This window comes from Dasypus novemcinctus, chromosome 24, assembly GCF_030445035.2.
Source record: "Dasypus novemcinctus isolate mDasNov1 chromosome 24, mDasNov1.1.hap2, whole genome shotgun sequence".
NCBI classification, from domain to species: Eukaryota; Metazoa; Chordata; class Mammalia; order Cingulata; family Dasypodidae; genus Dasypus; species Dasypus novemcinctus.
This window is the reverse complement of record NC_080696.1, coordinates 59,996,181-60,058,701: the sequence shown is the minus strand read 5'-3', so window position 1 is coordinate 60,058,701 and position 62,521 is coordinate 59,996,181. Positions and strand designations below refer to the sequence as shown.

At 44.1% G+C, this 62,521-nt stretch overlaps 3 protein-coding genes across 5 annotated transcripts; 1 reads left to right on the top strand and 2 right to left on the bottom strand.

The window, feature by feature from the left end:
* Positions 1-2,372: 2,372 nt before the first annotated feature.
* CSTF1 (cleavage stimulation factor subunit 1) lies at positions 2,373-16,848 on the bottom strand. Of its 3 annotated transcripts, none has more exons than XM_023586379.3 (6): positions 16,642-16,848; positions 13,669-13,870; positions 9,233-9,510; positions 8,875-9,072; positions 7,850-8,240; positions 2,373-4,852 (listed from the first exon to the last, which is right to left on the bottom strand). In XM_023586379.3, exons 2-6 carry the CDS (start codon positions 13,835-13,837, stop codon positions 4,593-4,595), a joined length of 1,296 nt encoding a protein of 431 aa, XP_023442147.1. In that variant the 5' UTR covers positions 13,838-13,870; positions 16,642-16,848; the 3' UTR covers positions 2,373-4,592. The 3 variants fall into 3 exon arrangements, with proteins under 3 accessions (XP_023442147.1, XP_004484679.1, XP_058143235.1); XM_004484622.3 differs by lacking the exon at positions 16,642-16,848 and adding an exon at positions 16,466-16,524; XM_058287252.2 differs by lacking the exon at positions 16,642-16,848 and adding an exon at positions 15,893-16,031.
* Positions 16,849-16,913: 65 nt separating this feature from the next.
* On the top strand, positions 16,914-36,843 carry AURKA (aurora kinase A). Its single transcript, XM_004484623.5, has 9 exons — positions 16,914-17,027; positions 20,734-20,780; positions 22,939-23,218; positions 24,485-24,539; positions 25,484-25,675; positions 26,981-27,119; positions 32,770-32,918; positions 35,867-36,041; positions 36,162-36,843. Exons 2-9 carry the CDS (start codon positions 20,739-20,741, stop codon positions 36,345-36,347), a joined length of 1,218 nt encoding a protein of 405 aa, XP_004484680.1. The 5' UTR covers positions 16,914-17,027; positions 20,734-20,738; the 3' UTR covers positions 36,348-36,843.
* An 884-nt stretch (positions 36,844-37,727) lies between these two features.
* On the bottom strand, positions 37,728-49,738 carry FAM210B (family with sequence similarity 210 member B). The gene is made up of 3 exons (XM_058287253.2): positions 49,533-49,738; positions 40,228-40,403; positions 37,728-40,047 (listed from the first exon to the last, which is right to left on the bottom strand). Exons 1-3 carry the CDS (start codon positions 49,716-49,718, stop codon positions 39,831-39,833), a joined length of 579 nt encoding a protein of 192 aa, XP_058143236.1. The 5' UTR covers positions 49,719-49,738; the 3' UTR covers positions 37,728-39,830.
* Positions 49,739-62,521: the final 12,783 nt, after the last annotated feature.

Genomic DNA, 62,521 nt, shown 5'->3' with positions numbered 1-62,521 from the left:
TTTTGTAGATCGAACTATATTTTTGTATGCATTTATATGGTTTTCCTGTAGACTTTAGCTATCAAGCTCCTTGAATGGTAGTATGCAAACACTAGGCAATCAATACCTGACTCACAAGTGCAGCTGAATACCAGACTCGGTGTTCAAAGCATTCAAGAGCTGCAAGAAATTTCAGGCTGCACTGCTTTAAAAATCTGGCAGATTTTTATTTGAATCTCATAAAGATAATTCAGACAAGTAGCTCTTTTGATCAAAAGAAGAATTTCATAAATTGCCAACAAATTCATCTAAATATCCTACAGTAGGAATACAGGAAGAGTTGGGATTCTATAGCCACTATAATTTTTAGGGACAACTCAGTTTTACAGCCTGAATTTCAATCCCAAGATTGAGAAGGAAAGGCATCAGAGCAAGAATGGACAATAAAAAGGATGCAAAGGAAAAGCAGTGGGTATGAAGAGGGGGTGTAAAGCTGGAGGAAAGGCTGTAAGCCAAATGGAGAACAAGGAAAACCAGGGCAGAGATATACACCATATGCCAGCAGAGAGAAAACGGTGAAGGGTAAATTGGCTAAAAGACAACAGGGAGAATCTTCAAGAAGGAATAAAAGGCTCCCTAAGGGAAGTAGATGTGGCTTAAGCATTTGGGCACCCGCCTACCACATAGGATGTCCTGGATTCAGTTCCCGATGCCTACTAGAGAAGACGAGCAAGGCAGTGAGCTGACCCGATGGGCTGGTGCAGTGAGTTGACACAAGATGATGTAACAAGGAGACACAAAGAGGAAACACAATGAGAGACAGCAAAGCAGGGAGGGAGGTGGCTCAAGTAGTTGCCTCTTTCCCTCATGGAAGATCCTGGTTTCCTGATTTCAGTTCCCAGTGCTCCTAAAGAGAAGACAGGCAGACACAAAGAGTGCAGAACAAATGGACACAAAGAGCAGACAGTGAACCCAGACAACGAAGTGGGGGTGTGTGTGAGAAATATATAAATCTTTAAAAAAAAAAAGGCTTCCTAAGGGAGTAGGAAGGCAAAAAGATGAGCTCCTGAAAATGGTCAAAAGCGTTGTGAAAGCTACAGAAATTAGGGATTGGTATAGTTTTCTAGAAATATGTCTTTTGTTCAGATCTCCTAGGTCATTTTTGTAAGCCTTTTGATCATTGGTCTCAGTTACCTTGTTAACGTTCTGCATCTCATAATGTCTTCTCAATCTTTACAGGTCTGATCCCACTGCTTTTTGTCTCCGAGTCCCATCAATTGTGGGCCATTTTTTCATATACTTGATTATGAAATAATGAGACTTAAAACTTTGGGAGACTTATTTAAGGCCTGGAGTTAAGAATTGTTCTCCCAGAGAATCTGTGCTGGCTTTTGCTGAGTACTTGGGGTCACTACCAACTGGAGGCTGTTAAATTCTCAGCTTGTTCTTCATTAAGGCCACATAGGTTGTAGGGATTGTTCCAAACATGCTTGAGGATCAGCTTGTGGTTAGGATTCTTAGAGAAGACCCTTCCCTATCCCATCAACTCTCCCTCCTCACCCAAGGCCAATGCCGAGCCAGACAGGCTTCCTCTCTTTTTGTATATGTGCCAACTTTACCTTTTTACCTTTTGGATTTTGGAATCTTGATCAAAATTCCCATCCTGTGAAGACCCAAAGCTTTGACTTTTGTTCAACAATCATAAGGCTAAGAGGGATTGGCAAATGTCCTTGGTGCGATTGTTAGCACTAGTGTTGCATTAATCCTCTGAATTTGTGCTTTTTGTATTCCCCCACCCCCACCTCGCGCCCCCGTTTCCTGCTAGCTCAAGCTATCTAGTTACAGATTTAAAAAAATTCGACCCAGCTTTGTACTGAAAGGGTTCTCAGAGTATCTGGTCTGCCATATTTTCAGAAACAGATGTCTCTTCCCTAAAAGTAAATGCATTCCCACCCCCACATGCAAAAAAAAAAAAAAAGACTTCACTCGCTGAAAACCAGGTTGGAGATTTTGATCAAACCCTTTACTCACAGAAAAGGAAGCTGTAGACCAGGAGAGAAATGACTTGCCTTACTAACAGGTAACAGAACTGGGACTGGACTGTCCCATGACATTGCCCTTCCCAAGGGAAACCAAAGTTTAAGGTAAAAGGTAGCTTTCTCTGGATGATCCAAATAAACAGAATTCTACTTAAAGTTTTTAAATTCAGAGGATAGAAATAAAGAGCAAAGACACACAGCTAAAGGTAATTAAGGTATAAAAACCTCACTTCTAGCACAAAGCACTAAAGAAATTGTGAAGAGTACAGGTCTGAAGATACCATTTCTGTTTAAGAACTGATGTTCAAGCATGGAAACATTAAAAATGCAAGCTCCAAAAAAATGAACTTTAAATATCATTACGTACAAAAGTTTATTTTAGAAATCACATATCTTTAAAAAATAACAAGTTATAAGTTCATAGCTTGAGTGGATTATTATTAGCCATTTGAATGCAAGGGTGTTGTGCAGTACAATGAATGAAATGAGGATACCAAGTCCATATAATATTCTGGCGTTTATACCAGCTCAGAACATGAATATGATGTAAAAAAGAGGAAGGAAAAAAGAAGACAATAAAAAGCCTGTTTTGGAAACATCCAAAAGTTATCTTGATCTTGTAAATAAAATTCTGAAACTACATACCCCTGAGACTATTCCAAAAACTGTAAAAGGCAGGCATTATTATTTTAATTCATGAGCAATTAAAAGACCCAATGGAACTTCAGCAGGAGTGCAGTGTGGTCTACATATATCAGAGTAGAATGATACAGAAATGTTAAACCTTAGTTTTACAGTTTCAAAGGTGGAAAGCAAAAGAAAAGTCAGAAAAAGAAAGTGGAAGGGTTTTATTTGATTATTTTTTGGGTAGAACTTGTAATCCTTGTTCCTTTTCAGAACTGGTAGGTTTATTTTAATCTTACAAATACAGCACCCACAGACAACCAAGTTCAAACACTGGAGAATCAGGATGCAAAATAAAACTGTAAATTTAAAATCACTATAGACCAAAAAATATGGCTCTTTGGAAACCTGAAGTAAAACCTTGATTTAACAACATATTAAGGATACTTAAAATGGCCTTATAGACCAAGGAATTAAAATGATCCTCAAGGTGATGACTAAAGCAGAATTTTTATGCAGTAACTTCAAAATGAGTTTGAAGTTCCTATAGTACAAATGACTTTTTACTTTATTTAACATTTTTATCAAAGATCCCAGATCATATTTATTTCTAAGTACTCATACCCAGATCATGAGGTATTTTTTTTCCCCTTAGGATTAACATAAACCAAAGTTTATGTTTATAAGAGAATTCAGGGTTCTCTGATCTAAACTGGAGCTGAATTCATAGAAATGTCAACTTTAATGCATAAATCTGAGACTGCAGTTATACTGCAACAATGAGAAACAGTTACAATTCATGAGAAAGGGAATTAAAAAATAAGATTTAAAATTACTTATGAGGGGAGCGGATGAAGCTCAGTAGTTGAGTGCCTGTTTCGTGGTATGAGGTTCTGGGTTCAATCTCCGGTAACTTCTAAAACAAATTACATATGAACAAAGTCAATTGATAGTAATCATTTGTGAAGAGAAACAATACCTGAGAGTCATAGATTGATCACCTAAAAATTTTTTTTTTTTCATTTTTGAGGTACTGGAGCTGAGGACTGAACCCAAGACCCTGTATATGGGAAACCAACACTCAACCACTGAGCCACACTGGCCGCTTGTTTTTTTTTTTTAGGAGGCACCAGAACCGAACCCAGGACCTCCCATAGGGGATGCAGGCACTCAACCATTCGAACCACATCCACGCTCCTCACCTAATTTTGATTACTTCTGCATACACTGAATTCTTTATTATTCCCTATCAAATCAGTCTTGGATATACATTCACTGAAAATAAGCATTCCAGGTAATGAAAAGATAATGTAGAAGATATGATGAAAGGTAGTATCTCCTATAAATCTCCAAGAAAAAGTGGTCATTAATTTTATTGAAGTGAGGAATATGTAACACTAAAGCCGCATATCTGAGATTTATGGTCAGAATGAGGTCATTTTAGAATAGAATGGATATATTCTCTAAAATGATTTCCACCCGGCACAGACCTCTTGATACTCGGAGCTGCAGGACTAGTATCTGCCAAATGTATTCAGAAAGGAAATAAATTTACAAAGAGGGTGTAGTAGAACAGGCATGAAAGTTGACAAAATAACCAAATGAAAATTCTTTATGACATCCATGTGAGATCTGGAAAGCACTTTAATACTCTATCCTTCTTCAAACGATCAAGAATCAAGAGAAATGGCAAGTCCTGTATTTACAAAACTGATGAAAATCACACTGTAATAATCAGTGAATGTGGAACTACTGCACAGATCTGCATTTCCAACTTTTTCCACCATGATTCTACATCAAGGTAAAAAAAGATTCTTTTGTACAAATCCAAGAAGGTTGAGAGGTGGCAGCACAACTGCCGAAGATGGTACAATGACTTACTACTAAAGCTGGTGACAGGACATGGGTGAAGGAGCAGAGAGTCCTTGAGAAAAGAACCCTAACTCAACTCTAGTCGGTGGTTGACCTCCGGTACCAAAACCGTGCTCTGAAGTCATCGCTGCACGTCATGAAACCGGGGTTGGTGGGCGAGTGCACTATACAGCGAACGATGTTGTTGTGGCCCAAGGAGAGGAGGTTTCTCCGCTCCGCCGTCCTCGAGTCCCAGCAGCAGAGACTGATGGTCCTTTCGTCAGGCAGCAACACATAGTCCTCGGTGTGGTTAAAGACTGCTTGTGTCCTGTGCACCTGCCGTCCACTCAAACCAGCACCTGCCACAGAAACCAAGAGGTAACAGTCTTGTGGATCCAGGAAGAGCCTGGTAAGTTGACAACCTTAGACCCTCAGAATTTTCAACTCTGGTTATGAAATCTTTCATAAAAATGACATTTAAAAAAATTTAAAATGTTACACATCTACAATTATGGAACTAAGAAAGCATAAAAGAAAACTACTTCTAGAACCATCATCTATGGGCAACCACCATTAATGTTCCGATGTACCTGTATGTATAAAGATGTATTTTTTAATACCAAATTGGTGCCTCATTATATGTACTTTTCTATACTAGTTTAAACTAACTACGTTGGGTGTGTTTTTCCATGTTTTTCTATTGACTGCAAAGTCTCCCACTGTTTGGAGGCACTGCTATTTATTCAATAATGTTTTTATGCTACACATTTAGGTTGCATATGAGTGAAAGCAATGCTGTGATAAACTCCTTTGTACAAAAAGCTTTGATTATTTCCTTAGGATTAAATTCCTAAAAAGAGAATTACTGGGACAAAAAGAATGAACATTCACTCTCTTAAAAGGAAGCTTTGCCCATTTTTTATGACCATGAAGAAAATACGTATTTTAGGCTTAAAGTACTATGTAAAGGATAAAAAAGAATAACAGCCTGATAATTTCACCACACAGAGGTAACCACTGTCATTCATTCTGGTGAATGTCCTTTCCAAATTCCTGCGTTGTGCATTCATATGTAAAATTATTTAAGTCTGAGCACATGTCTTATGCTGTTTTATTCAATAATAAAAAGTGGCAATCTATAAAGAAGCAATACAGCTTAGCGAATAAAGGTATGAAATATGGTGTTAGATGGATCTGGATTCAACATGTTATAGAGATGTGACCTTGGGGAAATGACTTAACATCCCTAAGCCTTAATTTTCTCATCTGTTCAGTAGGGATAATTACATCACCTACCATACAAGGTTGTAAGAATTAAAATGAGGTAATGCACATAAAGCTTTGCAGTATACATATACTAATAAGTATTAAGTGTTCAATAAAGGTTAATATGATTAATATTTTAAGGCTGCACATTGTGAATGGGTGCATAACAGATTTACTCAATACTTATTGATGAACATTTACATTGTTTCTAATTTTCAACTACTTCAAATATTGGGATGAACAATCTGTTACTTGTACATGCTTGTCCAATTATCTTCTTAGGTTGGATTTCTAATGAGCCAAATATACATATATTTAAAATTTTGATATAAAACCAAACTGTCCTTTGGAAATATTTTACCAACTGACATTCCCACCTGATAGTCTATGTATGTTTATTTTCCTATCAATCCTTTTAATTCCTGAAATCTGTTAAGTAAACATACTTCCACTTTCAATTCTTAGGTTATAATGAGGTTGGCCATCTCTTCCTGTGTTTACTGACCATTTTTATTTCTTTTATAAAATGGCTCCATGTCCTATGGCCATTTTTACATCAAATTTGGGCTTTTTTCCTTAATTATTAACACAGCCCCTTTATAGATTAAGGATATTAATCCAATAGCTCTCATATGTTTATCACATATGTTATGCATGTTTTCCCCTGGTCTGCCATTTTGTTTATAGTGCTTGGAATTAATTTTTAATATAAAAATTTCTAATAGCTGTTCCTTTTCCTTCATTACTTCAAGAACCCCCTGAATTCTAACTAAACATTCAAACTGGAAATAGAAATCTAATTGTGCAGACAAGAAAGGGTCTTAATGTGAAATAGAACAAAGGGATTGGCATATAATGCCTAGCATAATCCTATTTAAAATATATAAAATACCAATTTTCCACTAAAACTATCAACCACATACCAACATAAAACAGTCTAAACATTCGTAAGACAAATAAAAATCATTTTTGTCAGGAGGCTGGTTTATCCCTTCAATTAGTCCTCATACTCTTTTAGTTTGATCACTTTTCTATTTTCTTTTTGAAAACAAGCACACAGCCCTTTAATAATGATTAAAGATACTTTTCAAAATACCTTTGTATAAAAGGGTTTCAATGAAGCCACAATAAATTATGATAGAAATGGTTTTTCATAAGACTTTCTAGCTGTACTAGAAAGATGGCACAGAAGCAAACTTTAGTTACGATGAGACAAATTTAAGGTAGGTTATGCCGCACCCTAGTGGCTCAAATGCCACCAATTCTTCAATTTTCTTCCTCAAAATGTCCCTCACATTGCTTTCTTGTGAGTTTTTTTGAGTTATGATGATGGTACTTATAGTGTACAACACAAATCTATCTTACAACAGAGTAAACTAGGCAATGCTGATGTTTCCTGAAGGTTTATACCAAACAACAATCTTTGCTGCTAGGAAGAACAGAAGAAAAAATATTTTAACAACAGGTGCTATCACTATCAACCATTTCTGAACCCCGACTAATAGTGATAGGATAATAGATAGATCTCATCATAAAAAGAGAGCATAGGCATAAATGTTATCAACACAAATCAACAACAGAATTGATGAACTTGTTTTTGTTTATCTGTCTAATGGGCCCACTTTATATCTAGGTTCAGAACATCGAAGTCTCATTTTTAGGGGCTACATCTACTCTCTTAGAAAAGGGTGAAGATCTTCAATTTCAGCTGTTCTTTCTCTAACTCGTACACTTTCTGAGATCTACTAACTGAGGCTTTCTTGGGACTGCTTTCATGGTTTCGTGGGAAGAAAGCGGGCCTCAGTCTACAAATGGGCCATCACCTTCCTAAACGCTAACCTGCATGGAATTCTGACCTAGTCTAAGCTGTAATGGAAGGACCAAAGTTAGGAAACTGGTTTCTATTTTCAACTCTGCCTCTTATTAACTGAAGCCTTGGCTAAGTTATTTACCTCTAAGCCTTATTTTCTTATTTAAGAGAGAGAATATTTGTCTTGGCCAACATACAGATTTATTTAAGGATCTAAAAGGGAGTTCTGGAAACTGTTGAATGCTACACAAATGTCAAGTAATATCTATTTTTCACATACCTGTATATCTGACCAGTGTTCGTCCTGTTGATATTTCCCAAAGTTTAGCTACAGAGTCTTTTCCACTTGAGAGAATGTATTTAGAATTTTTTGAAAAAATAGCAGAACAAACTTCAGCACCATCATGTGCTTTCTCAAAAGTTGTGATGCATCGATTTGAAACACCATCCCATAATTTGATGCAGCCATCCTTACTGCCAGTTACATACATATTGGCGCTAGGATTGTAATTAACAGAACATATAGCATCGGTGTGTTGATCTTGAGGATTGCAAGAGACAAAACATTGAAATGTGTTGATATCATAAAGTCGAAGAGTAGGATGCTGTGTCCCCACGAGTATGAAGTCTCCAGAAGGATGAAAAGAGATGGAGCGTAACATTTCTGCTTCCTGTTAGGGCATAGGCATTAACGTAAGTGACCAAGTGGTGAACAACTAAATCCAGAGGTAATGTGGAAATAATTGGCCAGTGCAAAGAATCCATAAAAAGACTACTAAGCATTACTTAGATAAGGAACAAAAAGTACTCTGGAATAAATGAAGTATCTTTTGAACAGAGATTTCCCAAGCTACACAACTGCTAGTAAGATTAGTCTGAAAACAATGGAATTGAGTTTCATTATTTGCAAATTAATGGAATATTACCAATCTATGACATATTCATGATTACTGAATAAAGATAAACAAAATCTGCATGTAATAATACCTTCTTAAATTTGTCTCAAGGCTCCAAAAATTGAGTAAAATATTGTTCAATTATTAAAAAGTGGAAACCTCTACTAAAACGTTAGTATTTCCAAAATGCATACTCAAATTGAGTACCAAATGTTACCTTTTCAATAAACACTTGATAGTTTAAACTGAGTAACTTTTTGGTTGCCATTAGTTACATTTTAGTGAACCTGAACCTGGTCAGGCTTTTTAAAATATGATCACTGGAACTACTTTTAAAAGAACAGTCACATCACAGCTCAATGTATGTAAGAAAAAATGCCAAACTTCTTTCGGAACACCAAATTCTAACCTGAATGTATTTGAAGGCTCGTTTTGCAGATGGCTTGGAATAATCAAATAATTTAAGAGTATAATCCCTTGAACCAGAGGCCAGGATCTGTTCTGTTGGGTGGAAAGCCAGACATGTGACTTCATCCACATGGTCATAAAGAGTTCGAATCACTGGGTGGTTTTCCATATTCTGTTGTGCAGTCTCATTCATCATGACCTAGAAGAAGAAGAAGAGACGAGTAAGGTGTAAACCCTGTCTGAATCAAAGAACATATTCTAGAATTGTGATAAACTAAAGCTGGTTTAAATTATATGCTCATTCTACCCAAGAAGGAACAACAGAAAGCAAATGCAGTAAGTTACTGAGATTTTTTTACCTCTATTGGCATAGCACTTTTGGCCAACATTCTTTCTGTGTCCAGGATCTTTATGGAAGCATCAGCAGATCCAGTAGCTATTAACTGCCCATCTCTACTGTAGGTTGCTACACGGCACGGTCCTTTATGGGATGTGACATAGCATGTTTCATACTCTGAAGCCTCTGGAGACATTGTTTGGACATCTGCATCAAATTCCAGGTCAATCCCTGTGCCAGGGGCAACTGTATCTGAACGACCAATTGCATACTGAACTGCAGTATCATCATTTTCCATTCCTGAAACAAACAAAAATTAAAGGCAGAAAAAAAATAATTTTTAAAAGGCCAAGACAAAGTTCTGGATCCAAACTGAAATCCAGAACTTTGGATTCGTTTTCAATGTCAACTTCTTATTTCTTGGGGTTGCAGGGCATTCTACAAAATTATGAATACTGACTCTTCTATTCAAGGTTCACAATGCTGTGAGGCAACATGGGGAGTGGGGTGGGATGGTGGAAGGTTAGGTTCCAAAAGAAAGTCACTTGCCCCTGTGTTTGTCTCCAAAGCTTACTGTTTTAATACAACACCAGAACATATATATATACACATATACATTTATACATATATTAAAAAAAAGCAGACTTGTAGTTAAATTATCCATCTCCCCATTCCCGATCCTTACTATTTATGTCCCAATCTGTTAGTAGCAACTCTGAAATTGTCAGCTACACTGTTACCACTAATATTATTGTGACATATCTGAAAGATGATATTTAAATAAACTGAAGATTATCAAGAATATGCATTTTTAAAGGTAAAGATAACTTCATATATCATAGAAACAATATGTTTACCAGTTTTGAAAGATTTGGAAATACAGGTGAACAAGAAAATAAAAACCCAGCATTTTACCAACCAGAGATTATTATTACCACTGTGCTGTGAATTCTTCTGCACCTTTGGCCATGCACACAGTTTATTTTTTGTTTTTAAACAAAAACAGAACTTCAATGTGTAACGGTTTGTGACTTCCTTGTTCATTTAGTCATACAGAACAAAAATCTCTCCAGGTTAATAAATATTTATCTATATCATTATGTTGTAGTACTCAGTTTTATGGCTATAATAAAAGTTACACTTAATTCCATACTGTTGGACATTTGTTTTATCTGTTTTTATGCTATTAAAATTATTTCCTCAGGATAAGTTCTCACAATTGGCATTGCAAAGTCAAAGGATATTTCTATTTAAATAGCCAAATTCCATGTAAATGTAAATAACCAAATTGCCCTCAAGAAATCCATACTTTGACAATGGAAGAATGCTAGTTTTCTCAGATCCCTGCCAATAATAGACATTATAAAAATTTTATCTTTGCTAGTTGGGTGAAAATAAGTGTTTTCATTGTCAGACATGCAATTGTTAAGATTTCCAGCAAGTTTCAGATGCTCACTGCCTTGCTGTGCTTTTTTCATAAGTTTCCTATTCTGTTCTTTGACCATATTCCTCCCATACACCACATGAATAACCCTTTTTCTAATATTTGGTAAAGTCTTTTAAATTTACTAAGGTTATAAACTGTTGTATTAATTTGCAGATATCTTTGCTAGATTTGTATTTAATTAAAAAAATATAAAAACATTTTCACTTTTTTTTTGTCCTAGTGGAAAACTATCTTGGTGAAAGTTGAGGACATACTCAATTGAGGAAGAAGGGGGAAGAATTAGAAAACCCCTAGAGTTAGAAAAAGTGGCATGGATGAACTATTTTGTATGTGAGAATACTCTAGAGTGAAAGGGAAAGAAAGAGGTTACATGTGATCTACTTTTGATCTGGCACACGTGGGAAAACAGCTATGTGGGGCTGAAACACTAGAAAGTTAAAAGCTCTGGTCCTGCTAACCTTAGCAAGCAGTCTCCCGGGGCTGAGGAAACAGGACTATCCTCTTTCAAATGTCTACTCCCCTAGCCTCAATCAGCTCTGGCTATGAGTCGGCCGCACTGCCTTTAGAAACACCGGCAGTCACCTGATGGGAACAAGCTGACCTCAAGTTCACCGATCTGGACAGTAAACCCCTTCCCCTAGGCTAATTGAGGAGGCACCAGGGGGCACTATTGGACATCCTGAAAATCTGGCAAGTAGGGACTTCTGTTGTAACAATGAACTACAACAGAAATGTATTTAAACTCAAGGTTTATGGAGTTCTTGCTAGTTGCCTGTGGTATGAACAGGGAATCTTATTTTTTAGTCATAGCTGCTTTTTAAAAACAAGTTTTGCCTAGGAAAGTATTCCTCAACTTTAAAAAAATGAGCACCTATTTTATCCTGTTTTTTTGTGAATTTACTTAAAATCATCAATCCAGTTGGAATTTATTTTTGTGTATTGGGTAATAAAAGCTTGTTTTTTCCTAAATGGCTAGATAGTTCATCCAACATCATCTGATGAATAAATTATCCTCATTCTACTGATATAAGTGTATAAATTCTTGTATTCACTTGTTGTGGCAGCTTGATATTTATGAATTCCAAAAAGAGATACTGATTATGTTTGTAAATGGGCCTGTTTTTCTGGGTGTGATACTCTTTGGCTATATTAGATTTAGCTGAGATGTCTGATATAAATTATGTTAAGATTAGGGCTTTGATTCAACCACATCATTAGAGTGTGACTCAGCCCCCTTGGGCTGATAAAACAGACTCTCACATGAGGTAGACATATAGGATCCCATGGCTCAGGAAGACATGATGCTAATAGTTCACAGCTGAACTTGTAATGAGACCAGAGCAGCTGAGTCTGGAAAGAAAATAAGCCTCGGGTAGGGAGACTAGCCTTATACCAGCCTACAGCTGAGGTCGGAAGAAGCTGAGACCACTGGAGCCTTAAGAGGTAGAAGCAAGGCTGAACCCTTGCAGTCATCACCTGCCATCTTGCTTCAACAAGTGGCAATGGAGTTTGGTGAAAAAGTACCTCTTAACGGTATCTTGAGTTGGACTCTTTGGGGCCTTGTGATTGTAAGCTTCTATACCAAATAAATACCCTCTACAAAAACCACCAGATTTCTGGTACTTTGCATCAGGACCCCTTTGGCTGACTAAATACACTTATCTTGTTCTGGGGCTAGCTTTTTCCACTAAATGTCCATTCCTGCAGCAGAATAAATAGGCATTTAATAAATTTTAACAAGAAAACCAATAAGTAGCCTTGTCTCACCAGGTATTAAAACATATATTTCTTAATTTCTTGACAATATTACAGCAAAAACCTCCAAACTGATCTCCCCACCTCCATATTCAGACTTCTACAACTCGCCCTCCATATCAGACCCAAAATATTTTTAAAATAAGTTGAAAACATCAAAACAAAAAAAAGGGAAGAGGATTTGGCTCAACTGATAAGTGTGTCCACCTATCATATGGGAGGTCCAGGGTTCGGTACCCAGGGCCTCCTGGCCTGTGTAGTGAGCTGGTCCACGTGCAGTGCTGGGGTGCACAAGGAGTGCTGTGCCACAGGGGTTCCCCCCGCATAGGGGTGCCCCACGCGCAAAGGAGTGTGCCCCGCAAGAGCTGTCCCATGCGAAAAAAGCGCAGCTTGCCCAGGAGTGGCGCCACACACACGGAGAGCTGACACAGCAAGATGACGCAATGAAAAGAGTCACAGATTCTGGGTGCCGCCTGATGAGAATGCAAGTAGACAGAGAAGAACATACAGCAAATGGACACAGAGAGCAGACAATGGGGGGGGGGGGGAGAGGAAATAAGTAAATATAAATCTTAAAAAACAAAACAAAACACAAAACTCCAAAACAAAAACAAAAACTCTGATCATAACCATATTCTACAGAGACACAGTTCTGCAGGGTTTAAACCACAAATGATATCATAGAATGGAGACTCCTCTGCAGTATGCCTTCTGCAAGGTATTTCTCTAAACTGCAAATATGAGAGTACTCTTGTGCTCACATGCCCCAAGGTTGACAAACATGGAGACAGCCATCCTGATGTCCTTCAAAGAAGGACTTGCTGTCTACCTGTGAGGAGTGTAGTCAACTTGCAGGGAAGAATGGGGACTATGTGAGAAACAATCCAAACCACCAAGAAAATCCTGTTATGAAGAAAACAGACATGATGGTTGTAGTAGAGAAACTGGGGAGGAATAGGGAAAGGAGGGGGATTACTTTAGGAGTGTTGGGGACTCAGAGATGGCATCTGAGCTAAGACTTGAAGGAAGTTAACAGCAAAAAGATAATGTACTCTAGGTAATGTTTATATAAAGGCCCTGAGGCTCGAACCAGTTTGGAACGTTTATGTGTACTTTGCTCCCCCCTTTAGTATCTTCAATTGTACTTGGCACGTACTAAGCACTAAAACTAAACTAAACTAATCTTGAAAAACTGCAGTGGCTAAAAATGTCTAAAGCTTTACCACTGGATCCACAAGTTTATATTCATAAGGTACCTAGTTTGATAAGATGCAGGAGTTGCTCGGAGGGTGCACACACAGACTGAGGCTTGATTTCATTGATGAGGCCATTAGCAATGCTGATGTAGCCATCATAGAGCAGCTGGCTAATGATCAGCTTGTAGAGCTGCTGTCGGTCCTTCAGGCCCACTTTGGTTCTATACATCTCGGAGAAGAGGAAGATGATTCCTCCAGTCAGCTGCAAGAAGAGATAACAGGTAGACGGTGAAGAGGAACTAGTAAATCACAGACACATGAGACTCTAGGGTCAGACTTGTGGGGCTTAAATCCCAGCTCTATTCGCAGTATCTTTGGTCAGAGGCCTTATTTCTCTGAGTTTCGATGGTTAAATAATTCACTTGAAGGTAAAATGAGGTGGTGCATGGAGAACACTGCACAGTGCCTGGCACACAGAAGGAATTCAAATCTTCATTAGCTACAAATTTTAGTAGAATCTCTCAACTTACTCCTGCCCTTTTCTTCTCTGCTAAAGCTACCCACCTGTGCTTTTATTCTTAATTGCTATCCTAGAATCTAACACTTCCGTTAACAAAACACTGAGTGCGGTTTACAACAGGTAAGTCATTTGCTAACCCCTCAAAACATCTAGGGAGCCACTATTTCCACCAGCTTAGCCATCATGTTTAAGGTCAGTTATGTTCATTCCTAAAATCTGTTTCATGGCAACTAAACTTTTTACTGTAATTATATAATTTAAACCAAAGTACCAGGGCAAAAAGCTATTGTTTCTATGAAAACTAAACCAAACTGAATGCTTTGGAATAACTCAAAGGTGAACTGCTTAATAAACTCTTGCCATGTAAGATAAGGACAAAATAACTATAAAAAAATTGCAAAACTCTGGAGGGACTGTACATCCAGACTGATTTACAAATGTCTAAGTTCTCCATCTTAGCTTGTGTCTTAAAAGAAACAAACTGAAAAGAAACACAGAGAGAGAGAAAAAAAAACTGTAGATAATGGCTTATGGCTTATACAAAAAAAGAACTCCAAATGGTGGACCAAATTACATAATTTACTGATAACCAAAAACCAATGACTATGTATACATATGTGTGGACCGGTATGAGAAAGTTGCAGGGGCCTGAGAACAATGAATAAAAGTTGCAGACAAGAAGTTGACAGAGAAAAAAAGGGCAGGGCAGAGTTTGGGAGAGAAAAATGAAGATAAGACAAGGAAGTGCAAATGACCAGTAACACCTGTACCTCCTAGATTCCTGTACTATTTAAAAGTGATGGGGAGGAGAGGTGGGGCAGAGGGCAGGAGTGGTGTGAGGGATGTCAACCATACCTTTTAACTATATAGCCTCCTCTGGAGAACCACTGAAGTTACTAATCATAGTAACAGCTAACATTCAATAAGCATTTACCAATGTTTTTCAAGTTTAATCTGTTAATCCTCAAACCATCCTATACCGGAGGTCTGTAAACTCCTTGTTTACACATAAGGTGGGGAAATAACTTTGCCAAAGATCTCACAATTACTGTTAGGAGGAACCAAGACTAGAAGAGAGGTGGTTTGATTCTAAAGCAGGGGTTCTCAAACTTTTTTGTTCCATGGACCCTTTGCCAATCAGGTGAAAACCATGGACTCCTAAGTCCACACTACACTGTGTATTATTTAATAAATATACCACACCTCCACCAACATGTCCCCACAAAGGGAATGTTTTTTGAATTTCAATTCAAGCTCATGGACCCCTTGTTAAGAATCCCTGCTCTGGAGCCCATGTTGTTCCTAACTACTATGTTGTAGTGTGCCCTAAAAACTTTGTAATAATACTGGCTAATAGTTTTCAGACATTTAGTGCAGTATATAACACATATGATGTAAGCAATACGTAAGCATTCACTCCTCATGCAATATTATTTTAGATATGAGCAATCTGAGCTCAAAGAGGTTAATTCACTCAGGATTAAGCAACTGTGAATGTCAGAGCCTGGACCCCAGCCCAGGCAATTTGACCCCTGAATTCTCAGACACTCTATTATGCTACTATAACTGCTAACATTTATTAAGCACTTCCTAGGTGCCAGACACTGTGCTAAGCACTTTACAGGCATTAGCTCATTCAATGAAATCATTTAATGTATGCAAACCTACGAAAGTAGGAGCAAATGCGTGTAAATCTATCCTTGTGTAGACAACACGGGCACAAAAGAGATGATGAGACGGGCTCAGAGGAATTAGGAAACCCACATAACGTAAAGCGTGGCCGGGTAACTCATCCCAGGTTAAGGTGGCTGTCTGGATGGTCTATTCCAGAGTCGAGAACTTAACCACTATTCCATTCTGTCTCTTCACTCCAGTCTGGGGAATCATGAGGTGTACAGGGAGACTGAAAAAATAAAAAAGAGAGCGAGCCCCTGCTTCTCAGCTCCTTTAGAATGCTCACTCGCCGAGCTGTAGTAGTCTAATCACCCTTAATTTGTAGGAGAGGACAGAGGCCCGGAGACGGGAAGAACCCTACCCAGAATCGGTTACGCTCGGAAGGGGGACCAGGATGTGAACACAGACGTCCCATTCTACACACGGCGCGGCCATCCCAACGCAGAAGTTAACCAAGGATGGGGTGGGGTTGAAAGCGAGGCCCTCTGAGGAAGAGGAGGGGCGCGCAGGCCCAGCCCGCCAGCCCAGGAGACACAAACTCAGGGCGCACGCCTCCCGGCTCACTCCCGACCGGTCTCTCATCGTCCCAGTCCTCGCCGTGGGCCTCCGCAGGCCCCAGCGGATCGCATCCGCTACTCTCCGCGCATCCAGGGACCCCCTTACCCGCTGGTCGGGCTCTCGCGGTCTCCCGCTCTCTGCTAGAAAAATGGAGGCGCGAATCCTGGCCGATCGATCGCTCCGAGCGCACGCTCATTGCGCACGCGCAAAAAGCGCCGCGCCGAGTACTGCGCTATCGATCGGCCCTCCCACTCTCTCGCCCTCCTCGCCATCTTACTTACTGGCACGTTTGAGAGGTTCTTCACTTGCTCCGACTTTATCTCCTATGCGAAGACCCGGAAGCCAAAGGGCTGTTGTCTTACGGACAAATGTCTGATCCGGACAGCACCGCTGGCGCTAAAACGGCCAGGAGTCTGGGGGGCCGTTGGCACCCCCACTTCCGGGTTCTTTCGGGGTAAGTGCGCCTGCGCGGCGTCTCCGTTTTGGTCTACGACTCAAGACGTCCAGTTCGATGTTAGCCAATCAAAAGTCAACCTCTCTCTTGCCCAGGCCAATCAGCGTTTGGAGGAGAGGGTTTAACTAGTATTTAAAAAGAAGAACCTTTGAATCCTAACGGCTGAGCTTTCGGGAGGACACGGCGGCCTGGGTAGGAGGCGGTAGCCGGCAGGTACGTGGACCCGCGGGGTCCTCCCGTGTGATGGGCCCGGGCGGCGGGGGTGAAGCCTGGGGAGAGGCCTGGCCTTTGAGCAGGTCGCCGGGTCGGCCTGGAGCGGAGCGGGCGGTGGGGCCGCGGGCCGGAGAGGGAGGCCCTCCCTGCTTGCCTGTCCCCAGCGCTCACCAGCGTTTTCCCATCTCATCTGGTGGGTACCGAGGCACCCTGTAAAAGTCCCTTGTTATTTGTTACCGCTCGAGGTCGATGGGTTTGCTGAGTGGCGTTGGGGGATGCTTCCCGAATGGATTCTCAGGTTCAGTGGGCACCTAGCTGAGGAAACCTCAGATAAGTTTCCGCTGTCTTGGAGTTTATCTCGGAGGGGTGGGAAAGACAGCAGACTCACAAGATGACTTCCGGTTGTGGCGGTTATTATAAAGGATGCAGAACAATAGTGTGGTTTAATGGGGGCCACGTTAGATAGAATAGCCTGGGAAAACGCTTATCCTGCCTGGAGGAATGAATGGAAGAATAAACCAGTGGTAACCACCTCGCAGAGGCCTTCCCGTGCCGGTGCTTCTCAAACTCTGGACCAACCACATTGGGTTACTTGGGGTCTTCGTTAAAAATACAGACCCTTGGCAGACCCAATGAATCAGAAGCTCTTGGAGAAAGAACCAGGTGTCTGTATGTCTAACAAGTTCACCAGGTGATTTTGATGTTTCATTGAACTAGCAGTCTAGACCAGCGCATACTTACTCATCTGGGGATGGTGTTAAAATGCAGTATTTGTTCTGGGGTTGGGCCTAAGATCCTCCATTTCTAACAAACAGAGTGTTGCAGCCATAGCTGCTGTTCTTGACTTTTAATCATGTCTACTCCACCTTCACGTTCCTTGTTCCTTGAATTAAGTGTATTTAGCAACATATTCAATTGACTCTTTACTCATTGTCTTTGTATAAATTCGTAGGCTGTCCTATGGCTGACGGAGGGGGGAAAAGTTTTGATCATAACCTCACAGTCCTATTAAATCTTATGGTTTTTCTGTTTGGAATTGCAGGATCTCTGGCTTGAACGGATCTTATGAAGCCCTCTAGTTATGTGGTTCCTGAGTCTGGTTGTAAATCAGAATCACCTCAGGAGCAGTTTTCCTGGGGACTCTCCTCAGATATTCCAAATCAGAATCTTATCCCATTCTGCTTATTGTGCATCTTCCTGAGAAAGAAAAATTACAGATAAATTGGATATGAAATGAATAAATTGGAGCAAATGTCTGTAGCTTTTGTTAGACTGTTGAATAAATGTTCTGAGACCTGTGTGTTCTCAGTAGCCTGCTACTTGAAATTGTTAGGGAAAGTGAAGAAAGTAGTAGAGCATATTTAGAAATGAACCTTGCCTAACATGAGCATGTATTTCCTTTTTCAGTTTTAGTTTATTGTTTTTATCAACCAAGGACTCTAGGTTCTTTATCCTGGCTCTTTTTGTTATGAAATTATTTACTTATTTTTGTAATAGCTGTAAAAGCATTGGGGCTGGCGAAATCCTTCCTGACTAGATTCTAGTATTCAGAGAGCACATGGGTAAGGAAGATGCAGAAAGGTTTCTGCTGCCTTGGAATTTACATTCCACCTATTTGATATGTGTGGTGCCTCACTTATAGTAAGGGCTTACAAAGTGTTATAAGCTATTTTTATTGATTTGCTTTGTCAGTGGGCTAATTCATACCCAGAGCATTTGAATGCATGCACTGTGTGCAAGGCAGTATTCTAGGTTTGGGGTGTAACAGTAGCAAAATGCGGCTAAACCGTTGCTCTCATGGAGCTTACTTTCTAGTAGGGGAGACAGTCATGAAATAATGCAAACACCTTGTGTATGATGCTAAGGGCTATGAAGAAAAGGTAGAGATGTTTCTGGGAGGGAACATTTGAGCAGAAACCAGCATGAAATGAAGGAGCAAGCCACACATCTGGAGTAAGAGCCTGACAGGTAGAAGGAGGGGAAGGAAAAAGGACCCTGTGACTGGAGGACCTTTTTGAAGAAAGGAAGAAGCCCCTTGTGACTAGTGTGCAGTGGACAGGGAGCGGAGGAGATGAGGCAGCGAGGTGGTCAAGGCTGGCTTTCTGTGGGGCCCCATTGGTCTGTCCTTGCAGGGAGGAGCTTGCATTTCATTGAGTTGGGGAGCCATGGGAGTTTTTTGAATGGAGGATTGACATCTGACTTGTTAATAGGGTCACTGGCTATGCAGCATTGAAGACTGACCATAGTGTGGCAGGATAGGAGCTGGAAAACCACTGGAGCCTGTTGCATAGTCCAGGGGAAAGACAGTTGTGGTCTGACCTGGTGGTGGTGGTAATGAGCGATGAATTTGAGGGCAGTGCCGACAAGCTATGCCGATGGATTAGATGGGCTTTGAGAAAAAGAACATGTAAAGGATTATTCCAAGGCTTTTAGCCTAAGCAACTAGCAGGATGGGTTTGCCATAGACTGAAAAGGGGTGTCTGTGAGAACAGGTTTGAGGAGGTGGAGATGGGAGGGATCAGGACCTCGCCTTGGACCATGTTAACATTGAGACACTTATTTAATCAGGTGGAGATGTGATGATGGTAGGATAGTAAAGTTTGGACTGGAGATAGAAATTTGGGAGTGCTCTATCTGTGGATGTTATGGAAAGCCAAGAGACTGGCTTGGCCTCACCTGGAGAGTGAGTATGGACAGAAAAGTGAAGTGATTCTGGGACAGAGCCCAGCACTCCCATAAAGAGGGGTCAGAAATTTAGAGGAGAGAAGAGGTTCTGTTTTTGATGTGTTAAGATTGTGATGTCTATCATAACTTTCTACGGGGATCCTGAGCAGGTAGTTGGATCTCTGAGTTTGGTGGCCAGAGGAGAGGTTAGAGTAGAAGAGGTTAATTCAGGTTATCCTAATAAAGAGATTCAGAGCCATGGCATTGGGTGAGGGTTCCTAGGAAATGAGTGTAGATGGAGAAGGGTGGGGCAGGGAGGGGAGGGCATCCAAGGACTCATTCCTGTATTCCCTAGACACTTTCAGATTGGGGAAAAAAGGTGAGGTGGACAGCTAGGGAGGTAGGAGCCAAATCTGGAAGCAAAGTGAATAAAGGGGTTCAAGAAGAAGCAATCAACCTTATCAAAAGCTGCTGAGGACACAAGATGAGGGTAGAGAATTGACTATTGGGTTTGGCAACAATAGGGGTCAGTCATGAACTCCACGTATTGGTGAGAATAAAGCCAGGTGGGAGTTGGGTACGAGGGAGGGTGGGGGAAGTAGCAGAGAAGGTGAGTATATAGATGGATGACTCTTCTGGAGTTCTGCTGTTGAAAGGGGAGGAGAGATGGGGTCATGCTTGAGGCAATTATGGGGTGAAGAGGATTTTTTCCTAAGATATTACAATAGGTTTGTACTCTGATAGAAGTGCTCATTTGAGAAGAAATGATGGAGGTGAAAGATGAGCCAATTCAGGAGTGAAGTTTGAGTTGTGAGGGGATGGGGTGCAGTGTATGAGGGGAGAGAGCGACTGTGCATAAAAACTACATACCTGTACGTTATCTATATCGATGATAAAACACTTGTTTCATATCAGCTTCTTATGGAAGAGGAAACTTGAACATTCTGTGTGGTGGTGTTTTTTTCAGCAGGGTTCTGACTGACCTAGCATAACATTTTGAACCAAGTTGATTTGTGTAAATTAAATCTTTCTTTCTTTTCAGGCATCATGGACAAATGTAAAGAAAATTACATTTCAGGACCTGTTAAGGTAAATTAAATAATCTGTAATCTCAGTCACATTTATAAAAACTCCAATGGAGATTGGCTCCATATTTGGAGTTCTTTTCACCCTTACATTGGATTGTAATTTTAAATCCCTCTATTACACTCCCAGATTTAAGTCCCTCTTCTCTGCATTCATTGACAATTTGATTCTAAACTTTAATTCTTATTTTGTTCTGAGTATAAGTGTCTGTATTCCCCCATCCTATGCAGGATACATATGAGGTACATGATAAGAGCTTAATACTTGTGCAGTGAGATCGATTTGTGCTCAGTTGGATCCCTGTACTCATTTCCTTGCCAGAAATTATTTTCTTTCTCATACTTTGTTCAGGTCATCATTCAGGAAAGGTTTAGTCCACAGGAATGTGAAGTTGCATTTTGATGACCATTTATTGGGAACCTACACTGAGCCAGTTTCTGTGCTAGATGCACATAAAGGATTATAGTGGTGAAAAGCACACGGTCCTTGATTTAGAAAAACTTGGGAGTCCTTGGTGTGTATGTGTGTGTAAAATACCATTCCTTATAATGATACAGAGGAAGGGTTGTTGATTCGGATTGGGGTAGGTTAAAATCCAGGAAAGCTTCACTGAGGAAAGACCCTGGCACTGAGCATGTAATGATTATTTGTGGGGCAACTAGGTGAATGAGTCTCTAATAAGACTCCCAATGGGAGTAATCACCAGAATTTTTTTCCTTCTAGGAAATCGGCCTAAGAATATAAATATTGTGTTTTTTTTTTAACTTTTGGCTTGTTTTTAGAAGTTTCTATCTTCAAATAAATGGGTACTTAATTTTTTATTGGCCAAAAGTATAAAATGGCCAATTAGAAAAAGGCTAATTTGAGTCACTTTATTGTATTATGAATTCCTAGGATAAGGATTATTTTAAAAAATTATCTGTACTTAAATTGTTTCTTTTCATTTGACATTGGCTCAATGCCTACTGTGGTAATTTCAGAAGTAACCGATGTTGTCCTTCTAAAGCAGTGACACCAGTGGTGGTGGCCTCTGAGGCTTCACTTTCCATCACTTGTTCCTCATTTACCATGAGACGGTGACGCTGGAGGAAATCTCATCCATTCCTTCATTTTAGTTTGATTAGCTCAGGTCTTAGTGTTTGTAATACACAATTTACAGGTATGTGAATAATCTACTTTGGCAATAACTTTTGAAGAGTCTGCATTTGCTGCTGCTTTTTCAGAGTTCTTTTTGCTCGGGTACATTTTGTGAGTACTTGGAAATTTAAACATTAGGAAATGTCAATAGTAATAAATTTATTGTGTTAAGTCTGGTTTACATTCTTCTAAAACTTTTTCACTCAGAGATAACCACTGCTGAGCATTTGATGTATTTCTTTGTCTTTTTATTTTTTTTGTAAGCATATGTATTATCAGAAATTAGAGGGAAACGGACTTTGGCCCAGTGGTTGGGGCGTCCGTCTACCATATGGGAGGTCCGCAGTTCAAACCCTGGGCCTCCTTGACCCGTGTGGAGCTGGCCATGCGCAGTGCTGATGCGCGCAAGGAGTGCCGTGTCACGCAAGGGTGTCCCCTGCGTGGGGGAGCCCCACGCGCAAGGAGTGTGCCCGTGAGGAAAGCCGCCCAGCGTGAAAAGAAAGAGCAGCCTGCCCAGGAATGGCGCCGCCCACACTTCCCGTGCCGCTGACGACAACAGAAGCGGACAAAGAAACAAGACGCAGCAAATAGACACCAAGAACAGACAACCAGGGGAGGGGGGGAAATTAAATAAATAAATCTTTAAAAAAAAAAAAAAAGAAATTAGAATTGGGTTTTTGGTATAGTCTGTGTATTGTGGCTTCTTTGCTAAATAAAAAATTAGGCATAGTTTTAGTCTCTTACGTTAAGAATTCTTAGAAAGTATTTAATGCCCCTTTCTTTTGGTGGAAGTTTAGTTACTGAGCATGATTTCTAGCTGGACAGGGTAGGAGTTATTTACATATTCTTTTCAAGTATGGACTATACCTCTGGAAGTTCTGATTAAAATAGCTTTTCCTCTTCCATCTATTACAAGTAATGTTCATTATTTTGTGGTACTAAAACCAACTTGTGAAATTCTCAAGATATTCAGCTGTTGTTCATGAAGACCATAAAGTCTCTTTCATTTCTCCCCACAACCTAGACCACAGTTCTCTCTGGTGATGGTCCAAAACGTGTTCTGATGACCCCACAGTTGCCTTCTCAGAATCCAATATCTGCAAGTAGTGGCCAGGCACAGCGAGTCTTGTGTTCTTCAAACACCTCCCATCGCATTCCTACACAAGCTCAAAAGCTCGTCTCCAGTCGTAAAGCAGTTCAGATTCAGAAGCAGAAGCAACCGCAGACAACCCCTGTGTCTCATCCTGTGTCTAAGCCGCTGAATAACACTCAAAAGAGTGAGCAGTCCCAGCCCCCAGCATCTGGTAGGCCAACTTTTTGTGTCTTGTTCAATTGTCATACTTTTTGCTTGTTGCTAAAATGAAGCAAGTATGTGAATTAGCATTTCTTGATTTAGAGCCCCAGCTTTTAAGTCATATCTGTTAAGGATGTGGAGATAATACAGCTTTCAGGTTGAAGTAACATTGTCTGCTGTAGGCCAGGTTGTGCCGGAAATAACAGCCCTATTATTGTCCTCATATGGGTTGGGCTACCAGGGAAGACACCACCTATCCCATGTCCTTTTGATTCCTTAATGGGTTTATTGTAGGGTGCCATGGTAGCAGGCACATTTGAGGAATTGAAAAGTTCCAAGGTCTGGAGTGTGGGGGAAGTCAGAGGGAAGGTGATGTACTGAAGCAGGCTGGGGTGAGCTGACATGGCTTTGACAGTGCTAAGGAGAGGGGCTTCATGCAGCAAGCTTTCCTCTCCAGTGCATTGGGAAGCTGCCATGACTTCCCTTTTAGAAAGTTTACTCTGGATGTGTTGAATGAATTGGAGAATAGCAAGGCTAGCTCCAGGGATACCAGAGAGGAGACTGTCACATGGTTTAGGCTAGAGATGGCGATGGCCTGACCTGGGTGGAGTAGGGTGGCAGTCACAGCAGGCTCTGGATAAGTGCATCCTTTGCCTGCATTGCCTTGTTGACTCCTCCTCATCACTGTGAAAGTTATTAACTCTATTTAACAGAGGAGGAGCTAAGACTCAGAAGAGGTTAACTTCTTCAAAGGCATAGTCCGGATGGAGAGGAACAGACAAATTTGAGAGCTCACTTAGGATGTGGACTGAAGAGAACTGGGCAATAAAGTGGACATGAAAGATAAGCGAAGAAGGCTTTAGGGCCGGGTGCTGACACTGATACCATTTACTGAGATAGCGGACCATGGAGGAACAGACCAGCTGGGACCTGTGTTCAAATATTTGAGCTCTTGATACACTTAATTTTTAAAGTTTTATTTATTTTTTTCTTGATACGCTTTAAAGTGTCTGAGATAGACAAGTGGAAATGTTCTCCACTCTCATGGCAAATGAAATCATTACTTCAGTACATCTTGCTGAGTCAGTGCCTTCTACTTTAAAGACTCCACATGGTGGGAGCCAGGTTAGGGCATAGTAGTTTTTTCTCAAAGTTTAAAGAAAATTACATAGTCCAGGTTGACCATTCTTGATAAATACCATTAATATTTTAGTGGCCATTCTTTGTGCCATCTCTATTTGTATATGAAAAGTTTTTTTTTTAAACTTCTCTGTAGGAAGTAATTCTGGAAAGGAACTGGAGTCAAAACAAAAAAAAGAAGAATCAAAAAAGTGAGTTGGCGTCCAATCTTTAAAAAAAATGTTTTGTTTAATGATGGATGCTTATTAGGGACTGAGAAGGTTTTCTTTTCCTTCATACTTTTCAAATTTAGAAAATACCTGAATGAATCTGTTATACCCCCAAATGTATACCATGAAAGTGCCTCTCTATCCCCATTGCATGTGGTTTATATATGCCTCTAGACTTCTTTATATTATTACAAAAGTACAAGTTTTTTAAAAACAAATGTGGCAGAACTATACATATATGACTGTATGAGTATTTTGACAGTATTATTGTAGTTATTGTATGTGTTCATAACGTTGTTATAACATCTTCCCCAGAAATTTTCTAAAAGTCTGCTGTCAATCACTGAACTGTCTAGATTCTACAGTGTAGTAGAAGGAGCCAGAAATGAACCTGCCTTTTTGCTTTTAGCTGCCTAGTGGAGGCTTTCAGAGTCTATAGCCAATGGTTCTGTGCCCTAACTGCCCTATAGTAGACAGCCTGCTTCCATTAGTAGCAGGGGCTCCATCTACCACCAGAGCGGTTCTCTACCCAAGAGAATGTTCACATTTCTGGGGATGCTGAAGGAGGATGGGAAAGGCTCAGAGATGATTCTGAAGCATTCTTCCCTCCTAATTACTTATCAGATCTTTATGTTCCTAAGTATAATGTCTTTAAATAGGTCTCTTCTCTTGAGCATAGTACGGCCTTGGGATAGTTCCCATTTGGTGCTTCAGCTCTAAAAGTCTGACTGGTTCTCATCACTGATTACACAGCTAATGGTGGCTGGGGATGTGGGTGTTTCATGTTTGTGGTGATTCTTGATTCTTATGGAGGGTATAGATTATTTTGAATATAAAATTATTTATAGAATATTATTATTTACTTGATAAATCATTAGGAAAGATTGGTTTTCTTCACATTTTAAAATGTCCATGTTCTCTTCTAGAAGGCAGTGGGCTTTGGAGGATTTTGAAATTGGTCGCCCACTGGGTAAAGGAAAATTTGGTAATGTTTATTTGGCAAGAGAAAAACAAAGCAAGTTTATCCTGGCTCTTAAAGTATTATTTAAAGCTCAGCTGGAGAAAGCAGGAGTTGAGCATCAGGTGAGAAGAGAAGTAGAAATACAGTCCCACCTTAGGTAAGTCTTCAGATGGATGTCCAAAAAAATAGTGTAACAGCTCGGAGTTCTTAGGAGTTAAAAGAAACATCTTTTGAGGGCCTGTGTTATAGTACCACAGAGAGTGATAAAATATATGATTTTTTTTTTTTTCAAAGTTTTATGTAGACCTAAGTGGTCCTGGAAAAAAAAATCACTTGACTACTCAATATTTTGCTAATGGAGTCATTTACATGAGTAAATGCTTTTTTTAAAAAAAAATTTCTTCGGTGGATTATGAAGGAGAATGAATCCTCCTATCCTGTGTTAAGCAGGGTTGCAGACTGGCAGTCTGTGGGTTTATTTTTTTGCTTTCACAGCATTTTACAGATTTGAATGAATGCTCATACTTAAAAATCTGGCTCTATGAGGCCTGTATCTGTGCATGAGCTGGAGTAGAGAAGGGGCCAGCCTCTGAGGCTGGACTCTCCAGCTGCCCGTCAGTCCTTACCCAGGCCTTACCGAGGATTTACGGTACTGGCCTGGCCCCTCCACAGCACAGATCTACCCCCAGTATTGAACACTGCTTAAATGTTGTCTCAGTGTTTGGGTAGCAAACAACTGTGGAGTCCTTTTTTTAAATCTGTGGAGAATTAATATTTAACTAAAATTTCCCCCTGAGAATAACTTCCTTAAAGGTAGAAAATAATAATCTTAGCCTAACCTGAGGCCATTAATACCTTGGCATTCCATGGAAAATGATACGTGGATGTGTATTTTTCTGTAGTTTCAGATTCTCAAGTGAGGCCTGGGTGGGAGTGTGGGGGTGGGGAGGAAGGTGTCCATGACCAAAACCAGTTAGAAATCCCCCTCGTTTCATATGAGGGATTTGCTCGATTTTTTTTTTTTTTAAAGATTTATTTATTTATTTAATGTCCCCCCCTCCCCTGGTTGTCTGTTCTTGGTGTCTATTTGTTGCGTCTTGTTTCTTTGTCCGCTTCTGTTGTCGTCAGCGGCACGGGAAGTGTGGGCGGCGCCATTCCTGGCAGGCTGCTCTTTCTTTTCACGCTGGGCGGCTCTCCTCACGGGCGCACTCCTTGCGCGTGGGGCTCCCCCACGCGGGGGACACCCTTGTGTGGCACAGCACTCCTTGCGCGCATCAGCACTGCGCATGGCCAGCTCCACACGGGTCAAGGAGGCCCGGGGTTTGAACCGCGGACCTCCCATATGGTAGACGGACGCCCTAACCGCTGGACCAAAGTCCGTTTTCCCATTGCTCGATATTTTGTACAAATTATTTTATCAGTTCCAAAACCAGGTATTTAGAATATTCATCCTTTGTTGCAGGCATCCTAATATTCTCCGACTATATGGCTATTTCCATGATGCCACCAGAGTTTATCTAATTCTAGAATATGCACCTCTTGGAGCAGTCTATAGAGAACTTCAGAAGCTTTCCAAGTTTGATGAGCAGAGAACTGCTACTGTAAGTTTCCATTTATTGTCTGAGGCTAATTCAGTTTCCTCTCTACCTGTCCTACACAGCAATATATCTTTCATTAAAGTGGGCTTTGTCTTATGGAGATATGCCTTAAGTGAATCAAATATTTGAAATGGAAGAGTCAAAATAGCTTAGTTGTACCATATGCACAGATAAAAATCCGATGCCAGGTTGGATGTTGTGGCTGGTTTGTTTCCAAGCCGTTTTTCCAGGAAAGTGCATATAGCTACTTTGTGTCTGAAACTCCTGCTCCCCACCCCCCTTTTTTGTTGTTATTTTTATGGTGGTACCCGAGATTGAACCTGGGACCTCATACATGCAAAGCAGGCACTCAACAACGAGCTATACCTGCTCCCCCACATTTTTAAAAAAAGTAAACATTTTAGAACAGAAAAATTGTAAAGCTGGTTCAGAGTCCTCATGTACCCCCACCTAGTTCCCCTTATTAACATCACTACTGTCATACATTTGTCACAATGAATGAGCCAATATTAAAACATTATTATTATCTGAAGCCCCTACTTCATTCAGATTTCCCCTAATTAGACTGGGGACTGGGTTTGTGGAGGCAGAAGACAGGGGTAAAGTCCTGTTCTCATCACGTGACACCAGGGTGCGTGCTGGTGGCATGACTTGCCCCTCCTGCTGTGTTGCCCAGAATCCCTGGCTAAGGGAGTTTGTCAGGCTCCCCCACTGTCAAGTGCCTCTTCCTCCTTGCCTTTCATCCCATGTTCTCAGGAAGTCCCTGTGCACACAGCCCATACTGAAGGAATAGGGAGTTATGCTCTGCTTTCTCAAGGTCAGGGTACAGGAATTATTTGGAATTCTGTATGGAAGATTGTCTTTTCCCTAGTCAATTATTTATTCACATCAGTGTGAACTCATGACTATTTATTTTATACTTTAGGCTTTATTTTGTAGCTCAGATTATCCCAGTCTTGACCACTGGGAGCTCTTTCATTTGGCTCCTGTGATCTCTTAACATACTTTCAAACTTTAGCGTTTTTTTTTTGTTTTTTCCTTTGAGTACTTTCTGGTATTTCAAGGTACTCTGGGCTTATCTATCACTAAATACTTTTATAGTATTTGTATTAAGTAAACGTTGAGTACATACTGTTGTCTCCAGCTCTAACACATTGCCACATGGACCATTCTATTCTTCTCCCCTTGCTTATCTGTATTCTCCCACTGCAGCAGTGAGCAAACTGGCTCCCACCATCCTTTTACTTGATTGTCCAATTCCAGTATACATGTATAGTAGTCCTGGAATAGTTGCCTGTGCCCCTCTGGAAAACAGCTTTATCAACTAGAATACAATTCTTCTGTGCAGTTACTTTTGTCTTTAGTCAGATAGATTCCATGCATTTCTATTATTAATACTTAGGTCAGTACCTTCTATACCCTTCAATGAGGTTGTTTCATATGTTTGTAATACAGTTAGATTATTTCATGTCAGCATTCCTTCCCAGGATTCCGGGACCTCCTAAATGATTTTAAAAAAATTCACATACATTAAGGTTCACTCTTTGGCTTATAATATTCTATGGATTTTGACAAATGTATAAATGTCAGTTATCCACCATTACTGTATAATACTGAACAGTTCCACCATCTTAAAAATTCCTGTGCTTCACCCATTCAACCCTTCCTTCCCTCCCCCCAGATCCCTGACAACCACTGAACTGTTTACCATCTCTACTGTTTTACCTTTTACAGAATAGCATATAATTGTAATCATAATAGCATGTAGCCTTTTTTAGATTGGTTTCTTTCACTTAGCAATGTGCATTCACATTTCATCCATGTCTTTTCATGGCTTGGCAGCTTATTTCTCTTTATCAGTAAATAATATTCCCTTGCATGGATATCCAGTTTATCCATTAATCTGTTGAAGAGACAGCTTGATTGTTCCCAGTTTTTGGCAATTATGAATAAAGCTCCTATAAACATTTGCATGCAGGTTTTCTTTTTTTTTTTTAAGATTTATTTTATTTCTCACCCCTCCATCCCCCCTCACCCTCATTGTCTGCTCTCTGTACATTTCCTGTGTGTTCTTCTGTGTCTGCTTGTATTCTCATTAGGTGGCTCCGGGAACCCATCCTGGGACCTGGGGTGGGAAAGAGGCGATTACTCTCTTGCGCCTCCTCACCTACCTGTTCTGCTATGTCTTATTTTCTCTCCTTTGTCTCTTGTTGTGTCAGCTTGCTGCTCCAGCTCTCCCCATCCGCTGGCACTCCCATGCGGGGCGGCATTCCCACATGTGCTGGCACTCCACTTGTGTTAGTTCGCTGTGCTGGCCAGCCTGCCCTCACCCGGGAGGCCCTGGGCATCAAACACTGGACCTCCTATATGGCTGACGAGAGCCTAGTTGGTTGAGGCATATCTGTTTGCCCAAGCATGTTTTTGTGATAAAGATTTTCAAATCAGTTGAGCAAATACTTAGGAGTGTGATTCTTAGATTGTGTGGTGAGACCATGTTTAGATTTGTAAGGAACTCCCCAGCTCTCTTAAAAGTAGCCGTGCTAGTTTGCATTCCTACCAGCAATGAATGAGAGTTCCTATTGCTCTACTTCTCGCAGCAATTGGTATTGTCAGTTTTTAAAAAATTTTTGGATTTTAGCCATTCTAATAGGTGTGTAGAAGTATCTCATTGTTTTAATTTATATTTCCCTAGTGACAAATGATGTTGAGCATCTTTTCATGTGTTTACTGCCATCTGTATGTTTTTGGTGATTTGTCTATTTTGTCTATATTTTTTAGTTTTTTAAAATTGCTTTTTGTTGTGTTTTTATTTTTGGATACAAGCCCTTTATAGATATGTTTTGCAAATATTTTCTCTTGTTTGTGGCTTGTCTTTTCTTTTACCTGTATCTTTTGCAAAGCAGAAGTTTTTAATTTTAACAAGTCAAATGTGTCAATTCTTTTTTCCCCATGGATTGTGTTTCTGGTGCCCCGCCTTTATTTTGTGAATGAAATTGTTTTAAGAATTTAGTCTTTGGGCTGTGATGGTTACTTTAACTTGTTATTCCATTTTCTGGTAGAGATCTCTGGCATTATGTATGCCAGTTTTCTCTTTTTGGTGGTGATTTAAATGACACTTAAATTCAGGTGACTTTACTTCTGTCATCTGAAATCTCACCACTGTTGGTGAATGACTCTCTGGTCTTGTCTCTGCAATAACATTTTAAAACTTAACTAGAATCATATACTTGTTCTATAACTTTTTTTTTTAATTACGTGAACATAATTGACATTTTTCATGCCCAAAAATTCGATGTCATTTTGTTAATCTTAAGTATTTGCCCTTCTGATAAGCAGAAATAGTTCTCTTAGTTCTCATAAAATAGTTCTCATAAAAGCAAATCAGCTTCTTATTTGACAGTTCTTAAGAAGTGATCTATTGGGCTATACTTTCTTAGGTCAATAAGGAAATTTGTGCTTGTTAGTGATAGTGACTCTGCAAAGGATATTAATATTTTCACCTGTTTTTTTTTTTTCCCCCCTTCTTGAGGTACTGGGGCCGGGGATTGAACCCGGGACCTCATATTTGGGTAGCTGGTGTTCAACCACTGAGCCCACATTGGCTTCCTGAGTTGGTTTCTTTGCTCTTTGTTTGTTTTTTAAAGATTTATTTTATTTATTACCCCTCCTCCTGTTCCCCCCATTACCTGCTCTCTGTGTCTATTTGCTGTATGTTTTTCTGTGTTGGCTTGTTTCTCATTAGGCGGCTCCAGGAACCGATCCTGCGACCTTCTGCAGTTGGGGAGAGGCGATTACTCTTTTGTGCCACCTCAACTCCCTGTCCTGCTACGTCTTCTTATAGTCTCTCCTCTGTGCCTCTTGTTGCGTTATCTTGCTGTACCAACTCTCCCCGTCGAGCCGGCACTCCTGTGTGGAGCGGCTTTCCCGTGCTGGGTGGCATTCCCATGTAGGGCAGCACTCCTCTGTGGGGCGACATTCCCGTGTGGGCCAGCACTCTCTGTGGGCCAACTTGCCGCATAGACCAGCTTGCCCTCACCAGGAGGCCCTGGGCATTGACCCCTAGACCTCCTATATGGTAGACGGGAGTCTAGTTGGTTGAGCCACATCTCTTTCCCTGCTTGTTTTTTAAGGAGGTACCGGGAACCAAACCTGGACCTCCTATTTGGGAGGTCCACTTGAGCTACATCTGCTCTTTTCTTTTTCCTTTACTCTCAACTAAGGTAGGTTGTATTTATTATTGTTGTTATTATTTTGGTAAGTTAATCATTTTCTTCAGTTTCTAATGTTGCTATCATACTTAGTTTTATCTCATGCCAAGATTATATGAATATGTACATATTTTCTTCTACTTCGTTCTCTTAGAAATCTAATTCTTCCCTTACCTCTAAGGCCTCACTCTAAATAGAATTTATTTTGGTATATGGAGCTAGCTCTTTGAAAGAAAATAATAGACTAATATTCTTTCTAGATTCCTTTGTAGTTATGGAGATGGGAATATATATGTATATGTGTGATTACATTTTGTGGCTAATTCAAATAAAGCCAGAAAAATTTTAGGGACTTTCATGTCTCTACAGTCTAACAAGGTGTGAGGTGTAGAGGAAGCAAGTGCCAGAGAACTCTGATTAAACTAATAGTTCAGTGACTTGAGCAGAGAAAATCCATTATCCTTTGGAATTCTGATGTATGCTCTTAAGGCAACATCAACTCAAAGTTGGTGTAGTAGGAAAGTCTCTGTCTTTGCTTTCAGTTTATTGTGATATAAATTGTGGTCTTTGGCTTTGGACTGTAAGAACAAAAGCTGTTCTTTCTGATGGGAACATTTGGTTTCTATCTATTTTAGTAGGCCTTTTTGGTGTAAAAAAATATTCAATCGCATCTTGCAATTACTTTGGAAAACAAACTATTCCCAAACTTTAGCTAGAGCTAAATTCTTACTTTAAATATACAATTCTTATCTTTATGTTAAAGCAAATTTTAGACCTGCTTACCAAATCTTTGAGTTTGGTACTGGAAAACATTTTCTAAAAAGAGATGATCACTTAGGAAATAAAAGTAACAAAAGAGATTGAAATACTTGTATACTTTAAAGTTGACTGTGAATTAGTATGTACAAAAATGCTCTTTAACATGCCTGTACACTTAATTTTATTTTCCGTTGTTCAGGATTATTTCTCCCTCGGTACCCTACAAGTAAAATTCTTAACTTCAAACAAATCCTTTTGTTGCATAGAATGATCTTAACTTTAAAAATGGGAATTGACTGTACTTGAAAGGTCTCCTTTAAAAATCTTTGTTCACATTTCTCACTCCCTACCCCTTGTCTCACCTCATTGTCATCTAATGAATTGCTGTTGGGCCTTAAACGGACATGTGGAGGCAGGGCTGTAGCTCATGGTTGTGCTTCCTGCTTTTCGGTGTCACATCTGTACTAGCAAAACGAAATGAGGACTGAGCAACATGCACTTCATGCTAAACACTAAATAGGCTCGCTCCAGTTTTGTAGACTGAGCCATTTTTTCTACAGTGTTTGCTTAAAACCTAGAAAACCTTTTAGAATCTATTGTGGGTTTCCTTCCAAAACAGATGTCTACAGTTAACTTGGATTATATAAGATCTAAAAAATGAACTTTCAATGCTTTTCTTTTAATAGTATATCACAGAATTGGCAGATGCACTGTCTTACTGTCATTCAAAGAAAGTTATTCATAGAGACATCAAGCCAGAGAACCTGCTTCTTGGATCAGCTGGAGAGCTTAAGATCGCAGATTTTGGGTGGTCAGTACATGCCCCATCTTCTAGGTAAGTCACTTTAGAGAGGAATGTTGTTTGGTTTAGCAAAAGCCCCTGGGATCATAAGGTAAATAGTTAAAATACTTAAGCCTAGTTCTGTCTCTTGCTGTGCTAAATTAGGGCAGGTGATTGACACAGAAATACTTTGGAGTTATCTAGGTCTGATAATAAACTTATTTTCAACTTTATTTTGCCACCCTTTTGGGGTAGAGTGCTCTAGGTCAGAGGAAAAAGATGCTTAAAGTCCTTGGAGGGTATTGAAGGGGACAGAAAGAAGCCAGATGTGCCAAGTACATGACAGGGTGACGTACAGGATGAGTGGAAGGGGAGGAGTTTCCACCTTAGTGGGCAGAGACTCTGGCTGCTTCCTGGACAAGGAGATGGGCTGAGTCTCAGGGTAGCTCATACAGAGACCCAGAGCTGAAGGAGCCCCGTATTGCAGGGAAATTTAGGAAGAAAATGGTTGGCTGGGGCTGTGAGGGGTGGTAGTTTTGCTTTTGTCAACAGGACTAGTCTTCTTTTATAACCTCTTTAAGCTGAAGCTGAGAGATCAGCTAATGAAACATTTAAAATCTTACATGAAACTGCCAAAAAAAAAAAAAAAAGTGATGGTAAAATACTTTCTACTTTATTTACACATGGTTTTGAAAACCTCATGTGAAGTGGGGCATTTTAAAGCATATGTCATCTGATTAGGTTTTGTCAATTTTGGGGGAAAGTTTCAAAATTATAGCCAAATTACTTTAAAAAATAAAGCCAGTTTTAAGAAAACTATATAGCCTAAAATAGATGACATAGGTGGAAAAACATTGTTCTTGTTACCACTTCTAACCACTTCCAGCAATGCACTGAGCCTGTTGCAGTCTTTGTTTTCTTTTTCCCCCAAGACTGGCTACCTGTTGTTAGTGAGAGCTGTTGTCACCTGGTGAGGCAAATCATCATAGGCATCTTAGAGTCACAGTGTTAAAATAGACTAACATGTCCAATGGTTCTTAACCTTTTCTATCAGAGATATACCATCATGATAGAAAACAGCTTATTTGCTTTCTGAAAGGGTCATCTATATAAATGTTGATTTATGTACCATCGTTTGAGACCCTCCTGATTTAGTCGTCTCCTTTCTTGCATGGTGATGAGGGATTAGATGTCTGGAGTGTAGTTCCTTGATTGCAGGTCATCAGTCAGTTGAACATTTGCATGCTTGGTGGGGGCCAGGCATGCATAAACATGGTGCCAGATGGATAGCTTAAACACCGATTGTAAAGAATAACTGATAAAAGCAACAGAAACCTATATGGCCTTTGCTCAGTTTGACGTCTGCCGTCCCCAGCTTATTTAACCGTTGTTCTGAGAATTCAAACACATAAATACTGAGTTGTAGTTAGTTGAAAGCATGCCTGTCTATCCGGTACCAACATTCAGTAATTAACATTTTGTTGTATATAAATCAGAACCAAACCAAGGTTCATGCGTTGTGTTTGATTTTGTTTCTTTGGTCTTTAATCTAGATCTGTGTCCCATATTTTTTTTTTTTTATTTTTTAAGATATTTCTTTCTCTCCCCTCCCCGCCCCAGTTGTCTGTTCTCTGTGTCTGTTTGCTACGTGTTCTTCTTTGTCCGCTTCTGTTGTTGTCAGTGGCACGGGAATCTGTGGTTCTTTCTGTTGCGTCATCTTGTTGTGTCAACTCTCCGTGTGGTGGCACCATTCCTGGGCAGGCTGAACTTTGACGCTGGGCGGCTCTCCTTATGGGGCGCACTCCTTGCACGTGGGGCTTCCCTATGCGGGGGATACCCCTGTATGGCATGGCACTCATTGCGCGCATCAGCACTGCGTGGGCAGCTCCACACGGATCAGGGAGGCCCGGGGTTTGAACCACGGACCTCCCATGTGGTAGACGGACGCCCTAACCACTGGGCCAAGTCCACTTCCCTGTCCCACATTTTTAAATGTAATTTCCTGATTGTGTCACTAAACTTGGTCCTTTATGCCCTGCACTTGCTGAAAACTGGAGTTAGGTTTAAGGACCTGAACAGATTGCAGGTTAAGAATTTTGGGCAAGAATACTTCATAGGCGATACAGTGCCACCCCCAGAATTCCAATGACCTATCAGAAGGCAGTGTGCATTTGTAACCCAAAACCTCATGCTTTCATGGTGGGACAGTTTTAGTTTCTGTCATTAATGTCACCATAGCTTCTTAAGGTCTGTGCTTCTTAGCATATCTAATATAAAAACAAATGTAGCATTAATGTGGAGAAAGTGGCCATGGTAGTTGCTAAGGGCAGAGAGAGAGAAGAAGAAATGTGATACGGGGGCATTTTCAGGACTTGGAGTTGTCCTAAATGATATCACAGGGACAGATGCTAGACATTATATACCTTTCCATAACCCACTGAATGCACTTGGGGAGATTTTAAACTACAATGTAAACTATTATCCATGTGATGCAGCAGTGTTCCAAAATGTATTCTCCAAATGCAATGAACATGCCACAATGATAAAAGAGGTTGTTGATGTGGGTAGAGTGGGGGGGTGTACGGTGTGGGGTATATGGGAACCTCTTACATTTTTTAATGTAACATTTTTTGTGATCTATGTATCTTCAAAAAAATAATTTTAAGAAAAAAAAGCAAAAATAAAAACAAATGTAGAATATCACTTAGAGAATTCTGCATGCTGCTTTTATGTAGTAATGATCACTTTAACTTTTTATATTCTCGATCACTCAAGGAGGTTGTAAGGTCAGAAATATTTGGGGCCAAGCTTGGTTGCTAGCTGTGTGGTCTTGCATTTATTTCCTATTGAAAAAATGGGGATATGTAATAGTACCTACTTCACAGTATGGGATCTGCCCTAGAAAATGCACTCGAAAGTTAGCTTAATTGTTAATGATTTTTAGCAGCTATCATAATAACTTTAAAAAGCATATCAACCTGTGGCCCTCTCTCCATTTTTAGGAGAACCACTCTCTGTGGAACTCTTGACTACTTGCCTCCTGAGATGATTGAAGGCCGAATGCATGATGAGAAGGTGGATCTCTGGAGCCTTGGAGTTCTTTGCTATGAATTTTTAGTTGGGAAACCTCCTTTTGAGGCAAACACATACCAAGAGACCTACAACAGAATATCAAGGGTAAGGCTTAACTAGAAGGAGCCATCACTTCATTAGAATTCTTTCCTAACACAATCTGAATATATTAACTATTTGGTCTCTCTGAAGCACCTTGTATGAGTATAATTTATTTTATTGCAGGTTGAATTCACATTTCCTGACTTTGTAACAGAGGGAGCCAGGGACCTCATTTCAAGACTGCTAAAGCATAATCCAAGCCAAAGGCCAACTCTAAAAGAAGTACTTGAACATCCCTGGATCACAGCAAATTCATCAAAACCACCAAGTAGCCAAAAAAGCAAAGAATCAACTATCCAACAATCTTAAAAATCTTACAGGAGGAGAATTCTTCGAGCCAGAGGGTCTGCTGTATAATCTGGCAGGAAAATGCTACTGAAACTAAATCAGCTGTTAACTTCATGCCTTCAATCTAGAGATGAAGAAATGTTATTTCTTTACTGAGCAGGCAGTACCTCCACTATCTCTATTTAGAAAGCTCCACTGCAATAAATGTGATACTCTTGAAGTGAAATCGGCAGTGAGAATTGTGCTATTTTTACTGACTTCATAACCTCGAGGCAGGGTTCAGCTGCAGCCGCCCCAACAGCCCGTGCAGGGTAAGGAATCTTGTGGAAGAAACAGTCTGGTTGTGGCAAGTGATGACTTCCCAACTTGATCAGTTAAAGAGCTGTGCAATAACTTCAAGTACCTAAGTGTGAGTGTAACTTATTTGGTGGCCAAGCCTGGCAAAGCTGTTGGAGTGAATACTTGATTCTTTTTTTTTTTTTTTTTTAAATGTTAAAATAAAGACTTTTTCCATGGACTTGTATTCTTACTTCAATAGTGTCTCCTCAGGAATGCTCAGTGTCTGTGCAACCTCCTGTTAAGCTTGTTTGGGTGTCTAGTCTTCTTTATCCACTTACCCCCATATGAGAGTTTTGTAAAATAGGAACACGTGCTCTACCTCCATCTCAGGACTGGCTTGGGACATCGAGACCATGTCTCAAAGCTGTTCCTAAATGTTAAGGCCTTATTGTTTTTATTACATTTGAGTTATGGCATGTGTGCAAACTTTAAAAATAAACGCATACTTAAAACACATAAATCTGAGGTACATTTTGAGTTTTTCTACCACCTACTCACTATGGTCTTGAAATGAGCAGGTGCCATCAGGATGGGTCTGTTCTTTCAGTCTTTCTCTCAGATTGTTTTTCTCCTAATTCTTAAAGTTACTTATTTGTTTATACAGCGTGGCCTCTACTTGTCAACAACTTCGTATATTCATCAAAGAGATGATGAGGATGAGGAAGGCAAACTTGGAAGTGTTGACCTCAGAACTAGCAGAGTAGTAGGCTTTTTATGCCTGACACCATGAGGAGCCTGGCTATCAGAATGTCTGTAAATATAAGAAAATGATCAAGGTGAAGAAGCTTCAAAACAGGTCTGGGCTGAAACTGCAGCGTCCATCCCCTTAATACAGAAGGGCTGTGGTTCCCAAAGAAGTCGAGCTGAACCAATTTTATATTCCCAAAGCTATATTCAAGCTGTAGTTAATGACATGACTACCAGTGATACTAGCCAAAAAACATCTTCCCAAAGAAGCCCGCACAAGCAAAGAAGATAGTTCCTTGTACACTGATACCCTATCACAAGATGCTGCTTGTGATTGGCAACAACTAGGCTTACTACAAGAATAAAAGTTACATAGACTTTACAAAGTTGTTTTATTTGTTTTACAGAACTTAAGCAGTTTACTTTGTCAGATAAGGTAAACAATGGCTTCCATTTTAAAAATAAACATTCTGGTATTCCTGGTTCCATAAAAACAATATAAATATAAGCAATTTGTACATCTTGCTGGTGAATTCACATAATGCTCTTACTTCCCTGGTCCTCTGACCATCTTATCCTCTCCAGTTAGTCGTTTCTGTTTTGACCATTCACTGTGGGAGTGGAATGGATTTGGGGTTTATAAGGTCACGATATGGCTATTCGGTATAATTTTATTGCTTGCCCTTCTGGTCCGCACCCTAATTAAGAGTCAAAGTTTAAGGTTTAAACTTAAATCTGTCGGGATCATTATCAGTTTTTTTGCATAGGCATAACTGGGAATCTGAATGGTGGGGAGACTGGTATAGAGGGTGGCTAGGACCCTACAGCCAAAAGATCACTGATTAACAGGATGAGACTAAAATGCTCCAGTCCATGCAGGGATTAACGGGAGGGGCACTTGGTCAGAGGCATAGGTGTCCTTGGCATTGGATTCCAGGAGGGCAGTTTCAACTATAAATGTGTCAGACCTCTTGGCAATATGCCAGACTGCTTTAAAGGCAAAGCTACAGTTCCACTTCTAAAATCTTGTAAGTGGAAAACTTGTTTCCTCAAAGATTCTTTTAAAAGTGAGTAAAATAACTGATTGATGATGGTTATTATGGGCTGGCCAGGGAGCCATCAATAGCCAGAGCTCAGAAAAACCAGGAGGGTCAGTTTATGGTTTTAGTTTAATGAATGTGAGAGATGTAATGTTAAAAAAAGAGAGACTGAGGTGCTGGAAAGACAAAACACACTGGAGACCAACCATGGTGCAGGACGGAACTGGTTAAATTAAGGTTTCTCAAAATGTGGAACAAATGCCCAGCAACAAGTACCACCTCAGGCAGTATTAAATGATGCTGAATTCCACAGGAAGGAATTCCTTCTCCAACTATCTGATCCTGATTATTTCAAGGACAAAGTCTCAGTTTGGGTCTAGTGTGCTTGAATTTCTGCACTTAACTAACCTCCCTTCACAACAGGGTGAAGCATCTCTGGTCGGTCACCCCTCATGGAGCAAAACTGGCTCAGGATTCAATGACCTTGCCTGCCCCCCTCCCTTGCCCCTTCCGTGGATAATAAGTTATACTAATTTTCTTTTATGGGGAGTGATACAAAATAATTTTATACAAACATAATTTTAAGTCAGTTAGCTATAGCAATACAATGTGAACATGGTGATGGGAGCTCTGGAATGGATGAAGTTTGAGATTTCAAGGATTAAGCAGATAGTCTCAGCTTCTTGTGTATGGAGTATTCCAATTCCTCTGGATATGGGTGTGAGGAGCCAAACTACTGGGCGAGGTTTCCAAATTTTACCTAAACAAAAAATGACCCTGACCTACTTAGGTGACATTTCAGAAAAGCCCCAAGATGGTCTCATCATGTCCAGATTAGAAGGTGTTTTGGAAATGGCAAAACACCAGAAATACTTGTTTTTTCTTTCCCCCAAACAAATGAAATGAATGTCAGTGTTGATGCTAATTTAGATCCTGATTATATAATTAAGTCTTGAATTCTGATTCATTAATTGTAGCACTGGCAACTGCTTTGCAGAATATTGCATATTAAACCACAGGCAGCCTGATAAAAAATATGGGAGGAAAGGGAATTTTAAAACAACTTTAATTAATCACTGTTCTTTTAGGACTTAAGCAAAGACTAACCCCCTGGGGCTTCTGTAGACAGACCTTCCCCAGTAACCTTCCAGAAGGAACACTTTGTAGGCTAACAGTTTTGTTGGGGATGACAATTCATTTGATGTTTTGCTGACATTTTTAGACTAGGTATACATGCCCTATAATGAACAGCCTTAACAAAATAGATGAAAAAAATTACAATTATTCAAAAACCTGAATCTTGCTGGCAAACATGAAACATCCAAGAGAAAAATAGAATGATCAGCCTCCTGCCCCCCCACCTACACTCCTAAAATCAATCCAAAATGTGTAATTTAAAAGAAAACGTGTTGTTCGTGCCCACGATTGTGGAGTTTCATCAAGGTTTCGCAGCTGGAGGTTTAAAAAATCCCACTTTCCGAAAATACCTGACAATCAGGGGCACAGAGACTAAGGTGATGCTGATGCGCACTGGCGCGAACAGCTTGTGGATGGCGTAGGCGACCACGAAGGTGCTCGTGCCCGCTGCCACTTTCGACTGCACCAGCGACTCTCTACACCCGAGCTGCAGCAGGAGTGCCGACATGTCCACGCCGCTGGGGAGAGACCAAGAAAAGACGATCAGAGCAAGGCACCGACTGCATTAGGATGTCAACGTGACTGAGAGAGTCACGGTATTTTTAAAAAATGCAATCCAGAATCTTAGGGAAAAAGCCCTTATTCACACAGAATCTTATATGACAGCAGAAAAAATTTATTCCTCTCAGGAATCTTACCTTGAAACCACCGTGTAGAATATGCCCAAGGAGATGAGTGAGATGCCGATGTGCAGTGACACGCCGACGGCACCGTATTCTTTAAAGATCTTTCTCAGCTGCTGCGCCTTGCTTGGCTTCTGCTCCTCCGCGCTCCTGGGGTCCTGGCCTGTGGTCTCAGTGACTCTGCTGGCGTCCTGTGCACAACCAAAGAAGAGGGCCGTTCCTGGCTGTTTTGGGTCAAACTGTGCCCCCCGCCCCCCCCAAAAAAGAAAGATGTGTTGAAGTCTTGACCCCCAGAACCTCAGAATGTGACCTTTGGAACTAGGGTCACTGGGGATGGAAGGGGTTAAAACAGGAGTCGGGAGAGCCATTAATCCCGCATGACTGGTGTCCCTAAATGGGGAGAAGAAGCCACATGACAAAGGAGGCAGATTCAAGTGCTGCTGCTGCACCCCACGGGCACCAACAACTGCGGCAGAAGAGGCAGGAAGGAATCGCCCCCAGGTTTCAGACTGAGCATGGCCCTGCCGTCACCCTAAGCTCAGACCCCAAACAACCATAAATTCCTCTTTGAAGCCATCCTGTTTGCCGTACTCTGCCACAGCAGCCCTGGGACACTGAGACGCAGGTCCTCCCAGCTCTTCACCTGGGGCCATGTCACACTCTTTCCCATCCAATGAGAGATCCGCTAAGCTCTTGCTTGGTGAGGCTGGGCTAACAGCCACACGGTCAGTCCACGGGAAGGCAGGGTCCTGGGGTCCCTTACCTGTGGACAACGGTGATAATGTACTGAGCATTTCCCCGGAGCCGGGCTTTCTCGCCACCCATTGCTGCTGCGTGTGATCCTCATGACAACTCTCTGTAGTAGGTATTTTTCCCACTTTCCAGAGGAGATGCTCAAGCTGGCTCAACTTGAATCCAGGCCGTCCAGGTCGACAGCCTGAGCACGCGACAACTACGTTATACTCCACGTAAAAGTGGACAGCGGGTGTGATGGGAACGGTGCGAAAGCCCGAGATAGCACCTGAGTGCTGGACAGATAGAGAGAGGGCTGACTCCAGCTGGTGCACTGCCTGGGATCTGCAGGGAAATCACATGCTGCCTGCGGCACCTGCTGGCACCTGTTGAATTCGTACAGGGCCTGGGCTGTGACGGAGGAATCACTGCTGCCACTACTTGGATTAAACACAGAATAGCTCCTTCTTGAGCTGGACATGCCTTCTTTATCACATGGGCTTCTTTGAGTCTACCTCCAGTCTTCAGAGCGCATCTCAGCAGACTACGTGGGTCAGGGAGCTCGTTACTGCCTTTGCACTTCGGTGGCGTCACCTTTCTATTTCCAGAGGTGCCGCAGCTGAGCCTCATTTTAAATAAAGGCAAGAGGAAGGAGAACGAGCACCCAGTACCCCTGCGGGAGGCTCAGCACTCCCTGTGAAGTGACACAGGTCGCGAGAAGCAGCGCATCCACACCCAAGAGCCAGGCAAGCACGGCCAGCCTGTCCCCCCTGGGCTGGAGGGGAACCAGCCAGGTGCGGGGGGGGGGGCCGTGTTTCCCAGGTGGCCCGGAAGCTGCAGGTGCCTAGAGAGCTGCTCTGCTTGTACGGAGGCCCAGGCATATAACCTCTGATTTCTACTTTTTCTAAAGATTTATTTTTTATTTATTTCTCTCCCCCCTCCCCAGTTGTCTGCTCTCTCTGTCCATTCGCTGTGTGTTCTTTTGTGTCTACTTGCATTCTTGTCAGCAGCTCCAGGAATCTGTGTGTCCTTTTGTTGTGTCATCTTGCTGCGTCAGCTCTCCGTGTGTGTGGTGCCACTCCTGGGCAGGCTGCGCTTTTTTTGCATGGGTGGCTCTCCATGCGGGGCGCACTCCTTGTGAATGGGGTTCCCCTACGCGGGAGACCCCTGCGTGGCACAGCACTCCTTGCGTGCATCAGCACTGCGCATGGGCCAGTTCATCACACGGGTCAGGAGGCCCTGGGTTTGAACCCTGGACCTCCCATGTGGTAGGCGGATGCTCTATCCACTCAGTCAAATCTGCTTCCCCAACCTCTGATTTTACCCATCTGGGGTGAGGCTTGGGCCCTGGAATTTGTTGTCTCCCAGGTGATTCTGAGCCAGGGTTGCCAGCGAAGCCCCTACCTGCCTCACCTTCCATCTCTGTGTACTCTCCCCTCTTCCTTCCCTACCCCCTACCTGCTGTGTCTGCTGTCTGCTGGCACTTCCAAGGCTGTTTCCATTTTACATTTCATATGGAGAGGTACATGCCACCTCCTCCAGGACGCCTGCTTTGATTACCCTACCCTACTCTCCTACCCCACCTCCAATTCATCAGCAATCCTCTTGGTGGCCGCTTTCACCTTGTGTCTGACCCCTTCTCACCTCCTGCAGCGCTGCGGCCCTGGCCCAGGCCACCCTCCTCTTACATTTGGATTAGTGCAGCAGCCTCCCAACGGCTGCCACCCTCCACTACCTCGAGCCTGTTCTTGGCACAGAGGTCCCAGGAGCCTGTTCTGCCCCATCAGACCCCAGCACTGCCCTACTGGAAACCCTCCTAGAGGCTGAGGCGGCCGTGACCCCAGCCCTTGCCCCACGCCCCACCCCGTCTCCTGTCCCCTCCCCACCCCAGCCCCACCGGCCACGTGATGCTCTGGGACCAGCCAGACTCACCCCCAGCCAGGGACACTTTCTCCCGGGAAGTCTCAGAGCTTGCACCCTCAGGGCTTTCCCAAACGGGAGGTCTTTCTGGGCCACCGTGGCTGCCCCTCCACACCCCTGGCTGTCCCCATCGACGCCCCATACATCTAATTCGTTCACTGTCAGGGCGTGGGGGCTCTGCAAGGCCAGTGCTGGGCCTCTTGCCCGGCCCAGGCAGGGGCCCGGGGGCCGCAGGGGACTGCTGCAACTTCCCAGGGAGCGGCCAGGCCACTCTGGGAACTGCCACAGTGGCACTTTCCGGTGACAGCTTTCCTGACATCTAATTTACACACCACAGCGTCCACTGGTTTGAGCGTCCAGTCAGTGGTGTGGGGACGGGAGCCCGGCCTCTCCCTGGGCTCCGGGCCGGGCATGTGGCCAGGCGGGAGCTGGCACCATCCCTGGGAGATGAAGGGGCCGCGGGGAGTAGCTCGGGGGACACCCTGTGCTGCGAGCCCCTCCCTGCTTCAGCCCGGGGCTGAGACCTGCTGGCTCTGGGGACTGACCCTGCTCTCGCTCTTCTTTCCATCACAGCCTGAAGAGTCGGCTTTGCCTGGTGACCCCGCACTTGGGTCAGGGTGGGCCGACAGCTCTTCAGGGGCTTCTCCTTCTGGCTGATAAATAGTTTTTTTGTTTTTGTTTTTTAAAGATTCATTTTTTATTTATTTCTTTCCCCTTCCACCCCCCCGCCCCCAGTTGTCTGCTCTGTGTGTCCATTCGCTGTGTGCGCTTCTGTGACCGCTTCCATCCTTATCAGAGGCACCGGGAATCTGTGTTTCTTTTTGTTCATCATCTTGTTGTGTCAGCTCTCTGTGTGGGCGGCGCCATTCCTGGGCAGGCTGCACTTTCTTTCGTGCTGGGCGGCTCTCCTTATGGGGCGCACTCCTGCGCATGGGGCTCCCCTACACGGGGACACCCCTGCATGGCAGGGCACTCCTTGCGCGCATCAGCACTGCACGTGGGCCAGCTCCACACGGGTCAGGGAGGACCGGAGTTTGAACCACGGACGCCCTAAACACTGGGCCCAGTCTGCTTCCTGACAAATAGTTTTTTGTATACTTAGAGTTGTGCAATCACCATAATCTAATTTTAGAACATTTCATCTCCCCATATTAGCAGTCACTCCCCATTACCCCCTCACCCAGCTGTGGCAACCACTGATCTACTTCCTGGCTCTCTGGATTTGCGCCTCCTGGACTCTCACATAAAGAGAATCATACAAGGTGACCTTTTGTGTCTCAGAATAATGCCTTCCAGGCACTGCAGCGTGCTTCGGCAGTTCATTCTTTTTTATAAGGCAGAATTTGATTCAACTGAAACACATAGGAGCCAATTTAAAAACTTCGCAGGGCAGGCTGGTCCCCACAGCTCGTCTCTCCCCCTCCAAGGAACATCCGCCCCGGGGAGGGGCATCTCGGCCCGGCTTCCGCAGGAATCAGAAGGGCACGTGCCGGCTGGAGCAATGACTGGCAGTTTGGGTCTGGAGAAGATAAATTGAGGCTGTTGCATGTCTGGGGAAGATAAGGAGGCCACAAGGCACACCATGCCACTGTCCCCAAAGAACAACACTGGGAAGGTCCATGTTCTTGGCCAGGCACAGAGACGGTGGAATTTGGCCTTGGATTAAATTGGCTCAGAATCATCCAAATTATCCTTGATTTTCTTTTTTCTTTATTTCTCCCCCTTCCCCCCTGCCCCGGCCCCGTTGTCTGCTCTCTGTGTCCATTCGCTGTGTTCTGTTTCCGCTTGCATTCTTGTCAGTGGCACCCAGAATCTGTGTCTTCGTTTTGTTGCGTCATCTTGTTGTGTCAGCTCTCCGTATGTGCGGCACCATTGCTGGGCAGGCTGCACTTTCTTTCGCGCTGGGCAGCTCTCCTTACAGGGCGCACTCCTTGCGCGTGGGGCTCCCCTACACGGGGACACCCCTGAGTGGCACGGCACTCCTTGTGCGCATCAGCACCGAGCATGGACCAGCTCCACACGGGTCAGGAGGCCCGGGGTTTGATCCCTAGACCTCCCATGTGGTAGGCGGACGCCCTATCCGGTGGCCCAAATCCGCTTCCTGCATCCTTGATTTTCAATCACACGACAGCTTTTCATTTGTCCCCCGCCCCCCAGAACAAAAAAGTCCGTGTAAAACTTGGGTGTCTTCGTTAAAAGTCTTTTCCTTACCTCCCCGTTTAGAGAGCTCTTTTGTTCCCTGTCGTTGAGAATGGGAAAAGACAACCAACCAACCAAAACCAGCACCCTTGAATCTCTCAATTTCATTAAAGGCTACCCAGCCCCGGGTACCAAGTGTCCCGGCCACAGCGATGAGGACATCCCTCCCGTTTAGCTTCTTCTGCGTGTTATTTCAGACTCAAGAAAACAACTATTCAGGTAATGGTGTCCCTGAGATTAAGTTCTGACAGGCTGTGAAGTGTCACATTTTTTGAAAGGTGTCAGGGAAGTTGCCGCTGTCCTTACGACAGTCCTTTCCATTGAGCTCGGTGCTGGGCTAAGCACCTTAAAGACACCCTTTCATAGAAACCTTCACAACCCCTGGACGTGAGAACGACGGCTACTCCCATTCCAGCAGACGAGAGCGAGTCTGAGGTTCAGAGAGGGCATGAGAGCTGGCTGGCAGTGCTAGGACTGGGCACGGGGCCTCGGAAACGACCGAGAAGCTCAAAGAGTTTCCAGCACACGAAGGCGTCCTGGAGGGGAGGGTGAGGAGGGCTGCTGCGGTCTGCTTTCCTCGCAGCTGCCACCCCAGCCAGAATGTCTGCTGGGAGCGCCGGGTCTTTCTGACAAAACCAGCCCTCCCTGCACTTGGCGGCGGCTGCTGGGCTGCATGCGGATCGGGAGCTGGCAGGCGCCGGATGCTAGAAGCACAACGTGCAGATGGACCCATGTGCACAACCTGCAGAGGGGCCTGTGTGCCCAGCGACGCCCCAAGACTCAGCACAGGCCTTTCTTCTCCCACCCAGGCCCCGTGGCCCAGGCGAACTTAATTATGCTCCCTCTGTCCGCTCCCTTGGGAGTGTTCCTTTCTGATCTATTTTGGCAAAAGGCCCTTGGCCAAAAAAGAAAACTTAAAAAGGCAGCCAGACTTGCCGCTACAGCCAAACCAGCATCCATCTATGTCGACAAGATATTCAGCCACGACAGACAAGGAGAACCCACCGACCAGCACCATTCAGTGTCCAGCATTCTCCAGAAGGGCTAGTTACTAGGGCAATTTTCTTCCTTTTATCTTGGGAAAAGGAATTCTCTCTAAGCCTTGTGAGCCATGTGCTTTTCTTCCCAGCCCTGGGGGAGACTAAAGAAGCTGAGACAAAGGGATTTAGGAGTGGGTGCCTTGGAAGGAATGGCCCATTTCCGTCATTCGCTTCTTCATTAAATTTTACCTTAAGTACCTGCAAAGCATTAGGCACAGCCCTGCATGCATAACCTCTGAGAGCTGGTACTTAGAAAAAAGGCCTCCATATACTTGGTATGTGGATGGCATCCTAGACCCGCAATATTTACCACAGTACCAAGTGCTATATTAGCTGAGGCAGGAAGGTTTGGGGAATGAGCCAAAGATCCTGGCCACAAATTGCTCACGTTGTTTGGGGTGACAGCTGCTTTCATTCAATAAATCCTCCCCATAATAAACACTATTATGTTGGCTTTGTACCAGGCATTGTGCTGAGTGCTTTGAAAATATTCCGTTGTATAACCCTCACTGCAACCCCGTGAAGTGGACATTATTATCACCCCCACTTACCAAGAGGATCCTGGCAGCCCAGAAAGGTTGAGGAACTTAGCAAGGACCATACAGGTTTTAAGTGGAGGAGCTGGATCCAAACCCATGAGCTGGTTCCCAGGTCTGGGTTCTTAACCACGTGTGTTGCCGCACACACTCGCCAGGGTTTACGCTGTGTGAGGCGCTGCTCTGAGTGTTGGGGCAATGGCCATGTTAAGAGGCAGGAGGCAGGGAGCTGGGGAGGGACGCTGCACGCTTAAATCAGAGCATCGGGGAAGGCCTCCCTGAAAAGAGCACTGAGTGGCCGACGGAGACGAGGGGGCACGGGCGCTCAGGGATCAAGGCACTGTGGCACGCGGGCAGGCTGGGCCACTTGGCCCGTTCACATGACATAGGGCGATGCTAAGTGAAAAGGCAGGTTTCTCCCAGTTAGAGCAGGGACCTCCTGCTGGTGACAGAGCTGGGGGCGCCACCTCTTTCGAGCACTTAATGAAATGTCTGGCACCTCTGGAGACCTCAGCTGGGCACTGCACGCTCCTGCCTCCCATTGACAAAAACAGGGCACCCAAGGCCAGCCAGGAACAGCTGGCAGGGGAGGCGCTGGGCTCTGGCCAGCGCCCAGACCCTCCCTCCATCTGCTCCCAGGCAGCACTTGGGCACAGTTTTCCCAGGGAGATGAATACCTTTTGTCCTAACCTCATGTTACGTTCTATTCCCACCAGCTTGGATTCTGCCTATTTGCCAGAGAGCAGGAGCGACAAGGCGAGCTCGCAGGGCCCTGCGCCTGGACCCATTTACTGGATTCTAGTAACAATCAGCCAGGAGAGTTCAGGATGTACTGGGTGCCAGGAAGGCACACTATCTCATTTTACACTCACTCTAGTTAGTATGATAATTAACATTCCACTTTTCAGATGGGGAAACTGAGGTACAGAGTGGTGAGGGAGCTTGATTACTGCTGCACAACTGGTGAGGCGCTAAGACAGGAGTCCAGGAGTCTGAGAAAATGCTCACGGCCCCTGTAAACCACACACAGACACACCCCAGGTGCCTGGGCTTGGCCTGCGGACAAGGCTGACATGGCCCTGCCCTAAGGACTGAAAGGGCAGCCAAGTGGCAGTTTGATATTATTTATGAATTTCAAAAAAAGATAAAGATTATGTTTGTAAACTGATCTGTTCCTCTGGGCATGATACCCTTTGATTTAAATTCAAAGGCTTTACGTCTGTTTGATTAAATCAAGATTAGGGCTTTGATTTGATCATGTCATTAGGGTGTACAGGGTTGACTCCCCGCCCCCTTGGTGGGATATACGAACAGACACTCACTCAGAAGCAGACACGTGAGAAAAGAGAGATTTCCACGGACACGGAGGAGGATCCTGCGGTCTCGGGAGAGAGGTGAGCCATGCACCTGAGAGTTTGCAGTTGATGAGAACAGAGCAGCTGAGCAGCTAAGGAAGGGGAGACCGGGCCTGCATCTTGCTTCGACACGTGGCAACTGACTTTGGGTGAGAAATCGACCCTGAGTTGGACTCTTTAGGGCCTTTTAACTGAAGTGTTTACCCCAAATAAACACCCTTTATAAAACTCAATAGATTTCTAGTACTTTGCATTGGTACCCCCTTGGCTGACTAATACACAGGACAAGAGATAGTTCCAGATAATGAATTCAGAAATGATACACACCCACGGTGCCCAGGGGCCCAGGAGAGGCAGCCCAGTACCACCAGCAGTCAGGGAAGACTTCCTGGAGGAAAGGACCAACCAGCAGGGCCGATCCACCAACAGTCCCAGGAGGCAGGAGGTCCCAGCCACGGGAGCGTGCCCACACTGGCCTCAGGATGAAAAGGCCGGTGTGCTGCCTGTCAGATGGAGAAGCAGGCAGGGAAGGCAGATTCTCCATCTGGGCAGGAGGCATGGAAAGGGCAGGGGTCAAGTCCTGCTCTGCTACTCAATGAAAACGCCATGGAACATTCAGGAAGCTTGGTGCCTGACACTGTGCTCAGGACTCGGCTGGCATCAGTTCCCATCGGATCACAGAATTGTCCTCTAAATTCTCTCCCAGAAGGTGCGATTTATAGCTCCCTGAAGGTCACTGAACAGGCTGAGAGACCCTCGGTGCTTTGTCAGCGCGGTATTTGGAGGGCCAGGATCTATTCCAGGAAGAGGAACTCGAGTTCAAAGCTTTCAGCCCTCCCCTGACCAGAGTCTGTGTCCCAGTTTGTTATTTTTGTCTCAGAGGCATGGTTTTGCCCTTTCTACAGATCAGCTATTTTCCTTTAGAGACCCACTCAAAAAAAAAAAAAACACCAAAAACTGTAATAGTTTGTGTGCGTGTGTGAAAGGAAAGCTTGTATTAACTGCCCCTCTAAACTGAAGCCAGTTTTCACTTACATGAACCAAATAAAATACAATGAAACAATACACCACGGATTTCTTCCGGAGTCTTGTTTTCAAGCCCTTCTTTGGGGTAGATAAAAAGGGAGTAGCAGCGAGTGTTCCGGGTGTTAAGCGACCGCAGCATCCACGGGAAGCTTTCTCCTTGACATTCGGAGGCTCAAAAGTGACTTCAAAAGTGGCCGACACTGGAGGCCACCCAAGGAACACCACCCACGATGCTCTGTGAACCCCACGCTTTGGGAACTTGGGGCTCTCCTGTGTGACCTTGGGTTCGTCACCAGACCCCCCGATCCTGTTTTTCTGGCTGTCGACTGCGTGGGTCGCTTCCTTGACTTGTAGGGAGTTGGGGGCCTCGGGGACCCTGCAGGTGGTCGGTCTCGGTAGGTGCAAGTGCAAACTAACTCCCTTTGCGGCGGAGGGGCCGGCCTTTGGCCCCGCGCTCGGGGCGCCCGAGGATCGGGGCGCCCGGGGACCCGAGTGGGGGCGGGGAGGCTTACCTGGCGGCCGCAGCAGGTCCCCCGGGCGGTGCGCAGCAGCCGGGCGTCGGGCCCCCGCCGCGGCAGGGGCAGGGCCAGGGGCGGCCGGGCGCAGGGGGCGGCGGCGCCCAGGAGCCAGGCGGCGCGGGGCCCGAGCCGGGAGCCCACCCTGCCCGCGGGGCCCAGCAGCGCCAGCAGCCCCGCCATGGCGCGTACCCGCCGCGGCCGAGTGCGGGGCGGGCGGGGTCGGAGCCGCGCGCGCCCCCGGCCCCGCCCACCGCCCCCGCCCACCGCCCCCGCCCACCGCCCCCGCGGGGCCCGGGGCCTAGGTGAAGTGGGCGTGGCTGGCGCGCGCCCGCCCTGGCTCCACCCCCTGGCGTCGCCGCGGAGCGCCGGGTGGGTGGACCCGACTGGAGGCCCGAACCCAGTCCAACGGGGGGTGGGCGGGGCTGGAATGTGCGCTTCTCCTTGGCCCCGCCCCCGCCCCGCCCTCCGGAGCCCGCGACGCGCGCGCCCGCCTGGCTCCGCCGGCGGGTCGCGCCGTGAGTGCGCGCGCGCGCCCGGCGGGTCGTGGAGAGTCGTTCGCAGGGGCTTGCCTGCGTGGGTGAATTGGGTTCCCCGACTGTGAGCACGAGGCTGGGCCTGGGACTTTGGCCTGTGAGTGTTTTACCCTGCAGAGATCGGTGAAACCTGAAAAATGTGCAGAGATGTCTCCATGCCAGCGCAAAAGAAGAAAAGAAATACGTTTTGACATTAATAAACGTTTACTTAAAAGTCCTCTAAATGACCCCCCAAACAATGGTGTGACTACGAAGTGGCGCAGGCCCTTTGGGTGATAGTTTGGCAGTTTCTTAAAAAGTGAAACATAAACTCCACTCCTAGTTTGCCGAGAGACATGAAAACGCATTCACACAAAACGTTTTGCAGTAACGTTCATAGATGCGAATGCTCATGTGGGTTTATTCATGTTAGCAAAAATCAGGAAACATCCAAATGTTCATCATCTGGGGAGTGGATAAACAGTGGCACATTCCTCCAGTGGAATATCATGCAGCGATTAAAAGAAACAAACTGCTGATACGTGAACCTCAAGGGCACTGTGGTAAGTGAAAAAAGCCCGGCACGAAATAGTCTCCTGGTGCTTCTCTGCTAAAGACGTCGTCTGAGAGTGAGTGGAAACAGGTGCTCTTATATACCGCAACCTCTATGCCATTCAATTTTGCAATTTCTGCAAATTTACAAATACACATACCCTTTCACTGAGCAATTCCACTTTAGGGACTTTATCCTACAGGTGCACTTAAACATGGAAAATGACAGGTTCCAGGTGACTCATTGCAACAAAGTTTGTGATATTAATGATTGGAAAGAATTGTTTACTAACGGGATTGATTAAATGCATTATAGTACCCTGGAAACACTGGAATAGTATTCAATTTTTATGTACAGATACAGAATAAACGGACATAATAGGAAGATAAGACAAAGCTGCTAAAGCTTAGGCAGGCAGCAGCATGCACATATTTCATAAAAAGGAAAAAAAATTCCTCATTACTTCTTAGAAGGAGGGGGAGAAATCACACCTAAAATCTAGGTATTATGTTTGACATCACATTTAAAGGGAAAGAAAAAAAAAAACACTGTACAGTAAGACCCACAAACTCAGTTGCCTGGGAAGTCTAAATGAGTGAAGAGGGCCCAGTGACAAGAAAATGGGGAGACATGGGAACTGTGAGGATCTCAGGGTCACGGCCCCTCTGGAAAAGCCCCCACAGGGTGACAGAGGGACTGCCAGCAGGCTCCTCTGTGACATCACGGCTAACATATGTGTTGTCTCATGTGCCAGGGACTTTTACTTAATTTGAGAGTCTGACAGCATCGAAGACAGCCTCGTGAATCATCTTGACAGCTATATCAGAGTTTTTATGCTATATAACAAAATACCCCCCATTTAGCAGCTTAAAAGAACACACATTTATTATCTCAGTTCATGTAGGTTGGAAATCCAGGCACGGGGTAGCCGGGTTTTCTGTTTCAGAATCTCACCAGGCTGCGATCTGGGTGTTGGCTGGAGCTGTGGTCTTGTCAGAGGCACAACTGGAGAACATCCACATCCACACTCCTGCAGGCTGTTAACGGAATTCATCTTGCTGGGGTTGTGGAACTGGGGGCTTATTCCAAGAAAGTTCTGTTTCAAAGGGACAGAGTGGCCTGTCGGGGCTGTCGGGGTCCCTGCTTAGTCGTGGATGTACCACGCTTACCGTGTATTTGCTTTGCATCTCATGGAGCTCCCACATGTGGGTCCATGGCAATTCTGTTCACATGGACTCTTAGGAACCTCGTGGACCCACGTGCGCGCTCATCTTTTGATCAGACTTCACTTAAAACACACAGATGTAAAGATAAAATTGTTACAAATTTCGAGATGGTGACGGCAGAGCATTACAGCAACATGGGGCCCTTCTGACCACAGGCTAAATGCCCATGGAACATTGTAGACCTAGAAATACTGATTCCAGGAGACCATGGAAGAACGCAGTTGGTCTGGGGGACACGGAGAAATGCTACCTTATTTCTATGGAAAGTATTGAACACTTTAAAATGATGAATACGTCTAAAAGAGCTCATAAAATACCTAATTTTGGTTTAAGGAGGAAACTTGAAGCCTCATGTCCCCACCACTTGGATTTAGAGAGCCTCTTACCCAGCAGAAGTCCCCTGAGTGATCTCCTCAGCGCACCCCACCCACAACTGATGTAATCCTGTGCTAAATTTTGTGCTTATCATTCTATTATTTTTCTTTATGGTTTGCATATTTGCATTCCTAGACAATCACTTGTTTATTTTTGCATCTTCTTGAGTTTTATAAATGTGGAAATAAACGCTAGGTATTTTTTGACTACTGGCATTTTCCTCACTCAGAGTTATGTGTGGGAGATTCAGCTGAATGGGTGAACAGTGGTTTAATTCATTCGTTTCCACTGCTGTCTGGTATGCTATTGTGTGAATATGCCACAATTTATCCCTTTCCCCCAAAAATGGGCTGAATTTTTTTTTGTATTATGAAGAATGCCACTTTGAAACTGTCTCTGGGTTTGTAGGTACAAGAAGTTTTTCTGTGAGTGTGATTTCTGTTTATGGGGTCTGTACATCTCCAACTATACTAAGTAACACCCAACTGTTTTCTAAAGTGCTTGTCCCAATTCATATCCCCACCACGAGCATGAGAGGTTTCCTCTTGCTCCATATCCTGTCCACACTTCATCTTTCCTTCTTGAACATCTGTCTTGCCAAGCAGCCTCTCGCCCCTTGGGTGCGGTTAGATTCCTGCAGCTGCTGTAACAAAGTTCCACGCGCTGGTTTCTTGACCCACAATTCTAGGAGCCCGGAGTCCTAAATGGAGGTGTCGACAGGGTCTGGCTACCGCGGAGGCCCTGGGAAAGGTCCTTCCTCCCCTCTCGCAGCCCCCGGGGGGCTCCTGGAGCTCCTCGGCTTGTAGCTGATGGTTCCAAACTCTGTCTCATCTTCACGTGCCCTTATCCCCGCTTCTCTTCTTACAGGGACAGTTAATGGACTTAAGGCCCGTTCTAACTCCAGCGCGATCTCATCTGTATCTTTAACTAATCACATTTGCAAAGACCCTATTTCCAAATAAGGTCACACTGAGGATCTGGGCGCACATGAATGGGGGGGGGCACTATTTAACTCCTATAGGTGCCAAAATATTTAATCGTCAAACCTAAGACCCCGAGTCCAGGGTTTTCAACCAGGAGCTAGTTCTCACACATCTTTGTGCCACCAGTCGCAGCTGTGGAGTCAGCGGGCGCCAGATGGCAGCTCGATCAACGCGCTGAATCAACCCCACTTCCGGCCACGGCGCAGCGGGCACTTAGTGCGCCCGGCACGGTTGTGAATGTTTCCCACACATCAGCTCGTTGACTCCTCACCGCAACGCTGTGATAGCCCCGGGATCCCCGTTTTATAGACAAGGACTTGAAGCCTAGGGAGACTGGACAGCTTGTCCCAGGCCAGCCGGCGACGGGGTCCTAGGATCCCTTTGGAGTGAGGCTGTCTGTCTGTGTCCTCCACTGCCCTGCACCGGGGACGTTTACTGTCTGGAGCCGCCCCCGGGAATTAACCAGTCAGCGGGGGCAGCGAATCGACCGGCAGGACCCGGGGTCCCCGCAGCCCTGGGCTGAGACCCGCCCCCAGAGCGCCCTCGAGCGGCCCTCGCCTGTTCCCCCCCGGGCCTTCCCCGCAGCATCAGAGGCTGTGCGGCTGTGGCTGGGACGGCCCCAGGCAGGGACTGGAAGGGGGCCACGGGGGCGGAGAAGTGGTCAGCCCAGAGAGCAGGGCTGTGGTCCCCGGGCGACCGCCCGCCACCGTCGTGGGGGGTTTGGGGGGCTCCGTGGAAAACTTCTCAGATGAGTACACACCAAGTTCAGTATCAGCTCCTCTTTGCTGCGTGCTGGGACTGGCTACCTAATTTGCAAAAACCCTGGAAGTGAAATGGCTGAATAAAGTATTGAACTTTTCCATCAAGAAATGAATTACACTTGTAACAGTTGACGGAAAGGAAGGCTACCAGGTAATGTTAAATGGCAAAAGCAAGATGAGAAAAGCATAATTTATCCTATTTTTATTAAACAAATAATGGCAAAACAGCTTGTATACGTGTATACATATAAGTAGACCGGTATAGGACTATATATAAACATAGGGCACTGCTTAAAAGGATGATAGTTCATTTCAGGCTTGATAATGAAATATTTTGGCACCCAAGTGGCAAGAATGATTTTGGCAAAATAATTTTTTGAATAAGAAATGGTAAAGAATGGGCAAGGATATGAAGCACTAGAAACTCTCATATACTTTTTTCCCCTCCCCTCCGCCCGCTGGGCTATTTTTGCTGTCTGTGTCTGTTCACTGTGTGATCTTCAGTATCTATTTCTCTTTTTTGTCTTCTCGTCTTTCCCCTCTAGGATTCACTGGGATTCCATCCTGGGGACCTCTGATGTGCAGAGAGGTTCCCTGGCAGTTGCGCCACCTCAGTTCCTGGTCTCTGCTGTGCTTCATCTTGACTCTCCCCTTGTCTCTCTTTTTGTTGCATCATCGTCTTGCTGCATGACTCACTTGTGCAGACTAGCTCATCGCGCAGGCACTCTGCTAGCCACGTGGGCACTTGCGAGGGCACTTGGCTCATCACATGGGCACTTGGCTTGCCACATGGGCACTCGCGTCCATAGTCAGTTCACCGCACAGGCACTGACTCGCCATGTGGACACTTGAGTGGGCACTTGGCTGTGTAGGCACTTGGCTCACTGCATGGGCACTTAGCTTGCTGTGCAGGCACCCATGCAGGCACTTGGCTTGCTGTGCGGGCACTTGGCTCCCCACACGGTCACTGGCTTGCCGCGCAGGCATGCATTCTCTTCTTTTTTTCACCAGGAGGCCCCAGGGATCGAACCTGAGTCCTCCCACATGATAGGCGGAGGCCCTATCACCTGAGCCACATCTGTTCCCCTCTTATACCTTTTTTTTTTAAAGACTTATTTATTTATTTCTCTCCCCTTCCCGCCCTCCCCCCACCCCCGGTTGTCTGTTCTCTGTGTCTATTTGCTGCGTCTTCTTTGTCCACTTCTGTTGTTGTCGGCAGCATGCGAATCTGTGTTTCTTTTTGTTGCGTCATCTTGTTTCATCTTGTGTCAGCTCTCCGTGTGGGCGGTGCCGTTCTTAGGCAGGCTGCACTTTCTTTTGCGCTGGGCGGCTCTCCTTATGGGGTACACTCCTTGTGCGTGGGGCTCCCCTACGCGGGGACACCCCTGCATGGCAGGGCACTCCTTGCGCGCATCAGCAAATATAGGTTCTTTGGATGGTGAGACACAACGCAAAGACACTGTGATAGATGGAAGGCAAAGTCTTTATTGTTTACCGCGCCAAAGGAGAGAGGGCTGCCACAGAAGGCCACGCGGGGGTTGCACTGGTGAGAGGGTTCCAGCAAGCTGGAACTGGAGAGGGCAGCACAAGTTTGCCCGACCAGGTGGAGCGAGCTGGATTTGGAGGGTTCCCCAGGGACTGATTAATTTGAGTAATTTCTTGGGTTCTGGGCTCTGGGGCACAAGCGCTGTCCTTAATTGTTTGATACTTGGCCCAGGGTGATCCAGGAAGGTGTAGAGCGGCTGGAGGGGTGTGGCTTGGCTGTGGGCTTAATCAGCTGCTCCAGAAGGGGAATCGACAGGCGTCTGGCCAGAGCCTCAAAACTGTCAGGAATAAGAAAACCAGAGCCACAAGGGAGTGAGTACCCTGGTCATCGCCATCTACCTGGTGAGTAGCAAGATCTGTGCGACTCTAACATCCCCACTCCTAACCAGCTATGATGGTGACAGCAGCTACTTGCATTGAATATTCCTCTGCACCAAGTGTTGCTCTAAGATCTTTGCACAGAACAACTCATTTAACTTCACAACAACCCTTGCCAGTAGGCTGTATGGCCCTTTGCTTTATTTTATTTTATTAAAAAAAATTTTTTTTTTTTTAAAGATACATAGATCAGGGAAGCAGATTTGGCTCAACAGATAGAGCGTCCGCCTACCACGTGGGATGTCCAGTGTTCAAACCCAGGGCCTCCTGACCTGCGTGGTGAGCTGGCCCACACACAGTGCTGATGTGTGCATGGAGTGCCGTGCCACGCAGGGGTGTCCCCTGTGTAGGGGAACCCCACGTGCATGGAGTGCACCCCGTAAGGAGAGCCGCCCAGCAGGAAAAAAGTGCAGCCTGCCCAGAGTGTCGCCGCACACACAGAGAGCAGATGCAGCAAGATGACGCAACAAAGAGAGACACAGATTCCCGGTGCCGCTGATAAGGATAGAAGCGGACACAGAAGAACACACATTGAATGGACACAGAGAGCAGACAACTGGGGGCAGGGAAGGGGAGAGAAATAAATAAAAAATAAATCTTAAAAAACAAAAAGATACATAGAACACCAAAAATGTTACATTAAAAAAATATAAGATGGGGAAACAGACTTTGGCCCAGTGGTTAGGGCGTCCGTCTACCACATGGGAGGCCCGCGGTTCAAGCCCCGGGCCTCCTTGACCCGTGTGGAGCTGGCCCATGCGCAGTGCTGATGCGCGCAAGGAGTGCCGTGCCACACAGGGGTGTCCCCCGCGTGGGGGAGCCCCACGCGCAAGGAGTGCACCCATAAGGAGAGCCGCCCAGCGCGAAGGAGGGAGCAGCCTGCCGAGGAATGGCGCCGCCCACACTTCCCTGCAGTTGCCGCTGACGACAACAGAAGTGGACAAAGAAACAAGACGCAGCAAAAAGACACAGAAAACAGACAACCGGGGGAGGGAAGGGGAATTAAATAAATAAAAATAAATAAATCTTAAAAAAAAAAAAAAAAAAAAAAAAAGATGGCCCTTTGCTTTTATTACCAAGGAGGAGACTGATGCAGAGTTAAAGGAACTTTTCCAAGGTCACACAGCTAGGAGAACTGGATTTGAACTTGTGTCTGCTCAGTCAAAGCTTGGTCTCTTAGCTACCATGTACCCCAGTGATTTAGTGGGTGCTCTGTCTAGAGCAGGGGTTCTTACCCTTTTTGGTTCCATGGACCCCTCTCAGAAGATACAACATCAAAATAAAAATCATACTGAGTTCACACTATGCTGTGTATTATTTAATAAATGTTTCACACTCACACCAACACATTCCCACAAGAATAATATTTTTTTGAATGTTCAATTCAAGCTCATGGACTCCCTAAAATCTTTCCACGGACCCCTGATTAAGAATCGCTGGCCTAGAGGGTGTGCAAAGTGCACTTCTCAGTGTGGTCAAGGCCTGAGCCTGTTTCTGCTCACTGTGGACTGAGGTCACTTCCTGCAACTCTGTTTCTTCATCTGCAAAATGGAGATAAGCATAGCTACCTCATGGGCTTTGTGAGGCTTATGATAGTGGAATGATGTACTTATTTTAAAAATTCTTTTACTAAGCAACTCTGAAAAGTTCAAATATTGTATTGATCAGCTGAAGGGGTGTCAATGAGAAGTACCAAAAATCTGTTGGCTTTTATAAAGGATTTTTATTTGGGGTAAAAGCTTACAGTTGCAAGGCTATAAGAAGTCCAACTCAAGGTTACTTTCTCACCAGTCAGTTGCCACGCATTGAAGCAAGATGGTGGCTGACGTCTGCCGGGCTCTCCTTGCCCTCTGCGCTTCCAGGCCTCTCTCTTCTGGCGTAGGGCTCCTTTCCTTCAGACTGTCTATACCAGTCTCAGCTATTTTGGTCTCTTCCCAAGGTCAGCTGCAAACTATCAGGCCAAATGGCTTCTCTTTCCCCAGGGCCCCAGGATAAGAATTACAGAGCTTTCCCTCTTCCCGTGTGTTTTCTGGAGTGAGTGTCCATTTAAATCAGACCCAGCAAGGGGGCAGGGACTCAACCTGAGTAGACTCTGAGGGAGTCAAACCTAAAAGCCCCAATCTTGACAGATTATCTAATCAAAGACGTCTCGGCTGAATTCAATGCAATCGAAGGGTATCATAGCTGAGAACAGACGCGTTTACAACATAATCTTTCTCTTTTGGGGATGCATAAATAATCTCAGACTGCCACAAATACCTTCCCCAAATCTAGTTGAACTGGTTCTTTATTAACCTAATCTTAGTAGCTTGCTCTTTGTTCTTAGTTCCTAGGATAATAACCTGACTCTCCCAGTTCTACTCCCAGGCATGTCAGGAATAAGATACCATCTCAAAGCAAAACAACAGAATGGCACCAGAAGCACCTTACAACCCAGTAAATCTGTTAACTTCCCTCAGGAACAAAAGACTGTGAACAGGGACAATAAGCAGGAGTTTGGCATGCTGGAAATAACACAGGATTAAGAAATTTGGGGAAGTGCATGTGGCTCAAGTGATTGAGCAGCCGCCTACCATATGGAGGGTCCGGGGTTTGGTGCTCAGGGCCTCCTGACCCGTGTGGAGCTGGCCCACGTGCAGTGCTGTCGTGTGCAAGGAGTGCCGTGCCGTGCAGGTGCGCCCCCACATAAGGGTGCCCCATGTGCAAGGAGTGCGCCCCTCAAGGAGAGCTGCCCCGTGTGAAAAAAGTGCATCCTGCCCCGGAGTGGTGCCGCACACATGGAGAGCTGATGCAGCAAGATGATGCAAAAAAGAGGTGCAGTTTCCCAGTGCCGCCTGACAATGCAAGCTAACGCAGAAGAACACACAGCGAATGGACAGAGAGAGCAGACAACGGGGCGGGAAGGGGGGGTGGATTTTGCCCACATCCCCCCTCATAAGACCCTGTAAAAAAATTCCATTGTTATCACCTACATGCAGGAATGCATCTCACAGTCATCACTTGATCCTGGGCCCCTACTCCCCCTATAAAAACCCTAGCTCCCATTCTCACTTTGAACTGGCTTTTGGGAAGATTCTCCCAGTTCTTTGCTTGTACATTTGCAACAAATCACCTTCTTGCTGAGGACCCGTTTCTCCTTTGTGGTGCTGGATTGGATGGGCCTTTCTACTGAAAATAGCCAGGCTTACAGTAAAAGATTTTTATTGGAAATAGTCATGCTTGTGGTAACACTTAAACAGCACAGAAAAAGCCTACAAAAATGGCTGGTGCAAAAGAGTGGCTGGTAAATGCTGGCTGAACCGGAACTTAGGAAACGTTTTGGAGGGACACTCCCTGGGATGGGCTGGTGGTGGGGGAGCAGAATGAGTATCAAGACTCTCACTGTTCAAATTCTGCTAACACTTGGTGCCTGCTGCTTCTTCCCTCCCTCCTGTCCTTTCCTTTTACTTTAAAAAACACATTAGATCTTTTAATTTAAATTGTCAAATAACCCCACATTTACTTACTTTTATGTATGTGCATAATCACCTACTGCTGTAGCCTTAGAAACACTGACTGAATGAATAAATGAATAAAATGGGACGCTTGCTTTTGTTAGAGTGCAAGTCATTTCCTTAATTTCCCCTCCCTCCCCCTTGTTTTCTTGGCTCCCTCCTCCCCTTCTCCTCTCTCCAGCTCTTCTGCCTCCAATCACCCTGTTGCCACCCCATCCCCACTCCACTAAGAATTTCGTGTTTTCGTCCATATTTTTCTATTCTCCTGTAATCCTACATAGATTTGTATATTCATCTACATGGTGTGGTGGACTGAGTTATGTAACCTGATTTGACAGGTTCTTGTTCTTGATCTGCATTCACGCCTGTGGGTGTGAACCTATCGTAAACAGGCCCTAAAAAATGGGATGAGACTTAGTTTGTATTACTGGAGACCTTTATAAGCAGAAGAAATTCAGACAAAGAAAAAGAATACAGTGGGGAGGAGCCGGAAGCCAGAAGTCAGCAGAACTGGAAGAGAAAGGAGGTAGGAGTTGTCATGCATGTTGCCTTGAGACAGGAAACCAAGGACGAAGGATGGGCAGCAGTCAGCCCCAGAACGCCACGTCTTCAGGCAGAACGCATTGCCTGGCTGACCCGGGATTTTGGATTTCTCCTAGACAACTGTGAGCCAATAAATTCCCGTTTTTTAAAGCCAACCCATTGTGTGGTTTTTATCACAGCAGACTGGTAAACTATGACACATATATAGAGGCTGTTCTGTAATAGTTTTATAAAAATGGATAACATTATACTGTTTCTCATCTTGCTTTACCACTTAACATAACCCAGTGGGTATCTTTTCCATCAACTGTTAGAACTTGAACCCATTCCTTGATGTTAAAGTACACTTACTCAGCCAATCTCCTATTGAAAGATGTTAAGTGTGGGGGAATGGGTATAGCTCAGTGGTTGAACATCTGCTTCCCACGTACTAGGTCCCAGATTCAATCCCTGGTACCTACTGAAAAATAAAAAGACGTTAATTTTGTTTCTCTACTAACAAGGGTGCGATAAAGATTCTTGTTCATATGTTCCTATGAACTGGTGCTTCTTTCTATGGGGTGCTTATCTTGGGTAGAATTGCTGGAGGTATCATTTTTATTCTAAGAGATGTTGCTAAATTGTTATCAAAAAGCAGTTTACAAACACTGTCCTATTTATCTATGAGAATGTCCTTTCCTCCCTACCAATAGTTGTTAAACTTAGTTTTTTTTTACCTTTTCCAGTCTGATGGATATAAAGTATCTCATTATTTCAATTTTCAAATCCTTGATGTATTAGTTTCCCCATTGCTGCTGTGACAAATTACCACAAACTTAATGGCTTCAGACAAGGCAAATTTATTATTTTCCAGTTCTGAAGTCTGACAAAGATCTCTCTGGGCTAAGATCAAGGTGTCTTCATTTCTGGAGACTCTAGGGGAGAATAAAGTTCCTTGTCTTTTCCAGCTTCTAGAAGCTACCCACTTTCCTTGGCTCATGACCTTCCTCCACCTTCTAAGCCAGCAATATTGGACCATATCTCTGGTTCTCCCTTCCAATTCCATTCTCCACTTTTAAGGACACCTGTGATTCCATTGGGTCTACCTGGATAATCCAAGGTAATCTCCCAATCTTAAAGTTAGCTGATTTGCAGACTTAATTCTGTCTGCAACCTTAATTCTCCTTTGCCTTGTGACCTAAAATACTCATAGCTTCCAGGGATTAAGGAGACGTAGCCGTCTTTGGGGAACCAATACTCTGTTCACCACATTTGATTACTTTTAGCATCTTTTCATGTTTTGGGCCATTTGGATGTATTTTTCAGTGAATTTTCTATCCTTATCCTTTATGCTTAAATTTCTTTTTTAGAAGAGCACTCTCTATGCTCCATATTCCTCTTATTTAGCTTTATTTTAGGTTTTATTTCTCTCCCTCCCCTGCTGTTTTTTTTTTTTTTTGCTGTCTTGTCTATTCTGTGATCTTCTGTGTCTATCTCTCTCTCTCTCTCTTTTGTCTTCTCATTTTTCTCCTTTAGGATCCACTGGGATTTGATCCTGCAGACCTCTAGATCTGGAGAGAGGTTCCCTGTCACTTGCGCCACCTCAGTTCCTGGTTTCTGTTGCACCTCACCTTGACTCTTCCCTTTGTCTTTCTTTTGTTGTGTCATCATCTTACTGTGTCACTCACTTGCATGGGCATATGTTTTTTTTTTTTTACCAGGAGACCCCAGGGGTCAAACCTGGGCCCTCCCCCGTGGTAGGTGGAAGCCACATCTGTTTCCCTAAATTTTTTTTTTAAAGATTTATTTTATTTATTCCACCCCCTCTTGTTGTTTGTGGACACTGCCTGCTCTCTGTGTCTGCTTGTCTTCTCTTAGGAGGCACCAGGAACCAAACCTGGGACCTCCCATGTGGGAGAGAGGTGCTCAGTCACTTGAGCCACCTTAGATATCCCTGGTTTGTTTTGTCTCTCATTGTGTTGTCTCTTTATGTTTCTTTTGTTGCATCACCTTGTTGCTTCAGCTCGCTGTGCCTGCCTGTCATGCCAGCTTGCCTTCCATAGGAGGCACCAGAAACCGAACCCAGGACCTCCCATGTGGTAGGTGGGAGCTCAATTGCTTAAGTCATATCCACTTCCCCAATTTTTTTCCCAGTTGTTTCTTGGGAACTCTGTAACTCATATATTTTTCCAGACCTGTTAATGTCTGCCATGCCAAAGTTTTTATTGTTTATGTGGTAAAGCCTAGTACTTTATAATTTCTAGGTTTTCAGTCTGGGCTTCTCTGTGTCCAGGTCCAGGACAAAAGGAGCTAAAACCACAAATTGCTTGAAGATGCTCGTATTTTGAAAAAGCTTAAGCAAATTGGGGAGACTATTCCAGATGTCCTAGAAGGAGAAAGCTAGAGATGCCAGAGTCTTCGGGAGGTAAGAAGCAGGAGTAGCAAGAAAGGGGCAAGGGATCCTCCAGCTCAGCTGTAGGGGTGGGTGGGGAGGGCAGGATCCTGGCAACTAGTGTTCCTTTTCTGCCTTCCACTCACCCCTTCCTGGTTGCATCTTCTCGGGTCAAGGTGTGTGTGTGTGTGGGGGGGGGTGGTGGTGGTGGTATGGAGAGCAGTGGCTGGACCCTGGGTACT

Excerpts from the sequence above, each read along its gene's own strand:
- AURKA (XM_004484623.5), top strand. The coding sequence starts at position 20,739 with ATGGACAAATGTAAAGAAAATTACATTTCAGGACCTGTTAAG. Across the intron at positions 24,540-25,483 it reads AAAAAAGAAGAATCAAAAAA|AAGGCAGTGGGCTTTGGAGG; the intron begins GTGAGTTGGCGT and ends GTTCTCTTCTAG. Across the intron at positions 36,042-36,161 it reads CCTACAACAGAATATCAAGG|GTTGAATTCACATTTCCTGA; the intron begins GTAAGGCTTAAC and ends ATTTTATTGCAG.
- FAM210B (XM_058287253.2), bottom strand. The coding sequence starts at position 49,718 with ATGGCGGGGCTGCTGGCGCTGCTGGGCCCCGCGGGCAGGGTGGGCTCC. Across the intron at positions 40,404-49,532 it reads GGACCTGCTGCGGCCGCCAG|GACGCCAGCAGAGTCACTGA; the intron begins GTAAGCCTCCCC and ends GGTTGTGCACAG. Across the intron at positions 40,048-40,227 it reads TTCTACACGGTGGTTTCAAG|CGGCGTGGACATGTCGGCAC; the intron begins GTAAGATTCCTG and ends GTCTCTCCCCAG.
- CSTF1 (XM_023586379.3), bottom strand. The coding sequence starts at position 13,837 with ATGTATAGAACCAAAGTGGGCCTGAAGGACCGACAGCAGCTCTACAAG. Across the intron at positions 9,073-9,232 it reads AAAGTGCTATGCCAATAGAG|GTCATGATGAATGAGACTGC; the intron begins GTAAAAAAATCT and ends TTCTTCTTCTAG. Across the intron at positions 4,853-7,849 it reads AACACTGGTCAGATATACAG|GTGCTGGTTTGAGTGGACGG; the intron begins GTATGTGAAAAA and ends TTTCTGTGGCAG.